The 72,089-nt window shown below is 38.2% G+C and overlaps 2 protein-coding genes across 2 annotated transcripts; both read left to right on the top strand.

Annotated features, from left to right (window-relative positions):
• Window positions 1–14,558: 14,558 nt before the first annotated feature.
• On the top strand, window positions 14,559–29,143 carry LOC139709337 (uncharacterized). Its single transcript, XM_071621292.1, has 11 exons — window positions 14,559–14,672; window positions 19,896–19,950; window positions 20,296–20,459; window positions 21,035–21,196; window positions 21,967–22,128; window positions 22,774–22,990; window positions 23,296–23,621; window positions 24,742–24,864; window positions 25,012–25,861; window positions 27,505–27,582; window positions 28,416–29,143. Exons 1-11 carry the CDS (start codon window positions 14,559–14,561, stop codon window positions 29,141–29,143), a joined length of 2,979 nt encoding a protein of 992 aa, XP_071477393.1.
• A 15,633-nt stretch (window positions 29,144–44,776) lies between these two features.
• LOC139709351 (uncharacterized) lies at window positions 44,777–64,096 on the top strand. Its single transcript, XM_071621309.1, has 3 exons — window positions 44,777–45,131; window positions 54,269–54,468; window positions 63,407–64,096. Exons 1-3 carry the CDS (start codon window positions 44,777–44,779, stop codon window positions 64,094–64,096), a joined length of 1,245 nt encoding a protein of 414 aa, XP_071477410.1.
• The last annotated feature ends 7,993 nt before the right edge of the window (window positions 64,097–72,089 follow it).

Genomic DNA, 72,089 nt, shown 5'->3' with positions numbered 1-72,089 from the left:
AAGCAAGCCTACCTCCTTGCTTAAACTCAGCATTCCTATCAACAGAGTTAAGATTTCGATAGATACATACTATGTAGTACACTATGAGAGTAGGATAAAGTAACATTATAGAGCTACAACACACAGTGATGTGGCTCCTTTTCAATCGCCCGTATTCTGTCTGAATCTTACAACATTCCGATGTGATTCATACAGACGAGAAAAAGTGAGAGTTGAGAAAAAACGGCGGTAATGAGATATGCGTGTTTATCTCGTCTGAAGTTGCTTTTTGATGAAAGATCTTTTGAAACCCAATAAAAAACATTCCTTAGAGATGTGTTTGGAGGCTGATTTCCATCCTCGACAATTTCAAATATCACTGCGAATGTCTGATCCCATTACCAACAGATGAGTATGTTTCATTTTAAAATGTGATTACATTTTAACGACCTTGCCTTTTTCAGTCGCAGAGATATATGAAAATAATCGGATATCGACATCTTATGAACGTAACTGCTTCTATATGGAATCTGACAACTATAAAAATAGATATCAATGCATTGAAACTTGATATTTTGATGAACGACTTTGCAGGTACTGAAACGAACGTGTGATTTTATTTTCATGCACCGTTTACACTAGTTAATATATATATATATATATATATATATATATAGCAATAATAATGTCACAATAGAGGAATGCATTAAATGTCAATTGCCTAGATTTTAATTTAAAATTTTGAATTAAAATCTAGGCAATTGACATTTAATGCATTCCTCTATTGTGACATTATTATTGCTATTTCTAGTACTGCCAATACGCGGAGCAACTACAATATATATATATATATATATATATATATATATATATATATATATGTATATATACACACACACATGTATATCTATATAATAAACATAGCGTATTAACATAAACATGATAATAAGAAACACACACCTCTTTTTAAAAATCTTTATTTTGATAACTATTATAGTCCATTCTTAAATATCAACTTACCAATATGTACGTATTACGATATGATCAGAATTCATTACCCAATTTCACTGCGATCTGTGCAGATGAATAACGTGTATACAATTTTTTTAAATGTTAAAATGTAATATCGACTTACCTTCCATTTGCCGAATGTTCTAGTTGTAGTTTAGCTTGTATCGAAATGCATGAAAACGTAGACATGTTGTTAGTTTAATGTTTGAATACGTTTAAGTATGCAATTTTTGACACCTCAGATAGTATACAAAAAGTAAATGGAGTTAAAGAAATACTGGAAAATATTGTGAGCCTGAAATATGATATCTTAAGACACTGACGCCGAAGCTTAATTTCAGTGCAGATTATGAGAAGATAAGTTTTTTATCCCCAATCGTGACATGCAACTGTTATAACAATGTTAATGTAATGATATGTGACATTTTAGCGTGATATGTAACATTCTGTAAGATTTCTTTTGTCACATATTGTTGCCGCACCTTGGTTGTATAGATACCTTATAGTCGTTCCGACATTGACTGTGAAATAACATTACTGCATCATCCGTGTTATATAATTATGCCTATTGTACATCGGAACCCTGACTATATAGTTGCTCAAAAAGTAAGGGAAGAGCCTTTAATGAGAGAGAGAGAGAATGAAAATACAATTTTTTAAACAATAGAGCTGCCTTGTGTGTGTGTGTACTTATGATTGGGAATTTGCAATTTGCAATTAGGCAATTTGCCTAACTTTGCTTGTTTAGCAATTAGTTATTTTTTTTAACAAATTGGAGACTGCAAACTAAAAGTCTTGCTGTTTAGCAGTCCCCTTCCATTTCCGACAACTTTGATTTGGTATTTGTCATTAAAGTCACACACATCTATTCATTTCAGTTCACAGTATTTTACTTTATTACATTGTTGTATTTATTATTTTTTTTGGTCAATATGTGTATTCAAATGTTTTATTGCAATTGCATTTTTGTTGGAAATGAAATAAAAAAACAAACAACAAACGCCTAGCAGATGGACAGATGGACACCTTCCGGGCTCAGAAAATCTTGTTCTCGACATTCGGCGGGACTTCACCTAGAATTTCTGGGATCCCTGTTTGTCCTCTCAACGCATAGAGCCAGATTGTCCAGAAGATGCAACTCCAGAACAAAAACAAACTAACAAACAAGCAATTAAACAAATAAACAAACAAACAAACAAACAAACAAACACAATCGGGTGAGAGGAACGTTTCACTGACACCTGACCTGGGACTCTGGTGAAAAGTAAAACGAGACCAAGCCAAAAAGACACAGAAACCGGCACGTTTAGATGGCGTCAATATTCGGCACACGAATCATACGCCAAAACATAACAACAACAACCTCTCTTTAATCAATGCCTTAACTTACGCTACATTCTCCAGCTAGATACAGTCTGAGTTTCGCAACTCACAAAGTTGACCACGCAAAATGGGGGGGGGGGGGGGAGAGGGAAACAAGAAGAGAGAAAGGGGAGAACGAAGAGGCACACATGTACATGATGCACGTGTGTATACTGTGTATCATAGTCATTGTGATTGTAGTATTATATCTATATAATCATGTGTTATCATAATTTACATGTAGTATATATATATATTATATATATATATATATATATATATATCAAAAAAGATGACGAAGTAGGCTAGTTAGTTGACAATATTATGAAAAGTCATCGTCGACCCTGAGGAAGACGTATGTATACGTCGAAAATTTGGTCTGAATAAATAGCACTGTTGGACTGGAATGCATTACCACCCTACTTCGGCATCTTTTCTGTACTGGTATGAACACGCGGACTACAAACATCATATATATATATCATAAAATGTATACGTAGTGGGAGATAGACAGATAGATGGATAATGAATAAATAAATATAATGAAGAGAGAGAGAGAGAGAGAGAGAGCGGGAGAGAAAGGAGGAGAAAGAAGGAACGAATAAAAAGAACAACACATTTCCGTTTTCTCTCTCTCCTAGTTGAATCTTAGACATCCCTGCAGTCATGATGATGAAAAAAAAAATGGGTAATGGATTAGTCCCTTGCGGTTGCCATTCGCAGTTTCAAGATTTCCTGCTGAAATTCTAATCAGTTTGTCTTTATTATATAGCATCTTACTTTGACAATGTAATAACCAAAGTGTATTGTAATATTCGTGTTTTTTTTTCTGTTAGTTGTTTCCTGTTTGTCGTCAGGAGATTTATCAAATTTTTAAATGTTTCAGATCGTCGTCGTAACAACTCAGGACTATGTTGTAGCTGACATGACGATGTTCTTGCATGCTCGAAGTAATCATATTTTTGGGGACGTTCCATTCTTGGCTATCGCAGAAGACATTCTAAAATTCTCCCATCTACAATAATACAGTGACACAGATTTCGTACGAACTTTGTTTTCGTTGTTTGTTGATGTTAACAAGGCTTAGTGTGACTTTAGAAAGAAAGGCAAGCCAACGTCCCGATGGATACGAAATTTAACCGAAGAGTAATCGTAATCTCTCTCCCATCTAACTATCACCAGAACGGGTCATAACGATAAAATTTATCTTCGTATAACATCTTTCTACAAACGCAATGTAAGCCTATGTAACTTGGAGGTTGAAAAAAAGAAGAAGACAGGAAAGAAAATGCGCGTGAGGGACATGTCTTTTCTCTTATAAGACTATTTCAAATAATGTTCTTGCCTTCCTTTTTTTCTAAATGACGGATATTATGGCTTCAAAGTGAAATTCTGGATTTCAAAGTAGCCTGTGAAGACGATAGTTATCACAAGAGCGAAATACAGGAGGTGACCTGCGCTTTACAACTGTATAGATGGATACGAGATAAAAGCACGCATAGACATATCATTCAGGTGGCTAACGAGTGTGACTTGTGATCATGAAGGCATGATCCTATGGGTTATATTATGATTCATGGAAAGGGAAAATTTGAAGCTGCAACGATTCATTTTTTTTTTCTAACAAATGTCAAAGACGTTTATTAAATCGGGGCCTGTTATGTGAAGAATGGACAACATCGGTGTCGTGCAAATGCAGTAGGCAGAATCTGCCCCAGTGATTCAGTCGTAAATCTCCGAGGCCAAGTGGAAGATTTCGCTGTAAGATTTGCTTACCTCAGCAGGATCATCCACTTCTCATTGGTATTCAAAGGCAGTTGGCACAGAGATTGCGGAGTTAAATATTTCAACGGCAGTTTGTAGGTCAAGTCGAAGGCGTTCATGAGATGATTTCTTCCCCGTAGCTCTGAAATAGGATCACTGTATAATATCAGGTAAATTTCCAAAGTGAAAAATCAATCACAGGTGTATGAATCAATATCAGTTCTTTGTGCTCTCCCCACCCCGGCCCCGTTCAACGTCGAGATGATTTCAAAAATAACAGGATGATAAAAAGAGTCGTTTTCATCCACAAGGTTACGATTTCAAGACTTCACCAACAACCTCTTACATCATCCTCGCCAGTGCATGGATATGATGATACCGAAATTGCTTTATATACTTTTTAACACACAGAAGTACTTGAGCGAACTTTCTCGACAGTAATCAATAGCTGTTAGAAGGCGGTGAAAGGGCATGTTTCCCCAGAATCTTACGTCATTTTCTATGCGTTTTTCTCCAAGATATATTTGAATGAGTCGTCCTATCTGGTCTCTTCCAGAAGATAATGATGACGAAGTAAAGGAAAAGATTCAAAAGAACAAACAGCGTCTGTTTGTTTGTTTTTCAAGCATTTCTTTTGTCTTTTTCTTGCTATATTTCGCTCCTTCCTTGCTCATTTACTCTATAACTTTTACTGTTCCAGTTAATTTTGTTGCTGGTATATAATATTGTATATTTTCATCAATGATTCTGCCGGATTAATTGCGTTCGAAAAGACTGAAGGCTGGAACATTTTTATCATACTGAATCTACTTGTTCGTCTAAAGCCCGGAAATTTGTGCAGTGAAGCTTGATTGTGGCATACCCACATCATAGCTGTCTCATGATAATGGAATGCCACTTTAAAGCTACAACTCCGACACCGCCACTAGAAGAAATGGCATTACCTCATATCGGTACTCTTTACGTGGAACGGAAGAAGACAAGTGTACGCGTTTGTGGCGGTGGGTTTCCCCCCTTTTCTGTCATTCAAAAAAGCATTTCTCATGATCTCGAGACTGGCGCCTTCGGGAAATGAGATCTCTTTTCAGTATCCGCTGGAGCCACGGCTAAGCGCGTGTAATCCGGCAAAAGTGCGTTAGAGATATCCCCCTGCTTGGCACGATAATCTCGGTCGAATACTGCCTTCTTGTTTTCTCCTTTGGACAGAAACTTTTGTTGATATCGTTGTTGTTTCTTCTGCTACATTAGCCCAAATTGCGAAGTCCTCCCGTAGGAAACAAAGAAAACGTTAAAATGGATGCAATTTGTTTACTAGTTTGTACGTGTTCATTCCACGAACAAGACGGCTGGAGACCAAACAAATACTGTGAGATGTACAGTAATGACTGACCATTACCGATGTTGCAATTTGTTCCTGTCTGAAAAAAAGCAAAAGTAAACGGAAGTACAATGGTGTCAGACTATACACATGCAATTCAGAGCATCATCTCCAACCATTTTGACTCATCTTCTCTATTTGTTACTTACGAGACGTTCATCATGATCAGTTTAATCATTCATCATGACTTTGTTTTGTCCTTTTGCTTACGATAGTAGGCCTACGTTTATTTGGACATCCAAATCGTGCGCTTCGCTTTAATTACAGCTGTATATTCATAATCATGATATGATTGGCGCAAAGAGAGAGAATATGTGTGTCTGTATGTGTGTGTGTCTGTGTGCGTCAATTTGTATATATATATATATATATATATATATATATATATATATATATATATATACCTCTAGAACCTTTCTCCCTTCGTTCCACTACCTCGCTCTCCCCTCCTACTCACCTTTCTTATTGAACTCTGCCCCGACGCATCTCTTACGGGTGATTATCGAGCGTTTATGCATTTAATTAATGGGGAACATTGTTCATAATTACATGGACACAGCGGATGCCCGTGCGCCGCCTTGATGAGTTTATCTCCCGAGTCGGGTCGCCTGACATTTCACGGTACTGAGCGTTCTCCTGGCTGTCACGCCAATGACATTTTCAATCAGTCAGGTATGATCGTAGCGACTCTCGCCTGATCTAGCCGCCTGCTCCTCCTGATCGTGTTTGTCATATGACGTAGTGGGTGAGATCGCGTCATCCCCTGCATGGCCGTTGACTGGTGGTAAACTTAGGCGGGCCAGTGACGGAGCAGCGATGGGAAGTTGCGTGGATTAAGACGGACAGGAGTAAATTAATGATGAGTTATATCAAACATATACCTCATGATCTTCCACTGTACAAGATATTTTTAACACTTGCTGACTTCTGATACTCTTTATAACGTAAACTGTATCGTACTCAGTATTTTGTGAGATCCATCTAAATTGTTTATGATCTCTTCGAGTGGCATTTTATAAGGGTGAAAGTAGGACCTAATCATGCCTAATGGGCATAGGTATCTAGTGGGGTTTTTTTCTGCCAGTTTACCTCCACGGAGTGCATGCATGATGCCATGATTAAACAAAACATTCTTGAAAAACATTCTCGAGATCAGTGTATTCATTGTAATGGTGTGTTGTCATGTATACATATATATATATATATGTATATATATATATCATATATATATATACATATATATATGTATATATTTATGTATATATATATATGTATATATAATCTGTATGTTGTTTTTTTTTTCTGCCAGTTTACCTCCATGGAGTGCATGCATGATGCCATGATTAAACAAAACATTCTTGAAAAACATTCTCGCGATCAGTGTATTCATTATAATGGTGTGTTGTCATGTATATATATATGTATATATATATGTATATATTTACGTATGTATATATGTATATATATATGTATATACATATATATTACATATATTTGTGAATGACTAATTACAATACTACTAATAATGATACTACTATACTGCTGATACTTGTGCTTCTGTTACTGCTACTACTACTACTACTACTACTACTACTACTACCACCACTCTTATAGTACTAGGTACTACTAGTATATAGTAATGATATTAATAACAATAATAATGATACCAAGGATGATTATATTCAATCCCTGTTGTTCTTCCAATGATATCAATGTGCTCATATACTACACAAATTGAGTAGATGACACTAAGCATGATATAACTCCTTCATGATTTACTAAAATAAATCAATATCATCATACTTATCAAGACCGTCATTTCCGTAGTCATCTACAGTCTTGCAGTCATCTACCACTGACCCTTCTGTCCTTTGTTTCTTTTCTTCTCCGTCATCACCTCACTGTTCTCTCAGCGTTGTTATCACTTCTACTAACACTCCTCGCTAAATTGTTTTTTTCTTTGTGAAATAATGATTATTTTGATCTAGTGATCAAATAAGTGTTATCAGATTGCATAATCATGCTCTTATCATGGACAAATATAGCATCATGTGAATATATCTTTAACCAATCGAAGGCGCGTCTTCTGTTATACGAAAGGGATGACTCGTACTTGATTTTCTTCTGTTTTATTGCTGTTCGTAAGTGGTTGTTGTCGGTTAAAGTAGGCTTATATAGGTGATGTTGAATCGGGCCAACTCCCTTTTTTTTTTTGCTTTATTTTTGTTTTATTCTTCTCTGTCACTGTATCGACAATCGTAAGTATATATAGTTCAGGTCGTCTGGTTATTTTCAGATAATGATATTATTCGTTACATGTCTCCAAGGTCCCGCTTGGTGGAATTTTTCACTTGTTGTCATGAACAAGTGCCACCATTGTCACTTTTAATGATTGCTCCTCGAAAACGGGAAATTAAAATCGCTGTGTCTTAAATTAGTTGCACGACTCGTATATACATGATGATTTGGAATGGAAAATAACTGGAGTGGTTATACGTATAGAGACATGTTTTCACAGTAAGGTTCAGCCTGAAAGTGGATGAACGTGCGTACGGATACACTTGTAACTCTGTGAGCGTGAGATTATGTGTGTGTGTGTGTGTGTGTGTGTGTGTGTGTGTTTAGACATTCGATTCTGTAAAGCTATTTGTGCACTTTTGCATACGCACTTTGATTGTATGACACCAAATCAGAAATAAAGATTACTGGAGAAAAAAAAAAAATGTTTGCCTTCTACAGTAGAACAGAAGACACATCCCGACTGGTGCCACTTACGTCTCACAATCACGACTGGAACACTTAGTTTGCATCAACCGTCGGATACAAATACAGATCATGTGGGGGGGGGCTTAATTAGCACTTTGAAGGGCTTTTCGATAGGCAAATAACAACAATGGCGTACATGCGATGTACAATTTTGTATTTTGAAGTTTTATAAGTAGGACTCGTCAATAAGGAATTTATTTGATACATTTTGTTATACACATCTCTTGATCATGAAATGTTTGCTCCATAAAAAATGGACTAAAATTGAATCTTTCGGGTGTATTAGATAAATCAGAATGCTGACGACAATGGCTATTTATTCATAACTAGATTTACGGTTTTTTTCCTTGTGTTTAGACTTACAATCTTAGATACATCACTATTGTCATGATTGTACCATTTTCTTGCTTTTGTTTGATTGATGTCATTTTCAGTGTGTTCTTGTTTCAATCATCATACGTCACGCCATGAATTTTGGTCAATGTGTATTTAAGGGGTTTCCAATAAAAAACAACGGTGTTTTAGCATGCAAAATGACCGACTGAATACACAATATTGTCAGTGGTACTTTTAAACTTTGATCTTTTACATTTGATCACTCAGTTTGAAATAACATTCCATGGACATTGGGTCATCATTTATGATATCAATGAATCAAATGAAAATCAAATCGCATAATAAATTGTTGAATTGCAATGCGGTCGGTGTTCCTCATTCCGAATGTTCGTCATTCCGAAACGTACAGATTCTCTATACCTAGAGGTTCGTTAATCTGAAAATGAAAAAAAAAGGTCTCTTTAATCCGAACATTTTATGCTTTATGCGTTGTTCTGGTGGTTCGTTAATCCGAAATTTAAACAAGGTTCCATATTCCAAAGGCTCTTTAATGCGAAAATGAAACAGGGTTCGTTATTCCGAAGATTCGTTAATTCGAAAACAAAATAAGAATCTTTATTCCGCAAAATAAAAAAAAAGGTTCGTTATTCCGAAATTTGAGTAACGTGTAGCGAAGATGCGGGGGGGGGGGGGGGGGTCATCGTTTCCATCGAGTAGTTGTGAGGATGGGAAGAGACTGATCTATCATGACCAGGGGAGCACGCAGGACCCTTTCAAAGGGGATGATCAGTATATGCATGTGAGATTATTTTTTTTTCGCCTTTGAGTGGCTTCTTATCACAATTGTTTCTACATTATGTATGGTTCATCTTGATTATGGTGTAGAAGAGGAGGGAAGGGGAGGAGAACTACTTTTTTTCATAAATTGCACAATTACAGATTAAACGATTTTTATATCAGTTTATCAAACACTGCGTATTGTGTGTGAATGTGTTTATTACGTTACACACGTGCATGCGTGTATTTGTGTGGATATGGGCGCATTATACAAGAGGTACATTGTGGGGGATATTCATCTTATGTTTCGCTTTATTCAGTCAGCACTGTGGAGGTAAGAATTGACATTGAGTATTTCTATGGGGAAAAATAACGGGATACTCCCCAAACGTACTTATTGCCCAATATCCTACCCTTTTTAAATTGTATTTTGTAAGTATAATAAACTAAGTTTAAGTTTATTTTCGAATTAACGAACCTTCAAAAAAAAAAAAATGAAAACCAGAGCTTGAACCTTGCAGTACTGTTGTTTGTGTATCCAAGTCTTGGTATTTTACTGTTACAGTACAATTTTGCTATTAGAAGGCGCTGTCGAGTAAGTGATAACATTTACCTATTTTGTTTGTTTATTAGTCGGTTTCATATCACTGGAGATAATGGAACGAAATTACACGATGACGATGTGACCCTTTATGTCATGGCAACACAGTTTTTAACAGCACACGCTGAGCCAACTGTTTTTCAGGACTAGCTAACAAAGGTGTCCCTCACACTTTAAAGGCATTACTTACCATTTGCAGATGAAACAAAAGCCCAGCTTTAGTGCTAAAATAATTCTAAAATGTGAGTTAGGGATAGACACAGCAAATTTAAAAATGTTAATCTGTATAATCAATGTTAAATTATTGTTAAATATAAAAACATTGAACAATAGTTATTATAAACTTGTTTCTGATTCAATAGAATAAACCGTCTACCATGTCTACAGTTAAGGTTTTTGACAAAAATAGTGACATCTACTTATACTTGCAGCTTTATTCCCAAATTCTTATGTGGTAGGAGGTTTTGTGATACAATTGACCCACACTTATACATTAGTAAAATCACTGCTCCCAGTGGTAAACAATACCTTTAATGGTAATTTCAAGTTCTGTGCTCATGCCGGACTGGTGCCCGCAAACAACTTGCCTTAAAGAAGAACAACAAAAGGCAATGACCCCCGTTTCATGCATAATCTGCATTTGCGCCCATTTAAGGGGAATGAAACCCAAATATACATGTGCATCGCTAAAATGAGAAGACTGTAACATTTTGTGACGTCAGGTATAGACAACGATAATTAGAAAATATAAGGAAAATGAAACATATTTTCACTTGTCTAGCATAATGAAAGAACACTTGACTTACATATTTCAGAAAGCAAGGGGGAATGATATTACGCAGTAACAAGTCAAAGGAATTTATACTTATCTATACTTATAATCCTTATATCGTTTTCCATACGTGACGTCATGAACTGTATAGTGGTCTTCTCATCAACGGATGGCTGCACAGAAAGTTTAAAAATGCTTAACTTTTGAAAGGATTGTCTAATTTTCGTCAAACTCTCGCTAATGTGTTCTACCAATATCTAGTGCTGCATTCACTCAACCCGCATGTATATCTAAGTTTCATTCTCCTTTGAATCGAGCTTCAACATCGACGGTCGGCCTAACGCGAGCGGAACCAATCATAAACGATTTCGATCCACAAAGCGAATGTCATCTTTACATCTACAGCGAAGTCGCCTAGGAATTGTACGACGAAAAAAAAAAGGTGATTGCGCTTGCTTCAAGTCAAATATGAAAAGATGTAGACATGAATGTGTTGTATTAGACAGGTAATGTAGAACTGTAGAAGAAGAATTAAAATGCCACTAATCTCTGTGAATTTCTCAAATACAACGACCTTATAATTGTAATTTTACTGCCATGCGTAAGTGGCCATGTCTACGGTGTGATTTCCACGGGTGACTATATTGCATCTGATAGCATAGGCTATCCATGAGTGGGGACGATGTGAATCCATAGACGTGAATGTGGATCTCGCACGTATAGCAGCGCTAACACCAACACCGAACTTGAATTGATAAATTTGATCCACCCTTGGGGCTGGTGTTAGTCAGTTGGGAAGAAGCATCGAAAAAAAGAACAGGGGAGCTTGGTTCAGTAGAAGACATTATGTGTTTGACCCAACACTAGCTCCAGGAACTACGTCATACTTTAGAGGTCAACTCGCTATTAAACACTGACTGATATAAAGTTCAAAGTTATCATTGATGCTCGTGTTGAAATAACATTAACACCAGCACTCTCACAGAACTTGACGTCACCCAGTGTGCAAAAGGGGAGTGAACCCGAGTGTTAGACTGTTAGTGCTCAAGCACTCTCGTATTGAGATTTTTCTATATTTACTTTAGATCTATTTCTCTTTGTGGTTGTCTCTTTTTTTTTTTTGAGGGGGGGGGGCACCTCTCGTTTGCTCCCGTTCTTTTAATTTGCTGCTTGTGCAAGACATCGTGCATTTTTTGTTTTCACATTTGAGAACTTGCATTATTAGGCGATGTCATAATGAACAACATATTACTATATGCTCATTGGATATATTTCACATTCAATTATGGAAGTGAGCCAAAGAAAAGGAAATTTTGAGATCTCTTGACAGTTTTCACATCCTATCAAGACGATTTCCTCCCCCTCCCCCTCCCAATTTGTCAATCACTAGGATGCCATACCCTCGGTTTAAACGGCTACAGAAATGGTAATGTAATGCATGGTGTTTGCATCTGTCGTATTAAATGATATTCAAAACAGCAGTCGTAAATAGAGCTCGCGTAATGACCGGTCGTACGTTTGTTAAGGGCTTTCCTAATGGCGTCCGTCATGTCGTGTACAAAAAAAAAAAAAAATCACCTAGAGTAGAGTTTCTAGGTAAAATAACGTCCCACCTAGTTATGCATACATTGTTCCGATTATCATAACAACGATGCTCTTATCGTCTCGTTGCCTATCCAGTGCAACGGTGATTTTCGCATTTTTATTGCATGGATTGATATGATAAATGGCAACACATGCCACTAAATTGAATATTTGGAGAGTAAACGTCATTCCTGTCCCTATTCGCCCTCTTGACTGTTGCCAAGATGAATGTTATTCTAAGAAGAAGTGTTTCATATTTCTCCTTCTTTTTTCTTTCCATTCTTTCAAACTGTTGATAGTGTGATCAGCTACAACATGCATGTTGTGCAACAGAAATTCTACGTAATAACACACTCTATGACATTCAGGCTCATTATTCTACAGAAGAAAGGAAAAAAGGACACAGGTAGATGATAATGATACTTAATGCTGTTGAAGCTGAATTTTGAATTGCGACATACAGATTAAAAGCACCTACAGTGTAAGGACCTGCATCCCATTTACAAGGAAACATAATTGATCCCTAGTTACACCGCCAGCATGGACGAATAATGTCTGCTCGAGACTTTTCTAATCCCAAATTGTGAGGAGTCTGTTTGGAGATGAATGATGTGCTTATGCCATTATCTGCCAAAATGTGTTAGGCGTGAATATTTCATGATAGCGCCACACAGAGGCAAGGAGATGTAGTGGGTCACCGTGGAATTGACCGCGTCGTTCTCACGTGTCTCTCACTCCTTGGAGACTGGTCTGGGAAATTGGATAAATTCTCAGACGGTGAAAACTGCTTCTCTTCCCGCCCAAAAAGAACTCGCCTCCATATATGAACATTGTGTACCGTGGTTGTCAAACATGATCTCGATCTTTCTGCGTCTTACGGCGGGAGCTTGTTGTGCTTTCTCTTCTTATTCTCATGTGAATATAACCCCCCTACTTTTATTCTCGATGCTCAGTGGTCTGCTTCAATGGCGTATTAGGCTACATGCTGCATTAGGTTGATTGATCAAGTATGAAGTGTATCGGTGGGCAGATAGTGGAATACCATGTGGATATTACAACCAAAGGCGCATACACACCAATTCTCGCGTGCCCTGATGTTCCTGCCGTGTTAGGACTCCTGCAATCCATATGTTGGCTTTGGCTCATGTAAACAGGTTCACACATCATACATTCATGAATGTATTTGATGTATCTATTACAGATTTTTATGATGTACTTTCTTCTACTCCCACTGATCTCAGCCCTAATCAATTCTTTCTTGCTTTTCGTGACGTCATCTCCAGCAAACTCAGCTGCTAATAAGTCGATGATAAATGCATAATGCTTTAGGCCAAAATGCCATCTGGTCCTATGAATATAACCTATCCACACCCATCTACTTGCCTAATAAGACAACAACCACAAAATAATAACACACAACAAAACAAAAAAAAATCAAAACGGAAATAAACCCAACAACAAACCAAATATGACCTGATGACACTTTATCATTTACCAGCATTTACCTCAATCTCAACCTTTAACATGTTTAACACTTTAAACATGCATCCTCCTCATAACATCAAACCAACTTACTAGTTTCAAAATTGATGGCGGGATGGTTGGATCATTTCTTCTTCTCCTTCAATCACTCATGGTTCTCCCAATCACCTTGGCTTAAAAATTTTGCGACATTTCGTGATGACGCAAACCGCCTCCCTCAGAATACTGATTATGTTCGTGCAAAGACGTTTCTTTTTTTCAAGTTTTCATAAAGATTGTACATATAAATAAAAAACACACGATCTTGGTTAACTTTTTTTGTGTGTCGTTAGTTGTAGACATTATTGACAATTCATTACTATAATACATTTATGATGTCAGTCAAAAGATTTAGCTGGAATAAGCTTTAAATAGGAACATTATAAAACATTCATCTTCTTTTGCCTCACAACTCCTATGACAAGAAAAAAAAAAGAAGAGTTCTTGCATTCAAATGCATGCAAACAGATGTCCATGACATGAATGTATAATCACATGCATAGTGTTAAGCTAACTGAGCCATGTGAAAACGATAATATGCAAGTTATTTGTGACGCCATCATGTGGTACATCACTGAGCCAGACGTTGACAATCGGAGTCGAGCTTTTCTCACTTGGTTCCTGGACCCGCGGCAACTGTACGAAGTTGTACTCAGGCTAAGAACATTCCATAGTGTAGCTGGGGCTCCACTGAACGTTCAGCAAGCATGGGCGTTGGTCGTGTCGCATTGGTCCTTCTAATAGTAGTCGGCGTTTGCTCCAAACAACTTTCATACGCAGCCAGCCTCAACAATTACGAATTGCTCGGGGATGACGCCAAAGTGAGTAGCATAGCCATAGAAAAAGCCGTGAAGTCATTTTTTGAATGTAAATTATTTTTGATCTAGCCGTCTTCATGCTTTAATACAGACAGGGATCCATAGAGTTAATACACGGACACCTACTTCCCGTAATTACCAGATTAATATGAGTAACTTGATGGTCATAGACTACTTTATTGCCGGATATAACGTATGGTCGTGGCCCTGAGATGTCTGCAGGAGGGTAGGCCTATCAAGAAATGCTGAAATTATTTGCCTCTAATTTTAATGTTAATGACAAGACAAGCCGGAGCAATTTCGCCCAAAAGCAACGTTGGTGAAATCACCTGCTGATATCTGTTGTTCATTTTCCATCTGTGAAGATGGCTGGATAGCCCATATTCAGCTACACTAAGCTGGTCTTCCATGGGGTCCAGTTGGATGTGGGGTAGGACCACTTCACCGGGTTAGACACCCTGCTCTTTGCGATGAATGAATGAAGCGGGATCTTTTACGTGCATGAGCTGTGACTCTCTCATACACGGGACCTCCATTTTATGTCCTATCCGAGGGATATCAAGAAGTAATCAAACCCAAGTTAGACTTTGTACATTTTATGTCTAAACCAGGATAATTTGATAATTCCCATGAACCCGCCTCACCCAAAATAGCCCCTAATTCAATAATACTTCAAGATGTAATTTGATAGAATAAGCTTCCCAGTGAGGATAGATATTATTTAATTTGCTCATTGTTTACATCTGTAAAACTTAAAGTTATAGATAGGGTCCTAATTGAGGGGATTTTGATAATTGCAGAACTTTAGTATGAAGGTATAATTTACAAGCAAGTCTTGTCGATAATTTGGTTATCTCATCCCCAGGTGTGGAGATGAAACATCTTCAAAGAACAAACAATTTGCAAGCATTTTCGGATGAAGGCCTAAAATTACGACTATTTGCCTCTTTCTTGCATGGTAAGATTGAGCTCGTTTCAAAACCCTGAAAATAAACTCGATAACAAATTTGAAGATGAAGCCTTGCTTCAAAGCACACCTGCTGTGGCGCTGGTATCATAAACAGATTTCTAATCGATTTTCTATGAAAGAAGCTGGCTTAGAACACAGAAACAAGGTTTTGCTTCAAAGTAAATTTATGTGTAATGTTTATATATATATGTTTCAGAACGGGAGAACATCTTTTTTTCAAATTTTGACATTAGTCATGTTAATTCATAGATAAGATGTGAATGATGTTATAGGGTACAGGTCAAAAACGGGTGCGAAGAAGATGCGCCATCTATCGTTTGCGACGGAAATAATCGGCATACCTTGTAGGGCTCACACCTGTAAATAAAATGGACTGTCCCAGACCCCTTCACAAATTCGTACCAAAGATACCAAAATAAATGAAGAAAAAAATTAATTACAAATCAATGATGTAGTTTGGCAAAAAACTGAATAGCTGTAGATATTGAGTATGAATTCCTCTACAAACTGCATTTTGGTTGGAAGATGAAAGCTTTTCTGATGGAATTTAAGGGGACTATATTTCATTGGGTACGTGTACGGAAAATAGGTGATTTTTTGAGTGACAAGAACTCGTAGTCTGGCTTTGCCCCCTGGACCCCTGGACAGAATTAGAGCAGAACAACCCACCCTGGCAATCTGATGGATGAAAGGTAATATCTCACTTATTCAGGTTAGTGAAGATGAAACATCTCATTTCTCCCAGCTATTTTACAGAATTTTTTGAAATTTGAATTTTAACACACGTCTCTATGGGGAATTATTTACCCGTGTGAGCCCTGTATGGTGGGGAGTCATTCCGCGCGTGACTTCAGTGCGTTCATGCGTGTCCACTATACACTATGCCTGATATTACGGCATCCAGTGAGCACACAACAAACAATCTTCTCTGTCTATGAATGTTGCGGCCAGGCGGTTAGAAAATAAAATGCTGTTTTTATGAAAGATTTGAAAAGAAAATATCAACTTCCTCCTCAAATAACGTTCAAGTTGTTCCCAAGATTTACGGTCGAGGAAAGCGGAAAACAAAAGCGTTTCGTTTTCGATTTACACGTCAACATCTACTAATACCTACTATTTTTTTCATTTGTTTTGAATTAAAGGGCAATTAAAGGGCAGTAGTTATAAAGTTAGTCCGAAAAAAAAGGTGTAAAATTCTATCAACATAACTGTCAACATTTGATCAAAATCGATGAAAATTAAAGAAGTTATGAAATTTAGATTTTTTTTTTGTTGCAAAACGGATAATATGAATATGAAAATGAGTGAGATGATGTCATCACCACACAATTTTCCACTAATCGTGTACAAAATAAAACTGACGAAAATGTAATATTCCTCCTACAAAAATAAAAGGCAATGTTATTTGCTGCTTTCAGTTATGCAGCAAATGTGATCATTCAGATATATAAGGATGTAGACTGAGGCATAATTGTATCTGAAAAAGAAAATGAAGTCAATTTCAAGATTTTGTGTATATACTCTATAGCAAGCCGTGGGTGGATGACATAATGTAACATGTTGTAATATTCATGCTGACTTTTCAAGAACTTTGCTAAACTTCACAATTTCATAACTTCCCTACTTCTTAACCGACTTTAATAAAATTTTCACGATTGTGCTCATTGAAATCTACTATTTCCTTTTCAGTCAAACTATTACCTGATCCGAAATCACTCTTGGTATTTTGAAGCTTTGCCTCAAAAGCGATATCTTTAAGCCTTAAGTTTGTATTAGAACAAAGTGTAGAAGGGACATAGTTTAAAAATGAGAAGCATAAATACGTGTACTAACCCCTGAATTTTGCATTAGGTAAATCGCACAGTACCTTTATTTTGTGATATTATGATGGGACCCTGTAACATAAATTGGGAAGGCAATATATCATCACTTACTTAAAATCTATAGGCCACAAGTACTCATTGTTTTTATAACGATTGCAAATTGCTAAATTCGTGTCTGAATTGACATTTCAGGGTATTTTTCTTTAACCTAATCAAAATCTAATCGAGTTTGTCTTTGCTGTAGAGCTACAGTCGGCGATGAAATAAGATGGAAATCAACAGAAAACCAATCTTCAGTTTCCATGGTTATTCGATTATTGATCGACAGGTGCAGCGAAGAATTTTAACGTCCTCAATTAATTTTGTATTCATATTCCTTTGTGTTTGTTTTGTCGGTTTTCTTTTTCGCATATGCGATGCAAGCTTCTAAACAAAATTATTTGATTTAAGTTACCTGTGTAAACTGTTTTCAGCAACGTGCTTTTTTGTTGTGGGGGGGGGGGGGTTGTTTCGTTTGATAAACAATTGCATCTGAATATGGGATTTTGCATAATTCCAATCTTCCAAGCCCACTCCTCGACATCTAAGAAGTCTTTCAGAACTGTTTCAGTTGAAATACGAAACTAAAAATAGATAAGTTTACACATCATTTATAATCACTGGCTACATTGCTATTACAGGAAAAGAAACAATCGATCAATCGTGCTTCTTTGCATTTTCATCTCTTCGCTTGGTAAGCCACCGCCACGACGTCTGCAAGGACTATACGATCCAATTTATTTGACTGTGAAATAACTTTCTTGAAACAAAGGTCTGATTCATATCGTTTGGGATTTACATACATTTGCCGGCAAGATGCACCGAATAGATTGGGTCACAATATTTATAGTCAAAATTTATGCATACCTGTAATAATGCGGATTATACCCAGATATCTCACCCCGGCCTACATCGGAGGGGGGGGGGGGGGAGGGGGTAGAAGAAAAAAACAGCAACTAATTTATGCAAAGTATATTCCAGAATTTACGTGTATTCAAGAGGAGCAGGTGAAATACAGGGCTCGCTACTGTATCCGTAGAGACAAAGTTTATAGATTTGAATACACTGATAATCCTGTCGATAAGATTCCCCATTCTACTGACCACGAAGGCACACTGTGCTACTGAATTTACATACAACAGTGATGTCATACACGGGATGATTTTTTTTTTTCGGTCTTGATCATACGCCGAGATGTTACATACAGACCCATCCTCAAAAGGTCCCCGAATTCCAATTGTTTGTTGACCTTTATAGTGGCCTTTTGGTCTGTACATAACCGATTTACTAAATACTTCATGAAAATATGTAACATTCCTTCAAAAAACCACCCAGATCATCATCATTCATATTCCTGTTGTGACATCATCATGTATATTGTAACACTTTAGATGAACAATACACTCAGTTACGTGTCTTACCAATCATTGCCATTACTATCTGCGCTTTAATACTCACAGCAGCATCACATGTTTTTCATGCTAATGTTTCTGACAAATTTTTGAACATAATTGTCTATTGTTCATTTTTTTTTGGACGTGGGCTTAACAGGGTGCAGAAAAAATATTGATAAATCTTAAAATATATATGATGCACATTTTCATGAAGTATTAAGTGATTTGGTTATGAACAAGACCAAAAGGCGTAAATAAAGGTTAGAATATATTTTGCGTGCAGGGACCTTTTAAAAAGAAAAAGAATATTCAATTATGTAGCCGGGGATGAATAGGCTAATTATTTTCACTGCACGATGCTTGTGACAGCCTGCGTTTTATAGCGGAAATGTTCTGTTCCATATTAGACCGTTTCTATGATGTATCATATTCATGGATGATTCTTTTCCTACAACATATATCACTGAACTATTATGGGCACCTGCACCACCTGCACCATCAATTACTGTAAGTTTCTTTAAGGCAGGAATTCACGTAGCAGTAATCCGTTGTTGCTACATTAGGGAAGCCCCTGTCAAACTTTATAATACTTAAGACAATCTTATGTGGGGGAGGGAAATCAATAAAGATTTGAATATAGTGAATATTTTTTTATAAACAGTCTATTACTGATACTCTTTTTTTTTAAATCACTTTTTGTGCAACCATGGACGTGCAACAAACATGTTTGAGAATGGGGCACCTTGGACTATAGCCTCTTTCCGATAGAGGAAACAATGTCGTGATGATGATAAACAGAACGCTTGCGTACACACGCTAGCAATTGGCTATGAAAAGACTGCTGAAACTAGGAACAGCAACAACCTCTTCAAAGGTTACAGATGAAAGATTAACCTCGTAGGACGAAAGAATAGATTCAAAATGACAATAGATATGCGTTGTCATGTTTAAAGTTGTACATCTCGATTCTTTCCTCGTCTCTTTTCCCCTACCATCTCAGGATCCTAATGAGAGCGTCAAGCGACAAGTTCAGCCAGAAGTACTTGGCAAGCTCCGTAAGTTTACCGATGTACGCCTACAGATGGCGCTCTTGCTCTGAACACGTTTACCTATAATTGATTTCCAAATAGTTTTCGGACTTTCAGTGATGAAAAATGAAGTTGATCATAATTCTGTATACATTCAACTTCTTGACCATTTAAAACATAATTTTATTTTGACGCTATTTCACAATTATGTGCTCAACACACCTCGTTTGCTGTGGTTTTCGTGTGGCAAACGCAGGGGAAATCATTCCGTATCTAAGCTAGTATCCGACCTTTTGGATTGAAAATTGATTTAGAAAAGTGTGTTGGAGAAGATCATGCCAATTGAATGACTGACTGTATTTTCGTCTGTAGCTTTCTGCCACCGATTCGACGGGTCTCGTGGTTTCCGGTGCAGCGACGGTGGTTGTGTGGAGTTGAGACGGGTATGCGATGGCGAGCCAGACTGCACGGACTCCTTAGCAACAGCTGATGACGAAAAGACGTCCTACTGTTCGCCCAATACCAACATTGCAAGGGTGAGGTTACAACCGATGCCAGCTCGGAGGCGTTGTTTATCAAAATATTAAGCATGTTGTACATACTGTCGACTACACTGAGATCGTTAAACAGCTTAATTTTTGCTTTCTTGTGTCTGTCAAGTCACTCGTAAACGACTTGTTTTAATTCATTGGGCCAACCTCCTTCGAGAAGAAATGCATTAGAAATGTAATTTTAGTTACAAATTTGACACACACACGAACACACACACAATCAGACGGACAGACAGACAACAAACAACAGAAACTGATAGGTAAAGCAAGGGCTAGTGGATGCAGAGAACACAGTCAAAAGCAAGAACGACGTAGTAGCGACATTACAGAGACAAAAATACTGGTGTTTTTCTCTTCGAAAGACATCCATCACAATTCATGACAAAAATCGTAACACATTTTGCAGAAAGTCATCTCGGCAATGATATAGATGCTCGGAGTACACGTCTCTCAATCTGGAGGACTGCTATTTCAGGTAGGCCGGGCCTGATAGCCTAAAATGGTTTCTTGTCAGTGATATCATAATCATGGCTTCCTATCCTATACGTTTTTCCTTCAAGCCATGCAGCACGTTCGAGTGTAACAACGGAAGATGCATCCCCTGGGAGGTGACGTGCGATGGTAGACGGATCGACTGCGAGTTCGGCGGGGAGGACGAGGACGAGGTGCTGTGTGGAGATCGCTGCCCCGGCGACGTCCGAAGATTTCACTGTAACAACTCGGTAAAGGACGTGTATTATTCATGTACACTATCTGCGACCTAGCACTCCCATATTATGAGGCCATTCATAATATTTGCATGTAATAGAAGTAACAGGTACACGTGTATGTAAAACATGGTGAGAAATGTCAAGTAATCTGTGAAGTAATACAAAATGTTAATATACGTTATGCGCAACTGAAGAGAGAAACATGAGTGCAGAGAAGGGGGGGGGGGGGGGGTACAAGCCAGTTCGGAGTTGGCTCATGTGCACGTGCGTACAAAATGACCTTTCCGTCTTACTTCGCTCGTTTTCAAAGTGACATAATGCATAAGCTTGCCCGAAGTAAAAACGTATGAATTCTTCACGCATGATCAAACAAACTCTGAACTTTCGCAGACCAGGTAACCAGAGGTCCGTTAATTAGCACTTTAGAATGGCATTCGTTTTATTATTTTACATTAAATGTATCTTCTTCTATTGATGCATACATTGCCAAATACCACTCTCGGTGTCAGGTGGATGTGCTAGCAAGTGCCATTTATAAAGAATACTTGAATAATCATTACATCACAGATCCTTATCTCGGTGAATTTAAAAACCAACATGCCGTGTTAGAACAAACGGCCTTTTTCTGCCCATGCCAAAAGTGGAACCCCGAACTGGCTTATTAGCAATGATTAGCCTACAACATGCTTTCACACTTACTGTTCTGTCTTGGGTGATTGGGTTTTCCCGAATTAAAAGCCTTAATGTGTTCTTGTTGCTAAGATGTTTGATCTACTCTCCAGGTGTGTATCGACCGCGATCTGATCTGCGACAAGCATTGCGACTGTCGTTACTGCGATGACGAGGTAGAATGCGTGGCTCACACTTACCCGTGTAGGCCGGGGCAATTTCGATGTGACGACGGCTCCTGCATTCTCTTGGAACAGATCTGCGACGGCAACAATGTACGATTACCAAATTGTTCAGAGAACAATTGAAAGGTTAAAAACGAAAGAAAAGACGAGATTCTCTCTCTCTCATTTTGGTTAAAACATGAATGATTTGTAATCATAATGTCTAACTCCAGGAATACACATGTCACTGTGTCAGACCTCATTATACTGAGTTTCTACTGTATTAACCTTTGTAACTATGAGTTGATATTTTAGTGCTCAGACAATATACATGCGGTGCGTCTAACATACCTGTGGGCCCTATGTTTGTGTTGAAGTATATTACGTACTCTCAAGCTTTACTGTTACCAAACTAAGAGTAAAAATTTATCTTTGTTAGGTCTTGTCAAGTTGATCTTGCCACTGCCATTTTGTACATAAGTTGTTTTCATATATCTTGTATTATGACTTTGTACCCTATAAGGTGATTAAATTAATAGACTTGAAACTTCAAACCTATTCGGAATAATAATTTGGTGAATACACACAGCTTTCCAGGCACGACCCACTTCTGTAAGTTTATAATGACATAAGGATAAGTTCGCCATGGATGTGTATAATTATTTTAGTGTGCCAAAAGAAAACAAACTTGCGCAACTCGAAACGTTTTCAGAAGAGCTAAAACTGAAAACTCTCGAACCTATTCTCGTTACCCAGGATTGCAACTCGGGAGACGAGGATGATGAGGACGAGGACGAAGAGAACTGCCTCGACGAACACGGCTGCCATCTCCGTGAGTTCTACTGCGAGACAACCTACGTCTGCTTGCATCGTCGGAAACGCTGCGACGGGGTCGTCGACTGCCCCGGCGGAGCGGACGAGGACGCCTGTGGCTTGACAACTTGCTTGGCCAACGAATTTCAGTGCGAAAGTGGTATGGTGCACAGTTCAGAGTATCACTACAATCACGATTGTAATTTGAAATAGAATTTAAATGTGATCCCACTTTCCAAATGGGAGTACTAAAGTCTGTTTGGAATCGCGCAGTGATAGTGTCTTTCTATGTGTTTGAATTTTCATATTGCTATGCCGATTTGACTTTCTGAGATATTAATTATTTTGTGACATTTTTTTTTTTTGCTTTAAATTTTATATTGGAAAAATCAAGTTGCGGTCGTTCTAGTGTCACACTCTGATGTGGTCTCCATAAATTTATTTACTCTTCTTATCGCCTGCCAGGACTATGCATCGATATCAATGAACGATGCGACGGAAAGAAAGACTGCCCTCTACGAGGAGACGACGAAGAAGGTTGCCTTCGCGAGTGTACGGAGGAAGAATTCAGGTGTCTTGACGGCAACTGCATACCGCTCTATCGGGCCTGCGACGGTTTCCCGTTCGACTGCAAGTCGGTCTTTGGGGAGGACGAGGATGGGTGTGGTCAAACAGAGTGCCCCTCCCACTGGTTCACATGCTACAATGGTAGGTGCCTGCCTCAAAGCTGGCGGTGTGATGGGGATCCAGACTGCGGCTTCGGTGAGGATGAAGCAGGATGCTCACAACCGGTGAGTTTGGCGTGTTCCTCTTCCTCCTCCATCAAACCACGTGGCACACCATATGCATCGATCTTAAAGACGAGGTTCGCAAAACGTATTGAAGGGAACTGAAAAAAGAAAGAAATGATAATAGTGCATTGATGGAGACCTTTTGATGAATTAAACATTGCAATTGAAAATCTATAAATTGGTTTTACTGGGTACAGAGTTTCAAAATAAGTTGTAGCGACTGGGATGAGGAATATATTATTTTCCTCTCCAATATTCACAACAAATCACAATGAACAAGGGTGATGACATAGTAGGTTCACCTAAGAATACATGGCTGGGCACTCAAGGAAGCAGAACAAAAAAAAAAAAAAGAACGCATGATAAAAATTATACACCGCAGCAAGTAGTGTTGTAATGAATGATATTGCTACATTACTGGAGTATATGTATGTCTAAGACCCCGTTCACAGTGGAGGGCTCGGCCAGGGCTTTTAATTCAAACCTTTCAATATTTTGTCGTAGTGGCGCTCTGTTTGTAAACAAACGACTATTACTGGGAGCTCGCGGGTCGCAATATGGTACCGCGTTTGGCCCAGTTTGCGTTTACAGTGAGAAAAGGCCGGGCTCGGCCGCGGCCGAGCCGCGGCTGAGACTACCTCCAGAGCTTGGCCAAATGAGCGGCCGATTTCGGTACCGCATTTGGCCTTTTGCGCGTTTACAGTGAAATGAAGGCCGGGCTCGGCCGCTTCCGAGCCCGGCCCTTATACTCACTGTAAACGGGGTCTATGTCATCCTTCTTCAGTGTATTATATTTTGGGGGTTTTCAGAGTATTGGTTTATCTGCTCACGGACCACGATAAATTCCACAAATTTATACATGGCACTATCAATTTATGTACGACAATGATGTGAAATTATACAAATTATCTGGAATGTCTCTTTAAGATAATAAAGATAGTGGTAATAAAAGTAACTGATCTTTCCAGACATGTTACAGATCAATCACCAGCTGCCTTTCTGAGCTGCGTGTTGATTTTTTTAATTGTAATATGAACACAAAAACACATCTTTTAGGTTATTGGTACTTTGTTCAAATGAAACGTAAAACAAATTTGTGAATGATGTGACTTCTTTTCAGATCATAGACACAGACCCGTGTTCAGCAGCCGAGTTTTATTGTGGCTACGGTCGCTGCATCGACATCGGCCGTCAGTGCGACGGCTATCCGGACTGCAACGACGGCATCGACGAGCAAAATTGCGCCCTCACCGGCTGTCCCGGAAACCTGTTCGACTGCGGTGATGGTGGGGTGACCTGCCTCCCCCTGTCGGCCCGGTGTGATGGCTATAGTGATTGTCCAAACGGAGCGGACGAACACGGATGCTCGCAGCCCGTGCAGAACATCCAGCCCTCGCCTACTTGTCCTCTCGGACAAGTGCTCTGTGGCATCAATTATTGTGTCGTTGGAGGTCGCTGCGACGGACGAGTCGACTGCAACGATGGTGAAGACGAGTTAGGCTGCCCACAGACAACGAGGATCTGTTCGACGTATGAGGTAGATTGTGGCGACAATTATTGCGCTGTAGGCTCCAGGTGCGATGGGGTAGAAGACTGCGACAACGGTGTGGACGAGAGGAACTGTCCACCACCATTTACGGGCTGTCTACCACACGAAGTGGACTGTGGGAACGGCTACTGTGTTGTCGGGGCTAGATGCGATGGACGCACCGATTGCAACAATGCTGCTGACGAGAGGGACTGTCCACCACCGTTTACGGGTTGTCTACCACACGAAGTGGACTGCGGCAACGGCTACTGTGTTGTCGGAGCTAGATGCGACGGACGCACCGATTGCAACAATGGTGCTGACGAGAGGGACTGTCCACCACCAATAACGGGTTGTCTACCACACGAAGTGGACTGCGGCAACGGCTACTGTGTTGTCGGAGCTAGATGCGACGGACGCACCGATTGCAACAATGGTGCTGACGAGAGGGACTGTCCACCACCAATAACGGGTTGTCTACCACACGAAGTGGACTGCGGCAACGGCTACTGTGTTGTCGGAGCTAGATGCGACGGACGGACAGACTGCTCCAACGGACTCGACGAGAATGGATGCCCTCCACCTATTCTGGAATGTGGGCCCAATGAGGTCGACTGTGGCAACAATTACTGCGCCCCGGGCAGAAGATGTGACGGACATGTGGACTGCAGCAACGGCAACGATGAAGACGGCTGCTTGCAGCCCTTCACGGGTGAGAGATTATTTCTATTTTTTTCACAAATATCAAGCAGAATCGTGTAAACATTCCTGGAAGAGTGGTTACATGACAATAAGCCTATTCGGAGATAGCTCATGTGGATATGAGTATAAATGACCTTTGATTTTTCTCATTTGGTTAGGCACTTCACTCGATTCAAAGCAACATAATGCGTCAGTTTGCCCAACATAGCAATTTATGGAACTCGTATTGAAACAAAGAATGGACCTGCGTTGATCAAGTGACCAGAATGGTTCGTCAATCAACACGTGGGAACTGGCTTATTAAAGATACCAAACACTTAGTTGGATATGGAGAAATAGCCATAGGTAAAATGAAATAAATGCATGACAACAAAAATAAACGAAAACCAGGAAATCGATGATTTTGCTGCCACTGATGGTGAAGACAACCATCCCAGTGGCTCTCTTCACACAATTGATAAAATCGTGTGTTCATCGATGATTTGGCAGCTGCGACTTCTTCTAAAATGCATCATTACTGATTTTACTTTGAGACCACGATGGTTTCACGCAAAGGATACATCTTACTTTTATCGACTTCATGCCAAAAGAGGCAGGAATAATTCTTATTCATGAAGATTATGTACAATTCAATGTGAAACTTTCAAATTAATTACGTCACCTGTGTTAATTTGAATGTGTGGCTGTCCATGATAGTGCTACTGATTAGTTAAAATATGTAAATTTCCCAATCTACCTTTTTTTTCATTCATGCCCGATCGTGATAAAACCACTATCATTTATCTATACTTTATTATTACTCTTATACTCTATTGAAGATAACTTAAACATGGTGTGTAATTGCACTTTGATGACTTAAATGACATCGCAATGTCTGTGCTACTTGTATAATCTTGTTTATGATAATGCGATAAACCTTTTTGCAATCTAGGCATCACTTTGTGCCTTCGTTTAGAACGCAGAACAAAGCATATCCCTCACAATACAAAATTACACCACGCATTTTGCAACAGTTTCTAATGAACCTCGTCACTGGATATTTAGTGACGTAGATGAAAAGGACCAACGATTTACTTCCATTCATGTTCATGGCTTTCGAAGACGCAGTCATTTACGTAGAAATGACGTTGCAATGCTACTGTCGAAAATTTATGATCATCTGACTGGGTTATTTATGATTTTGGATTACTGGTGGTTAAAGGAATGCTATAGGTTTGGTTGAGGTGAGGATGCAGCTTTTAACTTTTCTGAAATACTTAGAAACCACAAGATGAAATGTTAAAGAGCATGCAATTCTCAGAGGAAATCAAAGTTTATTTGATGAAAATCGGTTTTGAAATGGCCAAGATATCCAAAAACAAAGTAAAACAAAGCAATCCTAATAAAAGACGGGTCCCACTTTTGTTAGGATTGCTTTGTTTTGGATATCTCGGCCATTTTAAAACCAATTTTCAATATACAAACTTTGAATTTCTCTTAGAATTATAGGTTTCTTCATATTTCATAAAGTTTCTCATTATCTAAAAAAATCATTAAAAAACGTTGGAAACCAAAAGCCCCATCTCAACCGAAACTGTAGACCATCCCTTTAATATAACCAACAAATCTACGAGGAACGAGACTGATGCCACTTACGTTTTTCTTTTCCTTCAGATGTGAATGACAAGCTGATGACGATGATGGACTCATTGCAGAGGTTTGAAGAGCGATTAACTGAGCTGGAAAACTTAGGTACGTTCTTTTCAAGAATCCAATGACAGTTTGAGACGTTTCTTATGGTCAATCTAAGTATTTGTAGTCTTTTATATGCATTTTAACGAGGATAGGCCTGTTTATTGATAAGATATAGATGATTACAGCAAGTGATTACCAAAGTCATAGATCTGTTTGAAAGAAGAACAAGAAGAAGAAGGAAATCAGAGATGCATAAGGGACTGCATCGATAATGTGTCAATTTAAACATGACGGAGTTTTGAACGTTGTTTCTCTCTCGTTTTTCTTGACAAATTTCAATTCTGGGATCAGACATTGTCCTTGTTTTCCCAATATAACTTTTCGCTTCCTTGTTTTGAATCCTTCTCTTTCATTCTTGTCTTATTTTTTCACTTTCTATGTTTTCTTTTTTCAGTCTTTCTTGGTGCCTTTCTGTCCGTTTGTTTTCTGTTTCGGTCAATCCTGTTCTTCCATTTGGTTCATGTAAATAGATTCCAGATTTTTCGTTTGGTGTTTCTGTTCAATCATTTTGATCCCACTTGTGAACTACGTAATGCCTATCTGAACGCTTTTGATTCAAACTACAGGCAAGCTCCCACTCTCTCTCCACCCCTCTCCCCCTCTCTCCCCCTCTGCTCTCTTTCTTCTCTCTCTTCTCTCCCCTCTTAACGATCTTTATTAAACTCTCTCTCATCTATATTTGTAAATGATTCAAATAATATTATAAGCTTAGATCTTACCCTTTCATCAATTTCGATTCCTGTTTTCGATTGATCTACTTTGTCTTAGTTATCTACATATGTATCAGATCTACTATGGATCTTCTCTCTTCTCTCTTTTTGTATTTTCAGTTCCAGTTTTGGATTACCTCCAGGATCAAATCGACTATCTCTTTGCGTCACAACAACAATACGCACACGGCGGTGATGAGACCACCCACCTCGAACATCCCGAGAACGAAGCCGACCACGAGCCCGAGGAGATAACTCTCGGTGGCGAGAATTTAAAGGGAGATAATGGAGGGCATATCGAGACAACGACTACGCCCTCAACGACGAGCCAGAATGAGCCAACGTCGACGAAAGCAACAACCTCCACCACCAGCACAGCCACCACCACCGAGCCGGCAAGTGAGACGGTGACTTTCATCATGGACTCGCCCCCACCGGAAGCCAAGCCAGTGGTGACCAAACTCATTTGCCATTACGTCATTGAAAAGTCTCCGATTCCAGTGCCGACGTCAGAGAAGGGAAATGATCATTCGTCGACCATGTCGATGCCCACGACGGTACAACCACCACATACAGCAAAGACTACTTCAGCCACCACACCACAGACATCTATGGCGTCTACGACGGAAAGTTCTGAAGAGACGACAGCCAAAAAAGCAACAACGCCAACGCTGAAATTGACAACGATTGGGGCAGATGAGCCATCGGCGGTCCCTAGTGTCACGGGGCATAGCAGTAACACGAAAGGAGAAGAGGTAGTGTTCATGTTATCGACGACACAACCACCAGCCGCTACAACAGCCAACATTCAAGAAACCGTACGAACCAAGGCGACTGGAGCAGAATAGATAAGCTCTATAAACTTGGACTATTGCGTTTGATAATGCGCTGTTCACCCAATGAGAAGTTTATACTTCAACTTAGGACCACTTCTAAAATTATAGTAATACAATTTGGAATCGACCAAGGAAATATTGTTTTGCTGTTGTTGTTGCTAAAGAAATGAATTTGTTTCAAATGAAGAACAATCACTCTGTCATCATAATGGCTTTTACACTACCTGCCATTTCGAAAGTGTTTATTTTATCTGTATAATGATTTGTAATAATGTATAGATGGCATACATTAAACAATTGCCGCTCCAAGCATTACCTGTGATTATGTTCCGTCCACAATTATCCCAATGCATTAATGCCTTGTATCCTGTATGCTGTACTGTGGAAATCAGTCAAGGTGGAATTTACTTAATTGAAATGAAGTAAACCAGAACAAAGTACCATGTCTTCCTTCTAAGGTTACATGGACTTTACAAGTCTAAAATGAAGAAGGCAGTTGTAGGATTTAAATTATATTTCAAGGCAATATTTATCAAAATTGAAAACCTTTACTTTCCTTCTTCTTTTGAAGACGGGGCTAGCTAATTTGAGATGACGAAAAGCAATAAAAACGTTGCTGTTTCTCCCTGTACGGAAGATTCCACACATCCAGTGGAAACCGGTTCTGTCACCTAAAAGAAAAAGTTTCTAGCTTTTGGACACATTTCTTGCGAAAGATGACACATCAAACACTTCATTTTAGGTCATAAACAGAGGTACCGAGAACGACAATGTCTGAAGAATTTTATCCCTCTCATCTTCACGACGTGCAAATAAGAGACTTTGTCGGTGGATTAATTAAGCCCCCCCCCCAAAAAAAAAAAAAAAAAAGAAGTCTTCACTTCTTATTGAAAACAACCTAAATAAGTGTTTTAAATCTTTGCAGTGCCAGAACGTTAGTATTTCTGAATCTGTGATTCCATTCAACCAAAGCTTGTAACATCTTACCAGCATTTCATTTTTTTTTCGTTGTTGCAGGATTCGAGTCGATGGTTTTCTCAACCATTCTCTTAGTTTGATATAATGTCTCGTATCAAATTGTTAAATGGATCTTCTGCGAGTGCTGAAAATGTGTCAGAGAATAAAACCTTTCTCTCGAGTTCATTTTTTTTTTTACAAATCGTTTTGTGTATGCATGCTTACGAGTGATGAACGAAAGGGAGTAATCGGGCATGAAAGTTGACACCTTTGGTTGACACACACACACTCATCTTTCATTCCAGCATACCGACATACATATATAACTCGGTACGAAATCTTTCTCCCTCTTTTTCGTATATACATACTTGAATGTATATATATATATATATATATATATATATATATATATATCACAACAGTAGTACAGTAGTAATTAAGGAAACTCCGTGAAAGACGTTGTTTTAACGAATTTTCACCCTAGGGCTTTGTCAAGTCAATGGAAATGCGTGTGTGTGTAATCATACATATAAAATGGTATTATAGATGTATATGCAAAGCTCTAAATGGATTGATATCACTATGGACTGGTTCGTATACAAATCATAACTAATGATTATCATGACAATGTCAAGTTTCATGCTACCTTTTGATTTGATGATAATGACCCACATTTACATTACCTTGCAATAAAGTGAGAGTCTGCTGGTATTTATCTTGAATAAATAAGAGGAATTGGTTTGATGATTATAAGGTATTGCCCCCAAATGTCCTTTTGCAGCAAAAAGTATACACTTCTTTTAAATGTCTATACTATGTCTATTTCAACTTTTTTCACAATATCTAGTGAACCATGTAGCTCCTAGCTCCATGATTAAACTTTCATTTCTATTCAAAGCTATAGTTAAACCACTGAGCGTAGCTCCATGGTTAAATTGTAAGACTACTTCTTCCCTTGTCCATTTTGTTTTTAGATATTAGTCTTACGGTAATGACCATATCAAGGACACACATCTAAGCTTCTTGTACACTCTTGAGTAAGAAGTCAATTTAAAACTTCACTGAAAATGTTCTTGCTATTAGTCACCGAGCAAAGACATTAAACCTTTTTTTTTTCGCGAGCATAAAGCCAATACATTAACATTCAGTGGTTCCAGCAGATAAAGTTTGACTTCTGCTTCTTCTTTGGCAAAACATTTGTGGTCTACTGAAACATATGACTGACTTGCCTCGGAAATACGTCCTTGTTTCAACTCCGTAATAAATCGATTTCACTGAAATAACAGATATTCTGGTGATTGATAAAGAAATTCTGGTCATCAGTGCAAATCAATTAATTGCAACCTTACACTGTTACAAGGTCAGCTATGAGGACAAAAGGCACATTTTCTAGTGTATTCAAAATTCACTGTGTAGTTTCCCCAGGACATGGTAAGGTTTACAATTCACCAGTCTCCACTTAGTACATTCAAGATTTGGAATCCAGGTTGTGTGCGTAAATTTCTGCTTTGTTGGGCGTTTTTAACAACCTTTGATCATGTTAATGAACTTGCTCAATGAGGGAAGTTAAGAGTCAGATGTATAAAAAATGGTAGAAATTGAGTAACTATTGATGACAATGTCTTTTCTGCGAGAACTGATTCACGAATTATCATGCACTTTAACTTTAAATTACTTATATACTGGGACTCAAAACAAAATAAAGCCTAGAAGAACTCACTGACCGGATAGGGATCCTGTCAGCTGGAATGATATTTTCGAAACAAGACGTGTACAGATTTCCCTGTGTCTTTGTAAAAGGAAATGCTCAAAGCGAAACTAAAGAAATTAGATTGTGGCTCTGAGTTGCTGCAAGGGACAGAGAAGACAAAAAAAAAAAAAATCAACCCAGGAAACCCAGTTACTGCAAAGGGGATTCTAAACTTTGCTAGTCAGATGACTCTTCTCACTTATGAGTGCAACCCCAAAACGCCCTAATAAAACATATTTTTATTTGACGTCATCGTATCTGTTTCTATAACCTTGTCTGATGCGCCTTCAGTTGTTGTTTGAAGCAACAGATTGGAAAATTAGGTTTCCCGTTCACCTAAATTAGGTAATACTAGTGTGATAGTTGTGGTAAAAAGAACAGATTAATTCTGATAGGCAACGTCGAAAGATGTTTCAGCCACGATGGCTATGATATCACCGCTCATCATTGACAGAAGTTACAATATATGAAAATACCAAAGTTTATACCCCTGAATGTCAGTGTTTCTAAGTAAACCCTGTATGATGTCATGTAATTGGTTTCTCTGTGTATCCAATATGCATGCATCCATCATTTAACGAAGTCTATCTCCATAGCAACGATAAAGATTGCGCGATCTTTGCTCGAGGCTTGCGCGACCTAGCAACAATTCAAGTTCAAGTTCAAGTTCATATTTATTCGTTTTTTCTACAATATATACAAACATAAATCTCACTTTCTTAAGTGACAAAAACAATGCATACAATTGTACAGAGAAAACAACAATAATGGGAAAAAAATAACTAACAGTAGCGATACATTGCAATAGTTGCTAAGATAACGAAAGTGAAATAGTTTTCAATATATGCATTGTGTGAAAAAAACGGAGGGACCCACTAAAAAGACAGAGCTTGTAGAGTGTGGGCCCCTCTTGTATTAGAAGCCCGATGTAAAAATTGAATTGAAAACAGCAAAAAATCCGCACAAAAAGTTCGTCACAAAAAAGTTTGGCAGCCCACTAAGAGACAGACGAACAAACAGTTATACATAAAACAACAACAAAAAGAGTAATGAACATGTAACAGGACTGGGACAGCAACAAGACTACTTGTAGGAGGAAAAACAAGAAACAAACTGACTTGACGACACAAGAGGAAACAAGACTATAGCGTGATAAAGAGGTAACAGAATAGACAGGAATATGCAACACAGACGACGATCCTCGGAGGTTTGAGGAAGAAAGAGAAGAAGAAAAAAGAATATAGAACAAACCCTTCAACTGCGACGTATAGGTTAAAGAAAATCTTATAATCAAGGCTTGAGCAATAGTTACAATAATAAAGAGAACGGCAATGCCGATATTGCGGATGAGCAACAAAGTAAGTCTATAAACTAATCTGATTCTGCGAGTCGTCATTATAAGATTGTAAAAGAGAAGACTGTAATCTCCTTTTAAATGAGTATATAGATGGAGCAGATTTTAAATCATGATTCAGGGAATTCCAATAATATGGTCCAGTGTAAATAAGTGTATTCTTTGCTAAAATCGTTCGAAGAAGTGGTAAATGAAACTCGTTAGAACGTCGGGTGGGGTAATTATGGAATGATTGATTTCTTTGAAACATAGAACCAAAGATAGGTGGGAGTAAATTGTTATCATACATATACATGAATTGACCCAAGTTAAATAAGAATAATTCGTTGATTTTCAATAGCTTATAACAGTCGAACAATGCATTTGTATGTGAACGTGTAGGAGAATTAGAAATGATACGGAGGGCTTTCTTTTGCAATAATAACACTCTATTCAGCAGTGTCTGATGAGTATTGCCCCAAGCTAAAATTCCATAATTAAGGTAAGGGAGTATCAAAGAGGAGTATAACACTAGTAGGGTCTTTTCAGGAATATAGAATTTCAGTCTATTCATAACACCTATATTGCGAGAAATAATTTTGCAGATATGATCAATATGTATGTTCCAGGAAAGTTTATTATCTACAAAAATACCAAGAAATGTAAAATATGACACACTTTCTAAATTACAATCATTCAGAACTATTTCTGAGTTCAAAGAATCAACAGTATTGCTGAAAAGCATATATTTTGTTTTTTGAACATTCAAAGATAACTTGTTAGCTCTGACCCAGTTAGTCACTTTTTTCAATTACTACGAGGAAAACGATTTCCATCCATGGATATGTAACTGCAAGGTGGAAGGAATGCTCAATCATTCAGCTGAAGACGCTTACAAATTTAAATACAAACTTCGTTATTTTGTTTGTTCGGTTGATACCGTTTGCTGAGACAGTTGTTGCGAATCATAAGGTGCCGGTATTATTCGCTCGTTTTTCTCGGCATGTGGGCGGACGAGCCATTTCACCGAGGTTGCACCCTTTTCTGTAAAGTTGGATCTCTTTTTTTTTTCTGTGAAAGAGTTGACTGTCTCGCAAATGGGATCTTCATTTTATATCCTGTCTGAGGGACATTTTTTTTTCTTACCAGGGGGTATGCCATAATAAGACAAGACATTTTATCAAAATAGGCTCAAACCCAAGCTTCTTGATTGCTTAGCAGGCACATGCTACCTACCGAGCCACAGTGTTCAGCTGGTGTTCTTTTTACACATGATATCATGTATTCACAATAATGTTTGTTTGTTTTTGTTCGAACGATATGAAAACAGATATAACATGCACAGGTGGAGTGTTCTTTTTTTTCGAGGAGAAAAGAAAACGAGGCAGATATTCTGTAAGCATGCCCATAAGTTAGAGAACATTTCAGATGGTAGATGAAAAGGTCGAAGGTCATCTTTAAGAGGGAAATGACATTTACCAGAGAGTAATATTCTATGCCGATATTTGCAAAGCAATGGAGATATGAATTTCATTTACTGCGGACTTACTCTTTTCTTCAACCCCACACCAAAACGGAAATTACCACATTTTCCTCTCCAGATTAAATATATATATATATATATATATATATATATATATATATATGAGGAATTTGTAAAAGACCCAATCGAGTTGTTGTTGGTAAAGAGTTTTGCTAGGTAAAGTCTCTTAAATGCATGTAATTGTAAGTGCACTTTAAGTTTAAGTTACTATAAGTGTACAACAATACACCTCCAATAACAATTGCGCCACGACATCAAATATCGTATCATGAATAGCAAAATCTAAATAGCTAACGACAGTGTGAACAAGATGCCATGCGTACGGCCATTTGTCAGGCCTAGACTACAAACATGACAAACGAGCGCCTCCTATACCAGAATCTCGCATGCACATTATTTTGGCAAAGGTCAAAAAAGGACAAAAGAAATGAGGAAAAAACATTGTAATGCTTGTATTTTCAGCATGCCATCTATCTCCGATGACGCTGTGTTCAGGCTGTCGTCAACACAAACTAAAGAATAACATACAGTTTCCAAAATAGGGCCTATTATGATAAGGAGCGGGAGCTCTTATACATACAACCACCTCCCAGACCTACCATTCTCCCCCTCATTATCAAAATCCTACCATGCCTCATCAACAAATGTCACCAGCGTGCAATGACATATGTGATTATAGAGCGTTGAGCAAAGCATTAGAGGACCTTGACACGATGTTAGTACAGAGACCGTAAGTATTGGAATTTATGAATATTCTCCTTGCTGCGAGAGTACTGGGCCCTCCAACCAACGTGTACAGCTTGAATGCCTTTAAATGTTAGGAATGTAGTTTGTATGCATTGTTGTTACCATGTCGGGCAAAGCTAAACAGCTAAAGCATGCCTTGTGATTGTCACGTGCAATCTTTGTTAAAGACGTGTGCATAAATTTCTGTATTTCTGTACAATGCTGTGTACAAGGCAGAGTGACAGTCTTTCTGTATGGATGAAACCTGCTCACATTTGCATGAAGATTGTGTTTTCGGTATATCCATCATCTGTTCGTGCATAGCGTCAGACCCAGTCCGGCATTTGCATGCTGAAGGTGACGCGGTATCATTAGCATCAAACATTCAAAAGACCTTGTTCCGATACAAGTATATTGGAGCATCAAGAAAGGAAGGAGACAAAACGTTATCATGTCTCCGGCTTGCCTTTGGTTTATCTTAGCGGTACTCGCCTACGACGTGTGTGATGTCAGGGCCAAGGCGTATATGGCAACGTTGGAGATCAAGGACGAGCAACGACCCGACCTTAGTCGAAGAAGTGCAGAAATGGTAGGCAAACATTACATGTCTTTTTTGAAGATGCATAGGCATTGGGTAAGCTTACGCTGATGTGTAAAACGTGTGTTGTATACTCTTGGCACGCCCGAAAGCGGCAAATTCATTGAGTCAGCCCTTCTCTTTCTCCAATCATGTTAGACCCTGAGCATGTTGTGAGCCCATAAAATGCGTAACTCCGTGGACATGGTGGAGTACTGTTTCGTTTTTCTTCCGGATTAACAATTATTGTTCATCAACTTACCCATATTTTGTTCGATCTAGTGTACTAAATTTACGTCATCTCAGGGTCCTTCGAACACACATCAACGTTGATTAAATAAAAAGGTAAAATCTTGCGCCAAAATTCGATCTCCCGTGCCAAATTCGACCACACCCACAGGCATATAGGTTTTGCATGTAGTTGTAGGCGGTCGAATTTTCGATGGCTTTACCTTTATGGAAGAATTCTGGGCAGCTTGCTTTTTATAGACCTTTTTTTTAAAAGGCTGCAAAGTAGTGTGTAATGTTATTCATCATTATTACCGTTTGCATTGTCCACTGAATTTCAATTCATTAGATTTGAATTAATTTGTCCACAAATTGTGTAGAGTCGGAGGACACGCAGCGTTACCAGAAAGAAAAAGCAGCGAGAATGCCTGTTGAAACTGATTCCTCAAAATTTTGATTACAATTTCCTTACATAGATTTTATATTTCAAACTCCCCACGTAATATCCATTAAATTTACTCATTATCCATTTGTCAATTGACCGCTTTCTTTGATTAATTTGACCCTCACGTCAGGAAATATTAGAAAGGCTGAACCCCCCCCCCACAAAACCCCACGGCACGTAATATCCGTATGAATTTACGCGATGATACAGATCGACCCGTCGTCGTATCGTCTCAACGTCAAGGAGGCAATGGTCCATTTCCTTAGGAGAGACAAAGATATGCATCTCGACGACGATGACAACGGTCACGGTCACGGTCAGGGAAATGGGCACGGTGATGACGATGATGCAGTAGATAGTGAGTTTTGACTGAACATTAATGATTACATAATTGTTAATTACTCTTGTCTCTCATTCCAACACACAAGGGAAACAACAATTTTCCTTTTTACAATAACAATTATGAAATTATGGATATTTCATTATCTGGACAACGATTATTGTCTGGACAATAATCTGGAGTGTGATAGTATCTAGTTATATCGACATATCGCAAAGTACGATGTCTTATGTCTTTTTGAAATATTGCAATCTTTTTACATGTTTGAAATAAAGAACAGTCTTTTTGAATATCAATCAATTGTCTTCAAAGTATTGTGATATCAGCAATAACTTGGATGATATTCGTTTATGAGTTTATGAGAGTGTTCAAAATAAAGACATCTGGTAAAAGTAAACATATGAGAAAATAAAGGTCAAGGAGAAATAAACCGGTCTTTGTCGTCTACACAAATCAGTATTGTAAAAGTCCGAAAATATACCCGTCTCGGTCAGGCAAATTCTATTGCACGTTTTTTTCTATGGTATACACATAAAGAGATCACCAGCTATAACTATTTGTGAAAGTAGCTTATTCTACGGTGGAAATTGTGTAATATCTTGTATTTACGGATAGTGAAAGCAGAGCCATTATAAATGTCCTTTCTGAGGTCTTTTACAGGGGCCCTGAAATCCAAATGCATGTTGATTTGTGTTGATTTATGATACCCTCAACATCACTTTTTTCGGCGAAACGAATACAGTGTAATGTAGAACATTCCATAATATATCCTTAACGAGTTTTTTTTTTTCTATTTTTCTTCAGATTACTCGGGAACGCCCCCCCAAAAATCCTTCCAAACCAATATTCCTCAGATGACCTCATCTGTCAATCATTGCTAAAGTACTGAAATGTTTAACAAAAGACATTAGAATGCACCTTCCCCTCTACTCAGCATAACTTGTATGTTTCTGTGATATTAATTTGACTAACAAAAGATATGGCGAGGAAACATGTGGTTTTTCGTACGTGTTGTGCTGGAACGGAGAACGTTACTCCAATGGAGGCTGGTAAAGTACACAATGAAGGTTGGGTAAAGTGCACAATATCAGCAAACATACAAACGACGGAACACGTACTGGTGATCCAAAATTAAGAAGAAATCAATGTGAACTTTAAGAAACAATGTTCTTCTTATGGCAGCAGTATTACAGCGCTCTCACACATCTAATCTAATGTGAACTTTACAGATGCAGCCCAAGCCAGGATCGACCGAGAGGCCGCAGAGAGTGAGTATACAGTTATGTTTATACTTGGTATTCGTGTCATCTGACTTCCACAATATCATAGTAATCATTTCATTTTTTAACTGTTAAATGTTGACTAACTCCCATGCTTCAGAGAGGCTGAAAATAATTCCAGGGTCCAGATCATGAATATGAACACACATCGAATTTTGGGGGAAAAGTACGTTCAAAGAATAGATTGAAAATACTTAAAACAGAAATTTAGGAAAGAACAGAAGATTAAAAAAAGAGAAAAGACTGAGTTGTTTATAAATGGTGAAAGTCACAATAACAGCATGTAAATGAAAAATCGAAAAAATTATTATGGCACCAAATTTTGCGACCGATAGTCGCATCGAAGAATTCATGTTTCCCGTAAAATGTTCGCTCGTCTTACTAACGCATCACCAGTTCATTTCTGTTAAAGGACAAGTCCACCTTCATATACATAAGGGTTGAGAGAATGCAGCAACATTAATAGAACACATCAGTGAAAGTTTGAGGAAAATTGGACAATCCGTTCAAAAGTTACGAATATTTTAAGTATCTGCGCAGTCACTGCTGGAAGAGAAGACTACTACAGTGTATGATGTCACATGCGTACAACTATAAAAAGGAAAATAAAAAGAGAATTTCACAAAACTTTACTTTTTGAATAAAGTGCACATTTCTTCGACTTGCTACTGATGTATGTTAAGGGTAATATTATTCCCCCTACCTTCTGAAAGAGAGAAGTCGAGTGTTCTTTTGTTATGCGAGAAAAATGGAAATATGTTGAATTTTCTTTATTCTTTCCTTATATCGTTGTACTCATGTGACATCACAAGCTGTAGTAGTCTTTTCATCCAGCCGTGACTGAGCAGAAATTTTAAAAATTCATAACTTTTGAACGGATTGTCTGATTTTGCTCAAACTCTCACTGATGTGTTCTACTAATATTGCTGCATTCGCTCAACCCACATGTCTATGAAGGTGAACTTGTCCTTTAATATGAACCCCAAATTAAGCACGTCTATTTTTCCCAACATACTTTGAAAAGCAGAACCATGACAGTGGATAAATGAAATCAGGAAAAAAATGATGACGGAGTTTTGTTTGATGTTGTTTTGTAGTGCTGGCATCGATGGTGAATGACATCAACTCCCGACTGTTCACCCTGGCCGAGAACATCAAGGAACTGATGAGAAGCCGTAAGCAAGAGTAAAATTACTACAAATCTACGGGCAGGGGACCGTAATTCCAGTTTCATTTAAGCCGACCCTACTGGAAAGAACACAGTGTGTTCACATAGTCGACTCTGTGAAAACGCTCGCCTTTAATAGTGTGAAGATGATTTCACACTGTGGTGTGGTGTTCATAGAGTGTTCACAAAGTAATGCTTTGTTTCACACCGTGAATCGATGACTCACATTGTGTTCACGCTGTTAATACGCTCGAATTTAACAGTGTGAAGAGATTTCACACTGTGTTTCACACTGTGTTTCTCACACTGTGGGGCACTGCTTTCTTTCCTGCAGGGGAAGGCTTCTTGACACTCCCTAAAGACAAGCAAAAGCAGTCAAGTGATGGTACAGTCAGTCGCTTGAGGTGTCGTTACTGGCTTGCTTGTTTGGTTTGTGTTTTAAATTTCAACAATAGTGGCGTGAGTTCTGAACTTGTGGGAAGTGAAGAGCAATGAGAAATTAGCAGTATTTCTGCACGTTGATGTCAGTCTTGTTCTGATTTAATGGTTTACGGAAAACAGCCGATTTTGAGTTGCGCTTATAAATACTCTTAACTAGTGCTGTACTCTTTGCTTCTTTGCCCCATTTTATACGCTACAAATCTAAGATTAGCTTGACTGTAGGTTTGTTTGTGTGCTTGCATTATCTTACATAGGCTGCAGCCAGATTTGTTAATGTCGTTGACTTTGGACGAATTCACAAATACCAGATAAAGACATGAATTTGAACTGTATATCAATCATCCTTCTAGTCCACTTAGTGAAATTAAGGTAATAATAACTTACAACTGCAACTAGTCTTGGGCTTTAAGAAAGACCCATGGACCACAGTCTAAAGTCAACACATCAATGTTTGCTATATGCTTTGGAAGTCAAATGCAAAGAAACTTCTTCAAAGATGTCAAAAGAGAAATCTCCATAATCTATATTCAATTTCCAGAAGTTTTGCTTTGTGTCGACTAGAATTGACCTGACCATTAACCGACAATCTCTCCTATGTATAGAATACCTGCTGAATAGCAGACTGGCAGCGGTCGAAACCGCCATCGGAGTTGGCAACGTCTTAGGGTCGCTCTTTCCTGTCAGACCGGAACCAACGCCCAAAGCGCCATCGACTTCAACTTCGCTGCCAACAACACAACCTACATCAACATCAGCAGAGAGTGGTAGCCAGGTCGACATGGCAAAACAACTCTTGGACAACGCGGCTGACGACATAGATGAAGCCATTGATCTCCTACAAGAGGGCGGGCAAAGCTCCCAGACATCGATGCCCCCACATGGCGTTGCTATCCACGCTACGGCTATGTCACCACACGCAACTACAAAGCAACAAACGGCTATGCCGCCACACCCAACTCCAAAGCAACAAACGGCCATGGAGCCACACCCAACTCCAAAGCAACAAACGGCCATGGCGCCACATCCAACTCCTAAGCAACAAACGGTCATGCCGCCACATGGGGACATGCAGCAACAATCCATGCTACCGCATGGCAACCCGCAACAACAAATGGAGATGTCAACTCGTGTAAATGCACCACTCACTGCAACAGCGTCACAGGGAAATATGAAACCACATACAACAATGCCGTCACATGGAAGCACTTCGTCTAGTCCACAGAGTGACAGTGGCACTAGTCATAATCACAAGCATCAATCAAATGGAGGTAACCATGGCAACCGTGAAGACGAGGGCGTCAACAATCATGGAAACCAGGGCAATCATAATGATGATCAACAAAATATTAGCCAAGAGCCAACGGCCATTGACACCACCGAGAATGATAACGACAATGATGGGGGAACGGTGATCGAAGAAAAAGAGTTACCTCATGGATTTCGTCCCTATTCCTTTCGTCGCTATAATCCTTTTACTGACGCTCGTCGGGGGGACCTGCTTAACCGCATTCGCGTCAGTCTTGCTCACCGAGCGTTGCCGGTCGGTTCACAGCCGCGCCTACCCCGTCCACGGCTCCCGCTGGCCGAGGACTCGTACAGGAGGAAGAACACACCTTAACCGATTTAAATATTTTCATAGAAATAATTAAAACCGCCCAACGCTTTCCAGCGAAATGAAAAGAATTGCCATCACATTATTTTCTGCTAGTCAAGATATCACTTGTTTGTCATAGAATCATCAACGTGACGTAATGTTATGTCGTCTATTTCAGTACAATAATTCACAGTTTAGCAAATTTCACTCGTTGAAGTGTTTTGTTTTTGCATCTCCCGCGATTTTTTAAACTATAGAATGAGTGTATTCTCATTGGGAAGAAACAATAAGGAATTATCATTTTGATTGTGTGTGTGTCAAACGATTGTAACGTCAAGAATCTCATCACGTGTATTTACAAAGTTGCTTGTCACCAGCCTGTCACCATCGAAATAAAGATATTAAACGCTTAAACGCCTAGGCGTCTTATAATTATAATAATGTGCCAAAGTCATTTCTTTTCCACGAACGAGTAGAGAGAAAAAAAAATTCTGTGGAGAGGTTATTTGTTTGTTTTTGTTTTGTCGTGTATGCCTTCATAATCATTGTTTTGTTTGTTTTTTTGGACTGAATGTATCAATCTTATGTGTGATCACTATGGTGTAAACAAAAACGTAGGTAAGTCTGAGTGTTCGTCGATATACATGTATTTATGTTTGTGTTTGTATCCTAAAATCTGGGAAAATCTTATTATCCATGTTTCGTAAACTTTGACGTGAACTCACTTCTCTGATACACAGACACGTTCATTTTTCATATCCAAATCTTGAAAAGAAATGAGAGACAAGAATAACATGAATCACTGCCTTGTAACATCCAATCATGTGGAAGATTTAACACATTTGACGAAGATGCAAGATTCAAGACACGAGATGAAATGAATATGTATAAACATTTAGTTAAGGGACATGATTTTGATTGACTGTATGTATCGATTATCCCATATATATGTACATATATGCGTGTGTGTGTGTGCGTGTATATGTGTACAATTATGGCTACATTTATGTATATAAATACATATAATGTACATGATTGATACATATACATTTAAATTGTATTTTGAAAATATGTTTATACATGCAAACTAGTTGGGAGGAGCGAGCTAAGAGAGGAAGAGATAAAGAATAAGACTGTGAGAAAGACTAGACCTATATTGATGCTCTTTTATCTATGGATGAATTCCAATTAAAAAAAAACAGAGGCAATACCCGTAGTTGCCTGACAACATTAAGTCGGGTCGGGACGATGTCTAGTTTTAAAGTCAACATATTCCTTAATTGCGGTAAAAATGCTGTTACTTGCTTCCTGTGAGCATCATACAGTCAACAAGCTTTTTTTTTTTTTTGGGCTTTTCAATTTTTTTTTCTTCATGTCTTTAAGAGAGCACTTGAAAAGGAGAGATTGAACGAGTTTGAGAAGTAGTTCCTCATTAAATTAAATATGTATTGAAAACAGACCTTGTAAAAGAATATAAGGTAGCACATGAAAGTTACAGGCGTAATATTACGTTAAAAAATCATAGAAAATTTAATAACATGAAGGAAACACGCAAGTCTATTCCTTGTGATCTGGTGATAGAATGGAACACTCCTAATACATGTGTACCAATCATGCGTTGTATCGCGACTATAGTTGCACACTGCCCCCTCTCCCTCCACAATTGGCTCCCGACGACCAATCAAAAAAACGGGTACTTTAAATACTCCAGGCAGCGAAGTTGATAATGCACTCTCAATTGCGCCTCTTTTCCATTCTCTGGATATTGCTCATTTTGCTCCACTGCATTTGCTCCGAAGCAGGAGACAAGAAATACAATATTAACAACCAAATCAAATGGAGTCAACAGCAACAACCAAATAGCGCTCATAAGCAACGGTATTTCACTTTTAATCATGTCAAGAACACTGACCAAGTGAAATAGTAAAATATCGCCTTGATACAACAACCATTGCTTTCATGCTAAAGTATTACATATTATATTTAATTATTGCTAAAACATTGTAGAAAATATTTATTCATCTTTTAAAGTACGCGAAGATCGATATGAATGGAGCCATGACTCATTGGAGCTCTTTTAACCCTGCAAGCAACAATATCTACCTAATTTCATGATTTTTTGACGGACCGAAAGGTAGGCAGTGGACCAAATAATCCAAAGTAAGGCAACAACAGCATTGTAAAAGTCACTCATGCTTATCTGAATCATGGACCGTTATGTCAGAAAATCTTCGCCGATGACAAACACAACCTGATATGAGAGTCACTTTGGTTTTACTTTTTATTTCTTTTTTTCAATGGCCTGTCGCCCCCGTTTGACTATCTTCACTCCATGTCTACATCCCTGAGAGAGGAAGAAAAGAGACAAGTGCGACGCCTTTTGAGTGAAAGCGGTGAGGGCGGCGTGTCTTGTCACGTTGGCGCCGGTGGCTCTGCCGACCAATGCTCTTATGACGAGTGTGGCACTCACTCATAACGTGGCTTGCTTTGTACGGCCTCGACCGGTGCTATTCTCCCTGCCGATAGTCCCTCACACGCATTCTATTGTTGGCACGACCTGTTTTGTGTGCGCGAGACTCATCGAAGCTACCAGGGTGGTCATTTCACTGTCTGAGACGGGAGTCACCGCGGCGAGCTAGCGGTCGGGGCGACACAAAGCGCAATCCGCAGGAGGAAACAAAACCGATTTATCGCACCACAGGGACTACAAATCGAGCTTAGTCAGGCTGGACGGAGCTAAAGTGTTTTTATTTGGTAGAAGAAATGGTTTCATGTTGGAAATCTATTATGTGTGATTTACATTAAAAATTGTTGTACGCTGGTCCTGGCCTGTCTGTCTCCATCGACAGTATTCCATGAACGATTTTATTTCTCTTTTTCAATCCAACCTTCGTTAAAGCCTTTTCCCTCGACGCTCGGAGGAGTCAGGTATGTTCAATGATGACATCTTGATTTTTTAATGTTGAATAGATCAGTTTGTCTATTCCAAAGATATCAAATCGATTGAAATGCACAACGGGTATGAACTTAGTTTGTCTCGATTCTCGGTGCAGTATAAGCGACATTAGCTCTGTTGCATTAGCGAGTAGTAGGCCTACTACTGTTCACTTCTTTGTGGGCAAAAGAGGGAAGAGAAATACAGACGCTCTAGAAAGGACACCAGTCGTCATTTTGTCATCAAACTTGGAGTTTCAACACGCCATCACTGGCCTGAATGTTTTGCCGGAACTTCTAGTTGTTTGTACCATCCTGGCTCAGAATTGATGTATTCGTTCGAGATCGGCAAGATGAACCACATGGTTGACGGCTACGGGGAATACCAGCACATCGCCAGCCGCTCGGCCTTCACTGAGATCCAGCAGCCGATGGCGTATCACCACCACCACCCGACTGCTGCAGGAGCAGGGGCGCCGTATTCCCGCCCAATGCCATACAGCGCCGTCGGTAGGAGGCCGATGGCTAACTCCAGCGGGCCGGACACTCATCCGTCCCTTAGTGGCATGGGACCGATGGGCCAGACAAGACATTTCAGTTACCATTTCATGAACACTCCAATGGCTGGACATCCTCCGATTTACGACTCACCGGATCATATAACATCGCTGTCAACGAAAGAAGGTAAATATCCACCGTAGATATAGATGAACAAAACATCTTCAATAGGTCTAAGTGCATTTCCACGTAACTAACACAAATTATCGTTCCTGTCAAACTTTGGCCATATTCTGTTCTTTCACGATGTTCTATCGATGATGGTTCTACTCAAGTGCTGTATCAGTTAGTGATTGTTACCGGTTGCCAATCTTCGTAAAATAAATTTTGCATTTAATCGAATGCATAGAGAATATCAGGGTACCACAGAATAAATTTCAAGATGACATAAAATCGAAAATAAAAACGATGAGTTTAACACAGATCATATCTCATTTGGCTACCGGAGAGAATCCGAGAAACTGCAAAACGTTAACACTAGACATGGCTTCTAATCAACCCCATTACATGATACATTCAGTTCAAAGGTGTCGTTTATTCTTATTCCAAGGATGAATGAACTAAACAATTGAAAAAAAAAAAGAGAATTAGAGTCTTCTGGACCTGACGTTGCAACTTTAACACTAATTTTTCAAATAACAACAGTGACATGCTCTGTTTGCCACCATGAAAAGGGGATGGCAAGTACGAAAAAAAAAAAACTTGTTCAGCATTCGGGTCTTTATTGAAAAAGTGACCAGTGTCTGTGATAAGCGGTCAACTAAAAAGAAAGAAAGAAAAAACCAGATTAGTCATCGCAAAAGAACTTCATCAGAGTTATCAGCAAAAGTCCATACAATTTCACACATGGCTACAGCTGGTAATTATTGCTTCTGCTCACGCAATGGTAGCGATGAGCTTGGACTCCTCTCCACAGCTCCTCGCATATTTACAATACATTTCACCTCTACCGTGCATCCAACTTAAAAGTCATGACCAACAGGTCTTTAAAAAAGTTTCCCATCTCGCCATTTTTTTTAGATGGCAGCGAGAATCACATCATCGCATAGCAGGGAATGCTGATGCATCTTGAGTGCAGAACATTAATATACAGCGAATTTCTTTAAAGACATGCCTTATAGCTGTGCAATATTCTCGTATATTAGTTCGTCGCTAAACTGACGAAATCATTAGGTAAGGATGTTTGTGAAATCAACTCCTTTCCATGGCCGAGATGATATAGCATTTCTTAAACAATAGCATTTGTTTCACTTCAAGAAAGACAGCAGATATCCACAAAAATAAGAAACACAAAAATCCCCATCTCTTTTTTTTTTTTGTCAAAAAGGTAAGGTAAAATAATGTATCGCAACTTTACGTCTCGTTTAGAATCAATTACAAAGGTTTTTATACATCGGAAAACTTTGTAGAAACAAGTAAATCTATGCACTGATAAAAATCCATTTGTGAATCAGAGAGACTGATGTATAGAAGTTCATAAATTCAACCACAATTGAATGATAAATACTGAACTTTCACCATTATTGAAACATTTTGTGAAACATTTCCATGTGTTCATTCATAAAAGAACTGTGTAACGAAAGTAAATTTCCAATCAATTCATTTTTTCGCTTTTCTTCCACAGAACATGAAACAAAACAAAAAATAAAATGACCGTTATATCCATTGGTAGACTGCAAGATAAGAATTAATGGTAATCAAATCAAAAGAATGTGCATGTATACAGGGTTTCAAGCCAGTCGTATTGCCTCATAATGTATGCTTTGAGATTAAAAATGAGAGGTAAAAACAAAAAACAATTATAGATTGTTGATTGTGTATTACTTAGGTAAGTGATTCCCAAACCTGGATTTTCTTAATTACAAAAGTAAAATATCAAATAACTCAAAACAAGATAGACATTACAGGACAAAAAGGACAGAAATACAAACCCACGTGACACGACTGTAAATTGTTACGCAGTATGTAAATACCTATAATGAGAGATCTTAAAATGAATGAGAAAGAAAGTTCCTAGGAATAGCTGGTGAATCCTTTAAGCTGCACACTGTGCTTATCAAGAAAAACAAGCATTTATTTATCTGGGACTAATGATATTTGAAATTTTTATGACCTGCTCAACAGGTCACTCGTATTATCTCTCTTTTTACCTCATGAAAGTTAGCAAGGCATCTTTTAAGTTCAACAATCTTGCAATGGATCACTTAGCTCTACCAAAAATGGGATACATGTCTTGACCAAGTGAAATTGTTATGATTGATAATTGAAATTTACAAGCCACACCTTGCTATTGGCATTTTCATCAGTTGTTTTAGGAACTTTTACTTCATGAGTGCTTCATGAGTGTTCAGATTCAATTTTCAGCTAGTAATGTGGTATCGGTGGTAGATTCGTACACTTACTCAATATGGAAATATAATGATTCCCTCCAGAATAATTAACAGCTATGGCATTTTAAGTTTCTGTACACTCTTAGGCTTTTACATACATATATTTGAATCATTGTTATTCCACAGGACATCTTGAAACAAAATCAGATTTACATAAATTTTTCTTGAACCTATGAAACAAAAGGGAATATCGAGGTCGTGAGAAGATCTGAATAATGATTATATCTCTTCTTTCTACAGTCCTTTTCAGGACTTTTCACATTGTATACACCGAAACTGTCATCACGTTGATAATTATATTGTATCACATTACCCTGATGGGAATGATATTAACGGTAATTCTAAAACACAAAATATTCCATTAAAAATGTGTCTCCACTTTCTTTTTCAATTGAATCATTTTCTAAAATAGAAGTAACATACTTTGAATGTCTGTAGACCTATGAGAATATCACTGTTGATTGCTTTTAACGTCATTTTACGTCGATAGAAAAGGACCGATGCATCTTCACAGTATTGTGAAAAAATGAATAGTTATTACTGAATCCTGGGGATGATCCAGTTCCTAAGTGAGTACAAGTGTTTGGTTTAATGGTTCTTCTAGACAGAGAACATGGAATCTTATTCGTCAGGATACTTTTGTTCTTCATTAGGTGCAAATGTTAAGTCTACCCCTATTCATCAAAGGGAAGGGGTACAGTTTTTACCCTATATACTATAACTATACTTGGTGGAAGCATCCAACATAATATAGAGTGCACGATACCACTGCATGCATGCATCTCTGTCCAGTGTAGCTTGTGGTCCTTTTCCTGTAGTTGAGAAATGCATTCTCAAGGTAATCAGAGGGAATAAACTGTAGGAATGACCCGTTTGATAATATTTTATTATGTGCAAAATATGATTCTCATTTGATTACATTTGATTACTGACTGTATAACATTATATGGATTGTATTTCCTGGTCTATGGAGTGTATTTTGATTTGTGGCTTTCATCACATTGATCTTTGATGACTTTTCTTAGAGACCTTTAACTGTTGAATAGCAGTGTACATGGAAATGCTAAAAATGACTGTGTCTGGTTGTGAAACAGCTCATATTACGACTGTGTTATGTATCGATGGGCATTTTCTTTCACTATCAGCATGTGGTTTACATAATAGGAGAGACTTCATGGAACTGTTCTTATGTCTTGTCCACCGATTGCCAAAAATTCAAATCGATATGGTCTCTTATACAGCAGCGCTGGGTCGTTTTATGGAATGTTCTGTTCTTTATTGAGCCGCATCGCTGGACCTTAAAAGTGCTATGTAATTATCCCTCTAGACCCCTAATCAAGTGATTAATGCTGTTTTCATATGCTGATCTCATTCCTACATGTAGGGCTACAATCGTAAAACCCAATACTATACATCATTAAGATTCCTAACAATGGCTAATCAGGAGTGGATGAAGGCTTCGCTCCATCATTTTCAATGACAAAATGTAGCGCAGTCTATTTCATCTCAAAAGACAACATCAAATATTTGTGCGTGTGTGTGTGTGTGTGTGTGATCATTCATCGACTGAGAATTCATTTGCTCGTGTGTTGTGAATGCACAAAGAGCTCCCCTGTTCTTAAAACTTTAGAATGTGTTTGAAACATCTAGGGACTGTACAGTACTAGTTGAGGTGGGGATTCAGGTTTATAACATTCCTAAGTGAGAACCTCTTGTGAAATGTGAAAGAGCATGTAATTCTAAGAAGGGTTCAACGTTTATTTGATGAAAATTGGTTTTCAAATGGCTGAGATATCCAAAAAAGTGGTGATGATAAAAGGCGACAGGCCACCCCTTTTATTGGGATCTCTTTGTTTCACCTTGTTTTTGGATATCTCAGCCATTTGAAAACAGATTTTCATCAAATAAACTTTTGATACCCCATAGAATTACATGCTCTTTGACATCTTGTAGAGTGGTTTCTGAATATCTCGCAAAACGTTAAAAGCTAAATCCTCACCTCAACCAGAACTGTACACACCCTTTAAGTGCACGTGCAACAGGTGTACACTAAATTCTGGTTGAAATTCTACCTCTTGAAGGTCCATGTTAGCATGTTATTAAAGACAATCTTTCATAGAAGCAAAAAGTTCCAGAAATGTCTCGGGATCTGAAGATAATGATGAGAAAATTGATACGAAATATTACCCCATGGAACAAATTAAGCAATCATTTTAACTGTCATTACTGCATTAATTGTTATTTCATATTAGCAGTGTTCTAAAGTGTTCTAATTTAACCCAAGTCATTGTTCCCTGCTTCAATCAATAAGAAAAATATTACGTTCACAATGAAGACAAAAAGTGACTGCAATTATAAGAGATTGCTAATTATTCTTACTTTGTAAGTGAATTTCTTTGACACACTACTTTGAGCAGAGATGCCAGCTTGAAAAGTAAATAAAAAGATTTGTAACAAGAATGACCATCATACGTATAAGTGGCATGTGCGGTGTAAATCGATTGAAAATAATAACCAAACTCAGCCATGACTATCATTCCGATACAATCCGACATTTGTTGAAAGAATCATCGATTTATTCTGTTATAGTCAAAGACCGGATTTGTTTTTGTTGTTGTTGGTGGGGTTTTTTTTTGTAGCACTGCGCTATATAATTGATGTAAAACACACAACTGTTTCACTGATGGTGCCATCCATCGAAAAGGGCACTTGCCATTTCACTGTGTCGTTCAGTCTGTTTCATCATCACTTTCTGATTTGCACTTTTCATAAGATTTCACCGTCAAACAATTTTACATGAACAATGACGTTCATCGTACTGCATTTGATGTAGCATGACTTGACTCTCCAATCATGACAGAAGGAACTCGTATCGATTATTTGCGAGTTGAAAGATATTTTAATTGAATTCCCTCATGATTTTTGAGTAGAACTACTATGATTAAAACACAAACACATTTCAAAATTTAGTTGTTTGCTTGTTCTTTTTTTTTGTTGAAGGATTACAAAAATTACTGAGGAATATTGATATAGCATCTCATAAAAAAAAATCAGCAGTGAAATTAGAAAGCATTTGATATCACAAGGGCACTACAATCATTCAACATAATTATAAACTATAGGTTGATGTTCTATCTTGTTGGCAGCACAAATACTGACTCCTTAATTCTTCTGTTATTTTTTTTCTTGTGCCAGTTCAATTCAATTATGCTTTATTTCTCTCAAACAAGAAGTAACGCAAAATACAAAGTATACATTATTGTCAAATCATATTGTTATGTAATTTGAAAGAAATTAAAGTCAGTGTGATACAAAGTATATGTAGGGATAATTACATAGCGAGAAGAATGCAAACCTTGCTATAATGTAACAGAATTTCATATAGTGAAGGAACAATGATCCACTAAAAAATGGAACTTGTTAGGTGCGGATCGCAAAACATCTCTCTCTCTCTCTCTCTCTCTCTCTCTCTCTCTATATATATATATATATATATATACATATATATATATCAATGTATAATCATATGTATTACATATATATATATCTATATACATTTATATATATATATATATATACACACAAAATTTATATATCGACCGTTAAAGCGTTCGATAGTCGATATAATATGACGCTAATTACATAAAAGCATATCGTATCTTGTTTAGAGATTCAAACTACAAAAAAAAAAACCACATCTGTCGTATCAATTACGACAAAAGAAAATATATGTTATTTCTTTAATTCAGTAAAGTGATAAACTACTGTGAACGGTGTCGTAAGTCCTTTTCCGATGAAGTTTCGAAGTATACGAATAATACATCTTTACAGAAAAAAAAATGGCAACTTTACAGAGCAGTCACAGGGCAGGTTTGACTTCCGAGGTATTCACACGTTCACTTCATATTGAATAGATGATTTATCATGGGAGTCATATTTTGTACAGTTTCATTTGTTGCTTTTTTCTACAATAGGGGTGTGTGATTTCTACCTTTTGTAGCATCTGTAGCGGGCTATTTGGGACTTACCCATACGTGAATCCACACCAATAGTCTATCCATAAGAAATTGACCTGAAGCGTAAGCTACGTTTGTGTCCCATAAAGAGATGGGCAAATTGTATAGAATAAAGTTCATTGCAAAGACATTTATCTTAGTGTTTTCGGTCAAGCAGCGGCTTGTGTGTGCGTGTGTGTGTGTGTGTGTGTGTGTGTGTGTGTATGTGTGTGTGTGTATTCATTTTTACCGTTGTCCTACTATTGAGTTGTGTCAGTTGACCAATGGTAGAAATTCCATGTAATTGGGAGGGTTGGAGAGGGGTGCAGGTCTCCCCCTCTGTGGGCGCTGTGGTTGAAACTATTAAGAGGTTGCTCCCCTGACAAATATCGACAAAACCCGATTAGCCGCATTGATTCCAAATTCACGCAACTCGGGTTTTTTGAAATTGAACAAACAGGAGAAAGGGAGAACAGCGGGGCAAATAGACTCACTAATAGCGCGGTATACACATCTACGCATTGATCCCTCGTAAGCTAACGGGATTAGCGCCTTCGCGTAATTCTGTTTCTTCTTTTTTTCCAAAGGAGGGGGCTATTTGAAACTTAAAACCACCAGAGCCCGTTGGTTCTTTAGTCACGTAAACTCTGCACTAACTTCGTTTCCATTCAATACATCTTTACGAAATTGCAACTTGAAACCCGAGACAACGCATGAAGCGAAAAGAAAGTTGATATAAAGATATTTTGTATTTCAGCAAATAGAACGTATACCACCAAATTTTGCGCAATCGTGTGTAGGAGGTACCACAGTACATAAGTATCGATCCGGCTGTAGTCATTACTGGGTTTGTAGCCCTTTATAATGCAATGCATTTTTTCTCTCATTCCATCAATCGTTCTTCTTTCTCTCCCAAAGGTAATTTTCTTTTAATCTCCTTTCCTGTCTGCTTACACACCAATCTCCTCGTCTATTCGTCCCCTCATTTATCTATCTATCCATCAATTTTTCCCTCTCATGGTTGTCTCATATATATATTTCCATCTCATGGGTGTCTTTTTTCAACAGCTAGGCGTTCCCTCCTATTTGTCAAAGATGTGAAAGTAAGATCACATAGTTTGATATCCAACCGAACTCTGATTGTGCTTTTTCCCAGCTTTCATATGCGACATGATTTGCGATAAGAATGCAATCATGGTTCCAACACTCCACAATAATCTTTCCAACCTCCACCAATCCTCACATTCTTTCCTTGGATACGTTATATTGAAATTAAAATGTTATCACTATCCAAAATCTCGATGGTTTCATTCATGATACCGAGAGTGACGATGCTGCCCTATGTGAAGTGCTGATGGAGTGTCTATTAGACCCTCATTAAAGTTCTCTTCTGGACGCCGTGTCGCTAATAACTCGAGATCCTATTCGAGATTATAGTCATCTGTTTTGATAGATCAGCATACAGAACATTGCGAGATTTAAGGAGTGGATCTTACGCAATGATGTAAGAATCTATGCAGAATACGCTTATTTCTTTAATGTAAAAGCACGTTATATAGAAAATAGAATTGTTTAATTTTCTCGTCTTGATGGTGGTGGTTGTAACTGGTGAAATCTTACACGGTCTCTTACGATTGATAACCACTTGAACAACACGAACAAAAAAGCAAAAACATGTAGACATATTCACACACAAAAAATGATATATCTATACATAATGTATGTAGTTTGTTTAACAGTCTTTATCATGTCAATGAACAATGTAATATGCAAAGCCTATCTAAGCTGTCCCATGGGATAAGCAGGAGACGCAAGGCACAGACAAAAAAAAGTACATTACAGACTCATGTCACAATATTGTAAATAGATGTTACGGAATGATATCTCAATATACCTTTACATAATACAGAAATATACTAAAAAATAACAGGTATATAACCACAAAAGATGAAATTTTAACTGTTCATCGATCTTTCGAATGGTGCGCAGCTCTGAATTTCTTTGCTTATGGTGTATGAGCAAGATAGACAGTTGCTTTACGTGCGTCTTTATGTCAATTTCTTACACTTTTGATTTCGCGTGAACGCTATCTTTTACCACAGAACGATAAAAAGACTACCTAAACAGTTATCAACAGCAATGATTGTGTAAGTTTAGGGAAAGAACAAAAACAAAAATATAGGGATGTTTACAATGCTGTGTGGACACTGATGTATCTGCGTTTGAAACCCAAACGAATGCTGATATTGAAGGAACCATTCCAGTCTCTTGGTTCCATTTTAATAATTCATTATCTTAAACTAATATTGAAATCACTACCTACAAATTAAATGCTGACACTCTAATTTGACAATAGAAAGAGTCAAAATGATAGGAAAAAGCCGAGGGTTGGATATACAAATGATAACTGTTTACAGCAAACGCTTGTTTGTCTCTGTTCGACCAAGACTCTAAAAGTTGAGAAATTTGGTTATGATCTCCTCCAGTTGCTCACACTGGAATGGAGGTAGATGTTCCTGAAGGAAATGAAATGATTATGTTCTTTTATTTGAATTTCATTCCAATGTTGCAAAAAGTTGTGGTTCAAAGTTTCACAGGACGAGAAATCAGATTGCTCAAGTTTGATGGATCTGATTTTTCTTTGCGTATTTAGAGGAACACTGATAAACATTCAATTCAATGAGTCAGTGCATGTTCATGATTTCATAAGTTTTAGTCAAATTGCAGTAGGCTTAGTACTTTTTGTGCCGTTTCAATATGAAACACTTGGAAGAATGGGAAATAGGAGCTATTCAATAGTCATTTAATAGCTAACTTTGAAAATATTTCATCCATACTGATCACCTGACATGATGCTTCTTGTGGTCGCGTTTGCCAGGTTTCATGGACCACAAAAGTGACAGTGAGACTTCCATTGAGACCAAGCTGAGCCTCAGGGGGAAGAAATTACGCAAGCCTCGGACCATATACACCAGCCTACAACTACAGCAGCTGAACCAGCGGTTTCAGCAAACCCAGTACCTTGCCCTGCCCGAGCGCGCCGAGATTGCAGCCTCGCTCGGTCTAACTCAAACTCAGGTAAAGATCGCGTGAGACAATATTAAGCTTTGGACCTAGGTTGCCAGAATCTTGTCTGACTGTAGGTTTTCCTTTCAATCTTTTGTTGTAAACTGGTTGATTCGTTCCATTTTCCGACATCTTAAAGTTAAGTTTTGCAACATTAGTACTAGCATAAGTTCAATGAACAGAGACCAGCTTAGTTTGTTAGTTACATTAATATAAGAAAATTGATACTAAAAACATACTTTTACTTGTGCAATATAACCAGGTTACCTTATGTTACAACGATATTAATATCAAACATTTAGTAGTTAGTTAGTTAGTATTTAGTAATTATAGTAAAATGATGTCGAGTGGCAGCGAAGACATTTACAATCGAACAAGCAAACAAAAATGAAGTATTGGGTTTAAGTGATCAGAAATCTAAAAATTCCGAAGCAATGAAATTTCGTCACTGCTGTGCTTTGAAGGGGCAGACTGCTAAGCAGTATCATGATAAAGCATACCGGTACTCGCAAATAATTTCAAGCATAAACAGTAATGTATAAACCAAAGCTTGCGATCGAGTAACTAGGGCGTCATACTTAGAGGATTTATCAAAGGTTCAACTTAAACATGGGGTGAATTTCCTGTTTAAGAGCATAATTTCAAAGTCGTGTATTCTCATATATTGACTTATATTTGACACAAATGATGGTATTTTCAAATATCTTAAGAAAACTGAGCTTGTTTGTTGCTTTTGTTAAAGCCAAATTAACTCATAATAACCTCTATCGTAGTCACAAATCGAATGTCATTCATTAGGTTTTGTCGCCTTGTTTCTCATCAATTCTGACTACCCTTTTTTAAAGCTTTTCGGGTTTTTTCTTCTATTACGCAGTGGAATTCAAGACCATTTGAACAGGTCAAACAAGTTTTGAATGATTCAATTGTTACATCAATTGTATTTTGTGAATGGCTTGGGGGATTCATAGGTCAGTGACTTTATAAGAAATGGATATTATGAAAAGTCACGAGATTATTTCACAGTTTTTGGTTCAGTCAATGTGCTTAGCCAGCACTTATGGAAAAGAATATTCTCATCAGCTTCAAGTGACTTCATGTCGTTTTTGATTAATTTCAATCTCCCAGACACTATTGATATTTTTGTATTTGCTCTTCTCTGACGAACACTACAATTCCATGAGTAATGTTACGATTCAGTTACAGTTTGCCCATGCATTTCTTATCTAAAAGCGTGTTTTATTTTATTGTTAAAAAAATGGCCTGCATTTAAATCTCACTTGAATATGCAAAAGTCACATTGTACTTTACTTTGTCTGTATGCAAATGTCATATTTATTGTATACTTTCGTTGGAAATGAAATAAAATGAAATGAATGAATAAATGTTTCTTTTTTAAACCTATTTACGCTCAGTTTTGTCACACTAGACGTATCACAAGTTGACATAAACCGATGCTTGATAAGACAAAGTGTTCAAACTTTCAACAGATGCCTTGTTAGATATGAAGCAAGGAAACGATTTGACGGTAGTTATGTTTTATTTCTTGAGCAAGAAGTAAGAAAAGAAATATACATAAGAAACTCACATGTGATTGTTTGTTCGTTAAATTCTCATTTTTTTAAAGTGACTAGCGCCTAATGTTGTTTTGAGGATTGTTGACGTTTTGGGATGTAGTTTTAAAGCAATATAATAAACAAATCAAAAAATAGTTCATACCAAAGTACAACTTAACAATAGAAAGCAAGAGCACTAGATAATAAAGCTATAATGATATCCTTCATACTTCATCTTTCAAAATCGAAGCAGTCCTAGGAATTACCTGTTACTTCTGCTTTGCCATTAACTTTGGCTCCATATGTCGTGTTGACGAACATGCTGTCGGGTTTCCATATCCTATTGTAATAGCTATTGTAACACTAACATTAAAATTGTTAGTAGACATGATTAGAATATAGCTGTTCAGCGTATTGCATTTCATACTGATATCATCTTTTGAGAAAAAATAGCATACTTCAATGCTCGTATGAACAAGTTGAAAAATTGAGCCTCCTTTAATTACGGGAAACGATTTGATTTCTTGCATTATTGGGCATAATCTGTACTTTAAAAACTGTTATGTACCCGATTTGATTTCTTGCATTATTGGGCATAATCTGCACTTTAAAAACTGTTATGTACCCGTTTAAGCATTCTTCGTCATTTATCATAACCATTTATCAGCATTCATAATAAAGGAACAATTATTAAGATAAACTAATAATTCAATTATAGATATGGTTTCCCTATCGCATGGTAAAAGTATGTAGTAATTGGATTGTGTCATTACCGATTTTCTTCAATGTGCAATAAATCTTAACAGTTTATAATATTAGCATAATGGTGACTAGTTTGTAATATCTTGTTCAAGGAAGCATAATAAAATAACTGACGGACATGAAAAGCACTAAAATCTGATAGTGCAGAAGAGTTTCCATGTCTTTTGAGATCATTTAATTCCATTTCCTTTACTTCCCTTTCAGTGCATATTATTGTTCCTTTCATTACTATTTACCTTGTAAATGATGTATCCGATCTTGTATCAAGGACGACACGTTATCTTTTTTTTTTTTTTGGAGGGGGGGGGGGAAGAGGACATCATTACTCCTCCATTGTAAGACAGAAGCAAAGATAAACCGACTTTCACTGACAATAAAACAGCGTCTGGGCCAGGATTGGGCAAGGAATCCGGGATTACGCCTTAATCGCAGTGGTTGCGTATTAATCTGGACAAACATAATATACGCACTACATGTTATTTACAGGCGGAAGCTGGGCACAATTCATGTGTTCATTAAACACAGTGTATTAGTATACAACCCTTTCAACGCAAGCTAGCCAATGTGGCGTCGCCGATGACTGTTTCTGCGATGCGCCTTGGAAAAAAAAAATGCATGCATGAACTCGATCATTGATTGACGTTACATGCTATGGATGGAGGCCCTGTATACACCAGAGACACAATGTCCCGTCGGAATAAAGCTTGTCGTGTAGGAACCGTGTCATCGGTTACGCGTTAATTAAAATACCCTTGATGCTTTTGAAATCACAGAGAATGGGGTCCTTGTTTGTCACTGTGGATCAGGCCACTGTTTAACCATTTCGCCATGGGCGTTCACAAAGGCGTGACAGCGAGATGGTCACTAGCGGTCAGTCTTCCGGGAGTCATTGCGCTAGGGACAAACGTCCCATTGGCTAGATCATCGACTTATGTGATACAAATAAACGAGGTATTGGCAATGATAATAATGACTGAAAGAGAACCAGATCTGACATAATTTATGTATTCCTCAATGACCCATTTTTTTCGTTGTTTGAACAGGTTAAATGTTTTTAAATGAATCTCTATACTCCAGGTAAAAAAAAAAATGATACTATGGGAGAAAGGCAGACAATGTTAAAGAGAAATGAAACCCGAATATAAGTTTGCATTGAGTGAATTTAACAATGTTACTAAACACATCATTGAAAGATTGACGAAAATCGGACAATCCATTCAAAAGTTATACATTATTAAAGCTTTGGTGCTGCCATCGTTGAATGAAAAAGTGCTCCAATTCGGGCGTCGCAAATGGAAAACGATATAATGAATATATAAAGAGAATTCCACGAATTTTGTTTTCAATGAAAAGTAATAATAATAATAATAGTAAGACTTTTATAAAGCGCACATTTCTACCTAAAAAAAAAAGATACTCAAGGCGCTATAGAACAGAGTACATATCGTGTCACGTTACAACAGTATCACAGAAAATAAGACAATAAACCAACAAACAATAGACCTATACGTACACATACTATACATACAGGTATACAATATTGTCAATTTAAATTGAAAATATACGTCTTGAGATTCTTTTTGAAACCATCAATGGAAGATGCTTCCTTAAGAGATTTTGGTAAGCCATTCCATAGTTTTGGGCCCATATATGAAAAAGCCCGATCCCCCAATTATGCTTGATTCGAGGTACCTGTGATTTTAGCGAGTTTGATGAAAGGAGATTATGTGGTGGTTGGTGAAGATGAAGAGTATTTTGAAAGTAGACAGGGGCAAATTTGTGCAATGTACGGTAAACAAGAAGAAGAATCTTGAAGTTAATACGTTTTTCTACAGGAAGCTAGTGCAGGGACCGAAGTATCGGGGTAGTATGCACTAATTTCTTCTTGAAAGTAAGTAATCTAGCGGCACAATTCTGAAGACGTTGCAGTTTACTGAGTTCTTTTTGTGGAAGGCTGCAAAACAGAAAATTGCAGAAATCTAGACGAGACGAAATAAGAGCATGCATCAGTTTTTCTGCTGCTGATCTAGTTAAATATCTCCGAATTGAGCCCAAGTTACGCAAATGAAATCTTACAGATTGGGATACATTATGAAATTATGGTCTTTGAATGTCTTGCATCATAAACAACACCAAGATTACGAACTTTGTTCGAAGGCTTGATATTACTATTGCCAATTCTAACATAACATGTATCAGAATTCACTTTAGACAACATCTGTTTGGATCCTATCAGAATAAATTCTGACTTACTGTTATCAAATTTGAGACCATTTCTTTCCATCCATGCCTTAACATCATCAACACATAATTCCAATCGTTTTACAGCTTCAGAGAGTTCAGTTCTGGTTGGTGAAAAAGATACAAATAATTGTATATCATCTGCATAACAGTGATACTGAATGTCGTGTACAAGTACACGTTCCTTTGACTTTATGCCGACATACTATGTTAAGAGTAATATCATTCTCCCTGCTTTCTGAAAGAGGTAAATCAAGAGCTCTTTCATTATACTGGAAGAATTCAAATATGATTTCTTTTTTTTTACATTTTCTTTATATCGTTGCCCATACGTGACGTCGCAAAGTGTTGTGTCTTCTCATCCAGCGATGGCTGAACCAAAACTTTATAAAAATTCATAACTTTTGAAGGATTGTCCGATATTCCTTAAATTTAACTGATGTGCTCTTCTACTATTTCTGCACTCACTCAATCCACATGTATGTGTAGGCTTCATTCCCCTTTAAAGTATTGCACGTTTGCACGAGTCGTTTTCCAGTCTTAACAAGACATACAAAGCGGACGAGGTGATGACGTCATCAGTTTACAATTATTGTTGAAAAACTGTCTTAAAATCTTGTCTTTGGTCGATTATTTAGCAATCATCATCTTGTTTCCTCAGAAGCCTTCATTACGAAGTTACCGAAAATCTGTAATAACTTAATGCAAGGGGCATACCTGTAACTGGTTTTATTCTTTTTTGTTTTAATGAGTAAAGGAACAACTGAAATGTTTGCAGAGAATCTAGAAAACTTGTGAGGCGACTGATGTGAGCTTATATCTTCTCTTTGGTTTATTTCACTCCGTTCGATGAAATTGATAAAGTTTGTCTTGACATTATTCTTAAAATTTCACCTTTCATACTCCAGCCAGGAACAGACCGAACGGGAAAAATACGCCAACATGATATTGTTATGTGTGAACAAAACAATCATGTAGCATAGCCCCCCCCCCCCAAAAAAAAAAGCAAACACACAAAAAACTAAGCAAAAAAAAAAAAAACACACACCAAAAATGCATGGTAGGTAGCAAGTTTATTAGTGCTCACATTTGAAATTGTCAATGGTGTGTAGTGACTTTTCTTCCCTTTTTTTTCTTTTGTTTGAGACATTTACTCATGTTCATTAGGAACCTGAATGCCACTTAATTACCTTATTAGGATTTGCAATGACTATCATTGAGACATGATTGAGATTAAATGCCATCTTCAGGAATAATCCATGACAAAAACGGATTAATGAATCAAGTAACTTCTCTTCCTCACCAATAATCTTAATCTCCTGCCCCTCTCCTAACCAACCCCGGCATGCATATCAGTTTTCCGCGTGAAGTATATCTAATTATATATTTGTAGGTTTGTCTCTCCTAATACTTCATGTTCATGTATGCACCATGTGCCGAGACTCGTTTTTCTTCATCCGCGTGGGACTGATCCGCACTGCGGAGGATTAATTACCAATGGTTTAGTCGAGAAGTCAAAGCAGATTAAGTAAAGTTGAAGACTGTTGAGGGGAGGTACAACGTTATTCAAGTGAGAGGGTGTACGTGCATGCTGCGCATTGAAGCCCGATGTCAGAATAGGTATGATCATGTTGGTTCAACATGAAAGGGCCTTGCTATCATGCACTCTTTGCAAATCATTGGTATTTACTTTGGCACTCCACTTCAAGTTATTGGGCCAAACGAGGTGCTAATCTGTCGGGATTCACTCAAATGGATGACATATTTGCGTGTTCTATATACCGACGCCGCGGCGCGCCGTCTTTGACCGTTGTGAAGCATGATGAGACAACATTCACACTTTCTTTCATACTTTAGTCGTCTTGAAGTCCGAATATAGTGATGATTGGGATGCCATTATATATTACAGGGCATCAACAGTCATGGTGCTGTGGTGTGCCTTACATATGATTGTTTAATTAAGAATAAGGCTAAAATGAATTCGTCGCCACTTTTGAATTGTTTTTACTATAACAGTTTACAAAAACTTTCAGAAATTACACGAAATAATGGCCAGTTTTTCGATCAAGGAAACGACAATTTCATTTTTAAATCTAGCGTGAGATTGCTCGTCGGACTGCTGTTTGACACGTCAAGGAAATCTAAACAGCATTTTGAGACGATGTTCTTCAATCTTAACGCATAAAGAAACAAGATTAGTTATGTCTCATGGATCGTCACAATTACGCCTGACCTCGCGCCAAATTGTTCTTTGGTGTTTGTGATTGTATCAGCGACGGGCTTGCTCCACTCTTTCACGACAACAAATCGTGTGAGCTGTGGGTACACCTTTTCAATTTTGACAATCACTTGCCGACCAATTAATCGCATTTAACACGAGCTTACGAGTCTGCAGACCCTGAGGCTAATTGAAGCTGCTTTCATATCAATGCTAATTTGCTTGTTTCTCCGCTTCCTGTGCGCATACCAAGTCAACCCCGGTTATACCTTGTCTTGTTACAAAGATGCCTAAGGATTTTCCCCCATTTTTTTGTGTTTTTTTTTTTTTTTTTGCCGACAACACCTCTGAACGACGGCTTCTGTCCTTTTCAAATGTAATTGATTGATGGATCACGAAAAGATTTATGTCAAGATAAGAATTCAAGCCAGTTTCTCATAACTTCTCAATCCTTACAATTGTTATTTTTTCCTATATCGCCAATGTTTTGTTAAAATATTTTGTTAACAGTCCAAGGTTGTTGCCGGAACAATGAAATTGTGTTTGAACACTGTTGAATGTTTGACTATGTTATCAAATTTTGTGGCAGTTCATTTTTTTTATAGCAAATACAATGAAAACGAAAGTGAGAAGAAATCTGTTTCCGAATTGATAAAAAGATACAACGTATTTTAGTAACAGAGCTGCGAATCTGCACATGAACAGAATTATTCAAAAAGAAAAAGCGAATACTTTTCCTTTTAACTATTGAATAGTAATAGCTAATCGTCTCCTTTACTGCCTTATCTTTCGACTCATACAATAAAACTTCACTTGGCTTTTTCTTTCGCAAGTAAACGGAGAAGTATAATTGATAGAACGAATGACAGAATAATATTGGATTTGTATAAGGTGGCACACACACAAACCTCCTCTTTGTAATCATTCCACATGAATGTTATAATTACAGACTTATCTCTTTTTTAGAATGCTTCCGATTAGTCTGTATTCCAGAAATTTTGTTCCTGCATTTCGTGTCATTTTCCATTGCTTTTGACTAAATACTTATGTTAATTTCCGATAATTATATTGAATACTCGGCAGTCTCACTTCAGGTCGGCTGACGAGATTATTGTTTACTAATTTTGTTTAGAAGGCACCACCGCCCAATGTTTTGGGCACTTCTTCCGCGTTGTACATAATGGATACTAGTACTGATGGACTTGGCTATAAAGTCGTGTAATGAATATTCATCAGGTATCCTAGCTGCTTAGTTCGCTTTCAAAGTAACTGAGAGAGAAAGTGAGAGAGGGCGGGGAGACGGAGAGAGAGATGAAAATAGAGGAGTTAATCCTCCCTTTATCTTCTCCCCTTTGGCTAATAAAAAAAAAAAAAACTAGACGTGTTCTTATAGCGATAAGCACACATCGAAATTTGTTCGTTGTTTTCTTGCCCAATTCATATCAGAGGCGACATTTCTTTTTTCTGTGAACCCTCTCACCCTATGTCATGTGTATTCATTGTATGCAATTATACGTTATCGGACACCTATCATCTTCTTTTCCTGTAATAAACCAATCAATTTCCGCATATAAAATGTGATGCTTTCTGCAAGTTGATAAAAATTTTGTGAAATGCACTTCTGCAATATCTTAATTTAGGTTAGCCTTGCTAACCAAAGTGAATTGTGCCATTAACCCTAACTAGGCCGGGGGGGGGGGGGGCCTCCGAAATACATAAGAAATTAAAAAAAAAACAATAAAATACTTCAGAATTTTTTCTGATATCAATCTTTATTGCATTTGCTAAGGACACTAAAAAGAATATTTACGCAAAAGAATGTGCCTGTTTTGAGCTTTATTTTGTGATTTATACCAAATAGTCTGATTTTATGCATCATTATGCATAAATTAGCATAATTTAGCATAAATGATAATTTTTTGAAAAATTAATTTCAAGATATTTTAGATTACATCATAGGCAATGTGTGTGCCAATTTTCGTCGCGATCGCGCGATCGACGGCCGAGATCTGGAGGTGGGGGGGGGGGGGGCCTGGGAGCCCCCCCCCCCCCCCGGCTCTATCAACTACCTAAATAGCCCGGCATAGTTAGGGTTAAGTCATTAGAGTTTTGGTAAAATTGTATCACTTTGATGTTTCCATCCTTTTCTGTCTTTATATTTCCATTTAACTTACAGGTCAAAATATGGTTCCAAAATCGACGGTCAAAATATAAGAAGATTCTCAAACAACAAAACCAAATCAATAGCAACAGCAACAGCAACAGCAACTCGTCATCTCAAAATGAAATGAGTCAACAACAAGGACCTGGGAGTCAACCACACCAGCAGAACTCGCAACATGGTGGACAGACCCCTCCTACGCCGCAACATCAGCAACTGCAGCCCCAACCACAGGCCCCTCCGCTCCCCCGAAACTCGGGCTCTCATCAGCAGCCCCCAACACCGATGGGTCACGTCGAGGGACAGTCAGCCTCTCCGCCGCTCGGCCAAGTGGCGCAGCACCACGGCACTCAGGCACATCATAATATGACCATGAGCCACCCACTCACTCCCCCGGGACTCGGCTGCGGTATCCCATCAGCAGCCCGCTGGGAAACGAGCGAGTCGGGCAGAAGCAGCGCCGGTGGTGGGCCGCCTGCCACGGGTGGGAACGCCGTTGGCGCTCACGGGGGAAACATCGGCTCGTCCATGGACATGCCAGTCGCCATGAGAGATAATTACTATCACTCGCACGTAGCCCAGCATTCAGCCACACCTCATTCTCACTCTTACCATCATTCCCATCCACAGTACGCCTGGTACGGACAAAACATGGATTCCAGAGCGCAGTACATGGGCGTACCGCAAATGGCGCACAATATCTAAAAACAAAGACGCGTGAAGCGCGAGTTACTGATTGTACTCAGCTAATCAGCACGTTTTTCCACACTTCTACACTACAAACATTTTCCCGTGAAGACGACTGGATGCATACTCTGATAATGCATATGCTGATATGCAAGGTTGATGAGCATGTTTCACTATCCCAATGTACTGAGCAAAGTGGGAGGCATATTAAACGTTTTCAAAACGAACATTCACGTCAGTATTGGTTGTCGTAACACTAACTGTGATTGTGTTATTGATAACCGATGCTGTTCGATGGATAGTAAGCATGCGTAAAGTGAGGTGTAATCCCTAATGTCTATACATGGAAATGACTCTTTGTTCTCGAATCTAACCATGAAGAAGTCTCTACATCGTCTCATCCAGTGCTCTGTTCTCATATCTCGCACTTGTCCATTTACGAAAATTATTTCTCGTGTATTTTTTTTTCTCCAGAAGTCGAAGGCACATCTTGTCATAACTGTAAAAGATGTAAATAGTGCACCATGAAATTGTATTATTTTGTTGCCTTTATTTTGTTTTCGAATTCAATCTTGTCTCTTGTAATCGCGCAAACTTAATTGTGCAATTCAGTAAGGTTTCCTGTTGTGCTTCACTGTGATACGTCATATCAACACTGGCCCGAAACACTCAAGCGTGCATACGTTTGGCAGTGTCAAAATATTAAAATTGTGTGTGTGATAAAGTTTAAACCAAAAAGATAGTATGTGATTACTGTATAATTCACAGTATAAAAACCTGCAGATTAGTGACAAAGAACGAGGGATAAATGCTTTAAAAGTTATAAATATTCATATAATATACCTTTATTTTGTGAAGAGTTTATTGTCTTAATTGTATGTATCTAGCTATCAGTTATACTGTGTACTTTGTCTTGTTATAAGTTTTTGTTCTCTTTTTTTTTTCATTTCCCACTCCCTTACTCTCTGTCTGTCTGTTTGTCTGTCTGTCTTTCTGTGTGTGTTTTTCTCTCTGTGTGTGCATGGGATTGGTTATTGCTGCCGCTGCTATATGCGTGTAAATGGACCAAGTCCGTATTGTATGTCACGAAAGATAATGAGTTGTTTATCGTATTGATTCATTTGGTACATTGTGTGTGCATTTTCTCTGCTTCGGCGAAGGCGATTGAAGAATAACTTACACGTTGACGAAAGGTGCTACCATTATCTTGTCTACCAATTATTAGTAACAAGGATTTTGATGTAGTACCCATTACATCACTGTATGCTTGAAAGAATTGAAATGTTCCTTATTCATGAATGATTTGTGAAGACTACTTAAATGATATTGCTTTGAACTGTATGGCATGAACTCAGCAATGTTGACTTTTTGTGAAATATACGTCGCACCATTCACTTGATTACCATCTTACAGGAAATCGTGGGGATGTTGTTATAAACGAGACGGCAGTTATTCATGTGTGACGTCATACACAACACGTGACATAACGTCACAACAGTAGCAAGCTGCAGTGTGACATCCTTTAACGCACACTCCATCAGCCCGTACAGGACATTCTGTAGATGACTAGTCTATGATGGTACCTGCAACAGCTCTTGACATTTGTCTTGACGTTTTGCTTCTCTGAATACTTGCTTATCTAACTGCTGCCACAGTCTGATTGTCATTTCTTCTCCTAGTAAGTGAAGCAGAACATGAGATGACAGGGGTATTTTATTTTTGTCTATCAAATCAGCTGAATTTTCACTTACGCTTGCTTTTTTTTTGTCATTTACATCTTCGAGGTGTTTTTTTTTCCTGTCGTCACCATCTCAGTTTTGTTTGCATGATCTACAAGTACGTAATTTTTTCATTCTTTTTGCAATTATTTGCCAAATTCATGCAAAAATTTACCTCATATCATTTTTACCTAATGCCAAACAAATGTTCAAACTTTACCGTAAATTTAGTCGCTACTCAAGACGGTTTTTAGATTTTCTTGCTCTCTCAGTCAAATTTTAGAGCCAAAAAAATAAATAAATAAACAGATGAATAAACACACACACAAACAAGCACACACCCTTACTTAATGTCGTCTGTATATGAAAGCACAAGACGATAATTTAATGATTCTTCATATCACTATAGCTAAGTTATAGTTGTCGATGGTAGTGGTATCGATGATACAGATTCATTCGTTTTCATGCAGAATATTTAAGACACACGGTTATTTATCGGCACGAGGGTTATTGATACCCACGAACACTTGAATGTTCAGGGCATCGCCCCTGGCTCACCAACACAAAATTGATTCCCGTTGACGTGCTTGCTCGACTTGAAATACACATTGTGATTTGAAATCATTAATGATGGCATTATTCCAAGAACTAAGGTACATGTCGAGAGGGGTACAAATTACTTACACTCTTCTTTTTTTTAACTTTCATTTTTTTTTTGTCTGTGTGAGATATCTTATCGTTTCACTATTCCAGAGACAGCGCTCTATGAGATAAGATTATTAAAATCAACTTTTGATTCCTTTAATAGATGATGTGAAAAAGCCTCATTAGATTTTTTCCCTCTTGAAGACGTATTTTAGTCGTGCTGGTGTCAATTGAGAACGGTCAATGATGTAGGGGATTACTTTCCATCAAGTTGTTGGATCTTAAGATCGATGGCATCGCCACTGCCAGAAGAACATAAAAGGCACGTACGCACTGGGCTGGAGTGTTAACAATTTGTTAAACTTCTTGAAAGTGATAAACCTCTCGTCTCGTCTTTTACGAGCAAAACATCCACTGAAACTTGCCTTGATGTATTAGGAAGATATCGCCGATGCTCAGTGTTGCGTCTTGAAGACAGACTATCACAAAAACAAGTTACGCGCCGAGTGAAATAAAGTGTGTAAAAAAAACCATAAGACGCCAAATGTATACTGAGAGCGACGGGGTACATTTAAAAGGTTGATTTTTATCGTATAATGTCTTCCCTTGTGGTATTCTGACGGGATATCATCAGGTGAGTGTATGTGGAGTCTCCTGCATGCTGTGTATCTGATAGTTTTTATCTACGCAATTAATAGCATGGCTTAGAATACATCTCCAAACTTGTCATGGTACCAATATAACAGAATGGAGCGTGCTTTTTCTTCCATTCTTGTTTTATCTCACACTGACATTCAATAGGAAAATATTATCGGTTATATATTTGGTCATATTACCATCAGTTATTGGAAGATACATGCGAAAATTGAGTGTTTATAAAGGTTTGCTGTCACTTCTTGACATTCCAAAGTGGCTGATCAAAACGGAGAACTGAATTTTATGACATAATCTGCACATCATAAACACACAATGCGCGCGTATTGTACTTATTCATACGTTCTCGAATATTCTTAAAAAAAACAATAAACCATGTTAGCCAAGGGATTCAGGATGCTGACCAAGTTAGTCACTTGTTCCGCGTTAAGCCGTGTTGCTACACTGAGACCGATACGACAACGAATTTCTTTAAGCAAGAAAGAAAGACAGAAAATGCCAGAAAAGTAAAATGGAACAATGAAAGAGAAAGTAGATGAATTGCTGCGTGCTTAATCTATACGCAATAAAAGTAAACCAGGTTGTCATCGAGCCTAATTCACCCACATGTGCACATGCATTGTAAGGGAGAATTTTAATTTCTAAAACTGACACACATGCATGCTCACACGCACAAAGGCAAACATAATAATGTGAAGGTTTTGGTCGCAAAACGAGTTAAATTCGATATTGATAACATCATATACTTGTTATTAAAAAAAAACTACTGAAAGATAGAAAATGTGGGATACCTTTAATCATACCTTAGAAAATATTTCTTGTTATGGAACAAGTTAGACATTAATGAAACAAAACTATTTTGCTCTATCTGATGAAAGACTTACTTTATTGTTTAGAAATGGCGCTTAATCCTTTTTGCGATCAATCTCTGCTTATGAATTCATGAATGAATAATTCTTAGACGAAATTTCTTACCAGTTACTAGCGGATCCCGAACAATGATGCGTCATATACGCAAGTGTAATCATTAAAACGTCGTGTATGTTTTGCTTACAATGTGCCACATGTTCCAGCAGCACAATAAACTATTGATATTACAGGCCGGAGCATTGTCAAATTCTTTTCATTCAGCTTGAAATCGTGTACGTTGCAAATAGTTGTAATCACAAGTTCGTCAGAATTTGAGCGTACATCATAATGAGTGTTTTAATTGCGAATGAGTGCGTTGCCGTTTCAACCCTCAATTTGTGAGATGTTTGATTACCCTTCTGCGTTAGAGATTGGGTGCTGTAGGTATGTCATGTTTCATTAACTGCACTCTTAATATATATTATCGATGTGTGTGTGTATGTGTGTATGTGTGTGTGTGTATGTGTGTGTGTGAGGGTGTGTGTATGTGTGTGTGTGTCATTTCGACATTTCCAACAAGTGAGTATCACTCGTTGCCTAATGTCATAGAACGTTTGATGATAGTCTACCAAGTAATTTTTTTTTTTGCCACATTAAGTAATATTTCTCATGAACTTCAGAGTAAGAGAAATGGACAGAAAGAAAGAAAAAGAACGAGATATATGGCGGTGATGATAATATGTATATATTCAAACTTAGAAATTCATGCGTCGGGTTGGTTTTTTTTTTTGGTTTGTTTGTTTGTTTGTTTGTTTTTTTTTGTTCTTTTAGTGACTGGTTGACAAGTTGATTAGCAATTTGTTATGATGGCTACGACTAAGGCACTGAATAATCGGAGCTTATTTACTTCGATATTGGGCAATTTGTCAATCACATTTGCAATAAAAAATGTAAAAAGGAAAGAATTGCATTGACAGGTCAGTAAAAAAAAAATCTGTAACTTCTTCATAATCAAAGGTTTTAGTGACATGATAATAAATTTATAACTATATCAAGTATGCGAAGAGGTAGACAGATTAATAGGGTAATTAGATATGCATAAACATACGGACAGTTAATGTATCAAGAATAGATAGATTGACGTAGAATGTGAAAGAGAGGAAGGGAGAGTGAAAACGAGGAAAAGAGGGAGAGAAGAGGGAGGAAGGGGAGAGGGAGGCCTCTGCTCTTCGACATTAATTTGTTCGACGTGGCGCCAGGATTCAGAGAGTACGAAACGTATGGCACAGGAACTGCTCCAGCACGGAAAGTCTAATCATCTCCCTACCTCCGTAATCTTACCAAGGAGGTTCTAGAATAGTACCTTCCTGGTCTAACCAAGGAGGTAGGCACCTACTAGACTAGTACCTTTCTGGTCTGACCAAGGAGGTACTAGACTAGTACCTTCCTGGTCTAACCAAGGAGTTATTAGACTAGTACCTTCCTGGTCTAACCAAGGAGGTTCTAGACTAGTACCTTCCTGGTCTAACCAAGAACTATAGACTAGTGCCTCTCTGGTCTAACCAAGGAGGTACTAGACTATAGGACCTCCCTGGTCTAACCAAGGAGATATAAGACTAGTGCCCCCCCCCCCCCCCCCCCGATCTAACCAAGAAGGTACTAGACTAGTACCTCCCGGGTCTAACTAAGGAGTGCAACAACTGATGCACTAGTCACTCGAAGTCATGAAGCACATCGATGTTGCCTACATTAGTTCTTAGCGTAAGTCTTGGTATGGAATATTGCTCTTCTTCCTTTGTCATTCTTTCAGATGGAGAAATGGAAGAAGGGGTGGAAGATGTTCCTTACCCTGGTGGTGGGCTCGGCAGCAGACTGTGTGGCGCTGGGACCAAACCAGACCCTCGATTGTCTCTATTCATCGATGGTAATAGAGAAAGACTCCTTCAACTACTAATACTTTCATATTGTCTAAAAGACGAGTCCGAGTTTCATCATACGTTTCGTCGTTGTTGTTGTTTTCCACTTCTGCTCTACCACAACGACTTTGTTTGGAGGGAGAGAAAGAAAAAAAGTAAAGAAACAAGCCATTAAGAAAAGGAGCGAAGAGAATAAGAAAACTACACGCTTCGCGGAATGCTGTCCTGAAAAGCCAGCTCCAGAGTAGCGTGTTCCTTACATATTGTGATAGGTCTCTGAGGGACTATTATGGCATTGATTAAACGCGGCTTGGGCCATTGTTGGGGCTACTATGGTTCCTGTGTGGCTATCTTCGAGGCGACCTGGACCCATTCTCTGAAGACAAAACGCGAGACTGCGAAGGATCCCTTGATCGCGGCGCGCCCCTCCTCTGATCTTCACAGCGTTGCCGGGATTAGCGAAGCTCTACAAACGGGGAGGCATTGGTGTAATGAGATTATAACCACGGATCAAAGCGTGTAATGAAGTGAGCTCTATCTGACTAGTTCTGCACAAAGGCATGAAATGACGCTCCATTTAAACATTAACGACATTCTTTGTGGTCGACTTGAAACGGTACGATGGTAATCAAGTCTCTAGCGGTGTACTGCGCGCACTTTTCACACCCCGTTTCAGTTGTTGGCTTCACTGCTCCCCGCTGGGGGACCATGGGGGAGAGGGGGGGGGGCAGTCAAGGATTTGCATCCTTACACATCGTAATAAAGATATTTAGCAAGGTGTTAAAATCTATATTGGTGAATTATGGGCATCACAATATTACACTTGACGCGTAGTGAAGGTACCCTCACTTACGCAGTAAACTTTTTTGTTGTTGTTACTATACCCATTCTTGTTACAAGCATGGCATAAATTATAGGCGGAGCTCGATTAGGATAACAGCATAAACAACGTTTAACTGGTAATGAGGGGATAAAGAACGCATCCAGACGAAATTGTTGTCAGCTATTAGTTCCTTTCTTTGAAGACAGCAGCTATACGCGTTAAGTCAAGAAGACCACAACTCATGTGTTGAGTCATGATTGACACCTCACTGTCAGCGCTATGTAGCAGACACTTCCACCAGTCTTTAATTTCATTTAATCAGCCCAGAGCGTTATCCTTACTCATCTTGATGATATGATCGATATCAATCAACAAATTGTAGCTTCTACTTCATCTTCTGTTGAGAGGGACTAGACCTCTCATAGAGTGTTTTTGCACTGAAACAACAAAAGACTTTTGATATAACATAATTACATGTAACTACAAAAAGCAGGAATTATCTTTACAAGTGGACGAAACAAATAACAGCAATAATGATAATCATGCTTGATAGAAATACTAAAGATACTACCAGGTAGGTCCCTACTTTATGCATGTCCCTTAGTATACTCTCATTAGTTTTTAAATCTTGACGGTAGCTGTGCCTTGCTCAATTTTTTGTGTTAATCGTTGGCTTTCAATGTGATTTTCCTTCCTCTCCGAATCTCAAACTTCATTTCAAATAAAGGCAATAATGATTAGATTTCAGTACAGGGGTTGTTGCCTCCTGCATGGTCTGGATAATTTACAAGTGCAAAGCTTGCTCCTTTGTGGCGTGTCTTGACTTTGTAGCACAAACGAAATAATCAACAAACGGTGAGATTTAGGTGTAAAGAAGGACTTGTTTGCGATCTGTCCCGAGGAAAGAAGCTCTACATGTCACTGAGCCTGCCTCGCTCTGAACGAAGCTGCGCACTCTCCTTGGGCCAACATTCAGCTCGAAATTAATTTTATGCAATTGTAGGTGATCCTACCTACAAAACAAACAGGAAAATCATAATAGAAACGAATCTTCACGGCTGTCAATCAGGCTTCTGTGGTTCGTGACAGAAAAAGAAAGAAAGAAAGAAAGAAAAACATATAGTCCGGTTTCTTATCACCCGTGAAAACTCATTATCTCGACATCCCCGGGCAAGCAGGCGGCGCTAGGCCAGCACACAAGGGGCTGCGCTCGCGGTCGTCGGCAGCGCGCATTTGCACGGTTTCCGAGATTGATGGCGTGCTTGAGAGATACAGCGCGCCACTCCCGAGTACCCCCGGGCGCTACACAAGCCAAGAAGAACATTTTAATTGATAGTTTGGGGAATAATTAATGACCTGACAGGCTAATGAGGTCAAATATCTCGCAAAAATGTTTAAACCCCTGC

Source organism: Diadema antillarum, unplaced genomic scaffold (genome assembly GCF_040938485.1).
Source record: "Diadema antillarum isolate AM-2024a unplaced genomic scaffold, OU_Dant_1.0 seq00001426_RagTag, whole genome shotgun sequence".
In the NCBI taxonomy this organism is placed as follows: domain Eukaryota; kingdom Metazoa; phylum Echinodermata; class Echinoidea; order Diadematoida; family Diadematidae; genus Diadema; species Diadema antillarum.
The sequence above is the reverse complement of the archived record's forward strand: the minus strand, read 5'-3'. Positions and strand labels throughout refer to the sequence as shown.

Bases quoted from the DNA above. Each gene is read 5' to 3' on its own strand.
- LOC139709337 (XM_071621292.1), top strand. From the start codon at position 14,559: ATGGGCGTTGGTCGTGTCGCATTGGTCCTTCTAATAGTAGTCGGCGTT. The intron at 19,951-20,295 runs GTAAGTTTACCG...TTTCGTCTGTAG, and splicing joins AGAAGTACTTGGCAAGCTCC to CTTTCTGCCACCGATTCGAC. The intron at 22,991-23,295 runs GTATGGTGCACA...ATCGCCTGCCAG, and splicing joins CGAATTTCAGTGCGAAAGTG to GACTATGCATCGATATCAAT.
- LOC139709351 (XM_071621309.1), top strand. From the start codon at position 44,777: ATGTATTCGTTCGAGATCGGCAAGATGAACCACATGGTTGACGGCTAC. The intron at 45,132-54,268 runs GTAAATATCCAC...CGCGTTTGCCAG, and splicing joins ATCGCTGTCAACGAAAGAAG to GTTTCATGGACCACAAAAGT. The intron at 54,469-63,406 runs GTAAAGATCGCG...TTTAACTTACAG, and splicing joins TCGGTCTAACTCAAACTCAG to GTCAAAATATGGTTCCAAAA.